A 72,089-nucleotide genomic window follows, 5' to 3' on the forward strand; every position below is an offset into this window, starting at 1 on the left:
ACCGCCAGTCCAGAAACATTGTACAAGTCGACCACTAAAACACGGTCCCAGATCAGTTTTTAAAACATTGTAAAAAAACCACTAAAACATGGAAGCAAGGATGCAAAAAGCCATAGCTTAAAATCGGAGAAGACTAGGAAAAGTACTAATTAATGTTGTCATCCTATACTGAAGGACTTCAAAACACAAGCTAAAATGGCAGAAGAAATTCATCATGATGAAGATGGACCCATTTTAAATTGTGTGTTCTGTTTAAAAAGAAACCACTTGATGATCAGTCAAGCCTCTCATGCACTCCCGTTCCCTCTTGTGGATACAAATTGGTGGTAGAAATACTGGACTAGTCAGGGTATACGCAACATCAGCTCGACCGTAGGAGCTGCATGTATGAAAGCTGATATGGCTTATCCTGATATGTGGCTTATCCCGTTCCCTCTCCCTCTCTCTCTCGTTTCATCAGGTTTCTTTCCTGGATTTATTGGTTGCATATTCAATTCCCTTCTGGTCATAATAGACAACAAGGTCAGTCTTCCTATCTCCCTCTCGTATTTATTTCTTTACTTCCCCAATCTCTTTCAATCCCTCTTTTTATACTTTGTGTTTTTGGTTTTCATTCTATTCTTGCTTCAAGAATTTTTCAAGTTCTAATGGAATACCCTTTGCAGTTTTGCTCTTAACTTGATCTCGTTTCCTAGTTTAGAGAACTTGAGAAATAAGCCGAAACAAGGATCAAATTTTTTATACAATATATCTTATATTGGGTGTATTGTATTGTATCTTTTGATTTCCAATACACCTATTTATAAGTGCTTTAGAGACCTATTTTTTTAAATAATATATATAAATATTTAGAACTGAAATTTAAAAAATATTATTCAAAGTACCGATACACCTCTACTGATACTTTGAACCATGACAGAAACCAAGGCCTATTACTGATTCAAATTTGCTTTCCATTGCTAATTGACCCTCTAAACATCGGGGTCTCCTTTTGGACTATCAGCACATCGCCACTGTTTGCCGAATTTTGTTGGGATAGAGTTGGAGAGAAACATGTAATACTCAGGCTGTATTTGATTTGAAAGAAAAGTAAAAAAAAAAAGAGAAAAGTAAAAAAACCTTTACAAAGCTTATATAAGTTTTCTTGTCTCTCCTTTCCTTTCCCCACCTTTTCCTTCAAACTAAACATAACCTCAAGGTTTCATTAATTAAAACCAAATTATATGAAGGGACGCATAAACGGTCTCATGATAAAATACAAAGCTGGTTTGGAGTTTTAGAAACATTGTTTACATCCGTACATTAAAATAATAATCGATGAAGTTAACCGATGTCTTTATACAAAATAAAGTTCAGGGGCTGTCAATACCTGCTAAGTAGCGGAGTGATTGTCTGTAATTTACCTGAAATAATTAATTATTATGATCGGCAACCGTGCACTTTAATACAAAACAAATTACAAATTAATTACATAAAACGAAAACAATGTGCATCCACATTGAAGGTGATTCTCAAGTTGTAATCAAGACACCGGTACGTAGGCATACAAATGTCAAAATCCATAAAGCAGATCATATGGAACCCAATCACTACTCGACAGATAATTTGCTGAAGTGATCAGTATTAGTGAATAGTCGTATTTATAGAGAAAGGAGCACAGTGGCAAATCATATCGCAAGCATGGGACATTGAGCGTAGAGATTGTTAGATTGTGTGTATTTTACTAGTTGGGAATAGGGCTGTTAATGGGTCGGGTCTACCCGGTGGATTTAAAGCAATTAAATTGATTACAAGGGTTTTGTTCACAATTTTGTCATAATTAATAATTGGGTTGGTTTTAGTTCGTTTGTTTCAAATTTATTTAGACTTGGAATCGATTATTTTATATATATAAGATTTTATTAATTGTTTTTTATAATTTTTATCATTTTTTATGTTTGAAATCGTAAATTTGATAGATAATATTAGTTAAAAATGTTTAATTTGTCAACATATAAATAATTTTTGTATTTTTCTGTCATTAAGGTTATATTATCAAATTTTAAATTTTAAGTTATTGTTTAAATAAACAAATATAGCTTTCAGTATAATCAGGTATTGGGTTGGGACCCAATAGACCCAACTATTAATCGGGACAGTTTTGAGTTTTTTATTTTGTCCCGATTAAATTCTAGATTGACCACCTTGTTCCCAACCCGGATCCAACCCATTGACAACCCTAGTTCAAAACTAGACCATTTATTAGGGATGGCAATTTTCCCCATCCCTGACGGGTACCTGGGCTCCCCAACCTAGTGGGGTCGGGTGTGGGGAGTGCTTTGGCGAGGTCGGAGTTGGGGATGGGGCTAAAACTGAATCCCTGGTCGGGTTTGTTGGGGACGGGGATGGGGAATGCAATCCCTGCCCTGCCCCATCCCCGATTATATATATATTATTTATATTATAATTACACAAATAGCAAAAACTCAAAAAGAGTAAAAAACAAAAACTTAAAACTCTTGACTCTCTTCTACTAATTAACTTAAACCTAAACTAATTAACTCGACAGACAAAGAAGAAAGAACTTGTGGTGGCAGTGCTTGAAACTCAAAACCCTACCCTTCTTCTTCCGTCGTCATCGGTACTCTCTCTCAGGTGAGGCAACGCTACAAGCCCACAACGATCCCCCCCCCCCCCTCTTTCTCTCTCTCTCTCTCTCTCTTTCTCTCAGCTCAATGCTCACAAGTCTGGTTTCTGATTTTTGAAATCTCAAACAAATGTGAGATATTACAGATTTGAAACTTTGCAACTCACAAGTCACAAGTTTGAAGTCTCTCTCTCCGACAGGGAACTCATCCCTGATGGGGTCGGGGATGAAAGAGCATTTCTTTTCCCAACGGGAATGGGGAATGATTTGGAAATCAGGGTCAGGGATGGGAAATGTAATCCCCACCCCAAACCCACCATGTTGCCATTCCTACCATTTATTTTATGGGCCAAAAATTACACATAAAAACTTGCAAAGCATCTTTTTTGTCATAGTAACACCAAAGTGGATAGATGAGAGAGAGAATTAATTATATATATATAAAGCAAACACTTGCCTTGATTTTGGTGCAGGTGATAAGAGTTCAATTTAAAGGCATATTATTAATGTATATCTCTATCTTTTATGCATGTACCCTTACACAGGTATGGCAATTTACTTATTAGAGCAAAGCATGGATCTCTTGAAAGCAAAAGTCATGTACACACTCTAGCAGCATGGAATCTAGCTGCACATTAGTAATATTTCTTGTACTTGTACACACCCTAGCGAACCCCTTCTCCCCTTATTCGGCTTTTGTTGTGAAAGACATTATATCTTTGGCTGATCTGTGTCTAAATATAACCTTCAACTTTATCCCTAGATCAGCTAATTTTATAGTGCATGAAATGGCTAGAGGTTTGTCCATTCTCCCCTTGGGACCTCGTTCCTAATGGAGGAGTCATCTTGGCTCTATAAGTTAGCCTCAGACGACTTTCATTTTAATGGATCAGCTTGAGCTCTTTGCACCAAAAAGAATGTTAAATTTATGAAGCGATATTCTCTATGTAGAGCTGGATTTTGTGCTTTTTTAGAAAATCCTGTCTCGTGATAGGATATGTCATGCTCGCATAGTGTTTGCACAATTTTTGATTTCCAAACTTTGCAATAGAACTTTTTCTAGTTAGAAAGCAGTCTTGGCAAGAGTATAATAGACAATAATTTCCAATAAGGGTTAATTACTTATATATACTATGCATATTTGAGAAATCAAGGTTTTAAAAAATGACTCGGAACCAGAACCGTTATAGCCACCGGTTTCTGAGTCAAGAGTTCGATCATCTGGTTCAAATAGATGGCCCATTCAAACTAAAAAACAAAATAAATAATTAAAATAAAAATAGCCAAAAAAATGTTAAACATGTCGACGGTTTGACCGCCCTAATCAGTGGGCTGTTAACCAATTCAATGATTTTTTGCTAAGGACTAAGTTTGGGGTAAAATGAAACCAGTTGCCTAAACGGTTCGACTGGCTGAGTCAACAGTGGTTCGAAAACACTGTATTACCTGAACTTTTAAAAGCAACCTATATGTACCTTGTTTTTTTAGCCCCAAACTTTCCTCTATGTGGGTGGCTGACCACCTTAAAACTTTATTAAATGAAAACACTATAAAAAAAGGAAATAGGGGAGGACATAACCCACCTTACCCAAGCCCAAAGTACAAGGAACACTCCTTAAACTCTCAAGAAACCTGACCAACAAAACAACTAAATAAAACATTGCATGTACTTGGAAATTGGTAAGCCAAAACTGTATTCACAGATTAAAGATCTAACTTTAGTTGATATTTGATTAACTAAATAATAATAAGCATTTGAGGCAGTCAATTCCAAAATTAGCAAGATAATATGGCACACAATTAACCTCTTTATAAATATGATTAAAAGAAATCCCAAGTCGGGCTGCAAAGCGAAAAATTTATTGAAGTACTTGTTAATACACACACCGAGGAGACATTGAGCCTAAATTTAATAGGTTCACTAAAATCATATTATCACTCTCAACCAATATATTACTCAAATTGATGTTTGAGCATAATTGAAGCATCAAGAAGAGCTTTAACTTAAGCCTTCTTTGAAGAAGTGCTATGCTCATAGAAACAAGAGAAGCCAACAATAAATCTTCCTTCACAACCTCTAAGTACCCCACCACCTCAACCAATTAAGCCTAGGTTGCCTCTACAAACTCTATCTGTATTAAGTTTAACTTATGTGTACCTTGTTATCCTTTCCAAGATTAAGTCTAACAAATAATATACAAAAGACAAAAGTATCCATAATTATTCATTAAATTTTCAAAATATGTCATTTTCTTTCTTTTTCTCTTTTTTTCCTTCTCTCCCTCTTTCTCTCCTTCTTCTTCATTGTTAGTTTTCACTTGTAAATATGCTTGGTTTCCACTTTCTTTTATCAACTTTTCAATTTGATAATTCATGGAATAACTAAATTAATTATGTTTCCTCTTCCTCTTGTCAACATCTTCAAAAGTAACTTAGACCCATTTTCCTTCTACATCTCCTCTTTCATGAATTCTCTTACCATTCTAATGTTTAATGGTCTCAAAGCATGAATTCTTATCAACAGAAAACAACAAATAAGCCACCTTTTTTTTTTGAGAAAAAGTGAGATTTCTATTAAAGAAATAAAGATAAAGATATATATATATATATATATATATATATATATATATATATATATATATATATATATATATAAAGGTTCTTGAGGGACAACCAAGAACAACAAAGCAAAAAAAGGGCAAAGGAATTAGAGCCTTACAATCTAAAAGCACCCTCCCACAAAATATTATTCCAATGACTAGAGAACTGACCAAAATTGAAGCCCTTAAATAAAGTTTTGGTTGATGTCCACTTGACTAGCATCCTTTCTACCTTGCTCTTGACTTGCTCAATTGCGAGAGCTTGTCATCGAAGGTCATCCACTTGTTCCTTTCATTCCAGATACACCAACAAATTGCAAAAGGTGCTAAGTGCCACAAAAGATTCCCCCTTCTACTAAAGGCTTTCACTTTCCAAGAGGCCAATAATAGTTCTAAGGTAGGGAAGGACCTAGTTCATAGCAAAGAGCTTAAGGACATGAGACCACACACTATAAGCATAGTTGCAAGCTAAGAGAGTGTTATATGGTTTCCTTTACATAGCCAAATAAGCAACACCGATTGACCAGCTACATTCCTTTCTTTTTAGGACGTCAATGGTTTGATTTTTTCCTTTCAGAACCACCAACAAAACCTTTGAAGGGATTCTAGACTTCTTAGAGGGTCACCATAACCGACCTTCAGCTAGTGGCTAGGTTTAATCTATTCAAGTTGTTTTAATAGTGTAATTAATGCCTCCATATGATTTTATCTTCCCTATCTTACGCTGAAGCAAACATAAAGGAGAAAGCAATATGAAGAGGCCTATCACTACACCATCTATCCTTCTAGAAAAGAATTCCCTCACCTAAGCCCAATTTTAAAGAGACCAGATTGAAAAAGAGATCTCTATTTTGCATGATTACCTTCAAAAGATCTGCACCATAAGACTGACTCATTAATCGGGAATGGTTCCCACCCTAAACTAGCTTTCCTATATTAGTCTTTCATCATATTAATTTCTCCACTGAGCATTGGTTTTTGTAGCAAACCTCCACAACCATTTGGGTAGAAGGGCCAAATTTACTTGCTTGAGGGGTTTTACTCCAAAGCTCCCAACATTTTTTGTTTGCACACCTCTGATCACACAACTAAATGGAATTTCTTTCATCATCTTTTCCATTCCATAGGAAGTCTCTTCTAAGTTTCTCAAGAGATTTTAAGACAAAGGCCGGTGCTTGGAAGAGAGACATGTAAATGGGCAAGCTTGAAAGACACTTTGAATAAGAGTTAATTTGCCTCCCTTTGAACGGTAACGAGTATTCCAATCTGCTAGTTTGAACTCTACTTTTTCAATCATCAGATTCCATATCTCTTTAGATTTATAGTGAACACCTAAGGGTAATCCCACAAATTTAGATGAGAGGAATCCCACCCTGCAGCCCAGGACTTTTGCCAATTAATTTATATTTGGAACACTCCCAATATGGATGAATACACTCTTTTGGAGGTTTATCTTTAGTAGGGAAACCTTTACAAACCTTGTATGGGTTTCCCTACCTTTTCCTTCAAACCAAACATAGCCTTAAAGAAAATTAGAAGGAATATCGGATCATGACAACTTGGCCTAGAAAAAAGCAACAAATAATTGAATTGTTGTTCCTTTGAGATAGCCGGCTAAGACAACTCTATCAATCATTGTACTCAAAGCTTCCACCACCAAGATAAACAAGAAAGGTGAAATGAGATAACCCTATATATCAAAGACCCTTCTTAACTGGAAAGAAACCTTCTGGCTTCCTGTTTACTAAAATAGAAATTTTTAGTAAACCCGAAACCTATCCACTTCCTCCATTTCAACCTAAAACTCATTCTCCTTAGAATACTCTATAAAACCCCAATGCATATGGTCATAAGCTTTTTCCATGTGTAATTTGCAGATTACACCTGGAAGATCTTTTCTTAGTATGGAGTTGATGCACTTATTTGCCACCAAAGCCCCATCTAAAATTTGCCTCCTATTTATAAAAGCACCTTGGGAAGGGGAAATTAGAAGGTTAAGCATACCTCTCAATCTATTAGCCAGTACCTTTGAAATGATTTATAGATGTTTCCAATTAGACTTATTGGTTCATAGTCCTTGATTTTAATTTTACCTTTCTTCTTTGGGATTAGGGCTAAGAAAATTGCTTTTGAAGAATCCTCTAGCTCTATATTGGCATAGAAGTTAGAAAACACCTACTTCAAATCCTGCTTTGAGAAAGACCAACACCTATTGTAGAACTTTATAGGTAAGGGTGGATTTGAGACGAGCTGAATACTTGGCTATTCAAGCTCGAGCTCTATTCGAGCTAGAGACTTGAGCTTGAGCTCGGCTTGGTTCAAAGCTTGCAAGTTTGAGCTCGGCTAGGTTCGAGCTCAACTACAAACCAAGTTTTTTTCTAAAAAATAAAAATCATACATATAATAATATATTTTTTTATTTTACAGACAAAAAACTAAGAATTATAAAAGTTATTTATTATTATACATATAAAAATAAAAAATACACATATAAAAATTGTTTTTATTTTACATACAATAAAATAAGGATTATAAAAACTATTTATTATATATTTATGTATGTATATGTATATATATTATTATATGTATGTATGTATATAAAAAGAGTTATTTATTTATTATACTAGGGTCGATTAGGCACGCGAGCCTCATGAGCCGAGCTTCATTAGGCTCGAGCTTGGGTCAATTAGAAACCAAGCCTATATATCAGGCTTGAACTTGGCTCGAAACTCGGTTTAAACCGAGTTGAGCCAAGCTCAAATAGCTCATGAGAAGCTCGGCCCATGGCGTATAAGATCATTGGTGCCTTATAGAGTTATAGTATCTCATCTTTAGTAAAAGGCCTTTCCAAGTAGTTTCTTTCTAAGTCAGGTAGATGGGGGAGAATTAGCCCATTCAGGGGTTGTCTTCTTATCCTATCTCATCTTCACTGAACCAAGAGCATGTTGAGTTTTTCCTTTGCAAGAAATTTATCACCATGATCATGTTATCACTCATTAATATGTGGATCACCTTATCCAAAAACGTTGGAACAAGGGTGCATGACGTGCAGCTTCAGCTTCCACTGCCTTTACACCAAGAACACAAGTAGGTTCCAGTCTAGCCTCCACGAATCAACGCCCTACTAATTATCAACAACGACCCATGCATGTAGCAAAAGGCAACCCAAAGTGCAAGGAACCATCGCAATAGATTTTAAAGTCCGCCCTAACGGATTTGTTAATAAGGCCACGAAACGATCAATTTGTACGTGGTGGATCTCTCTCCCAATAAGTCCCAATAAGCACATGATGACACAAGCTTCCACTTGTCAAGGAATTGGTCAATCTCACAAATGAAATTAATGGAGATCTAGGATCCTAAACAAGATTTTAGAAGATCACCTCAATTATTTCTGACCATCCATATTTTCCATAGTGTAGTACTGAACCAAACATAGTCTAAATCTCCACCAGGAGGACTGTTCATCATTGCACACCACTTCAGAGATAGAAGTCTGAATCCAGCTACAAACTGTTGAAACTCCTCCTGACCTCAGTGACCTCGAGATATGGCAATGAAATGATCGATTCCATTGCCTGACACCCGAAAGCTAGGGCACATATAATCGTTTTGTAGCCAATAAAGTTTATCTCTGGTCACGATCGATTCTATGGTCTAATAGTTTCGTCCATGAAAATATTTGAATTCTTGGGTACGTAGAGCTTGAGTTTCCAAAAGGTGGCATCCCCATCTAAAGTTAGGTATGCGCGTATATCCTGTTTCTGGCCACTTCTCTCCAACATCCACATCCAAACATCCTCCTCTATTGCATTCCTTGCAATTGGTACATTCATTATATATATATATTTATATTAGCGGGGACTCGTAGGACGTACGGGATTTATTAAGAGAAAGCTAAATAATAGAAAGAGTTATTTATTAAAATACCCTTTATAGTTTCATGGATTTACTAAAATCTACCCTATACTCAAAATTTTACTAAAACACCACTTATAATTTGCAATGGATTTAATCAATTTTTCCATTAGATGACAGTGGAAGATGACAACGTTGACCTTAATGTTCATTTAAATAAATTTAATCAAAAGAAAATAAAAATAAAAATATCATTTTTTCCCTTCATAAGACACGAATAACCACTCTATTGGTTATATTTGGTTAATTTTGTTTTCTGTACAAAAAAAAAGTGTTAAGGGTTTTTTTTGGAACAAAAATCACGGGTCTAATTGCAAAACAAACACTCCTTAATGAAATGTTGATTAAGTAAATAAGTTATAAAATATATTATATTTTTTAATAAAATGAAAACTATAAGATATGTTTAAGTAAATATGTAAAACTATAAGATGTGTTCTAATAAATGACTCTAATAGAATCACATAAGTGTATACAATTGTTTTATATTTTCAAAATTTTAAATAATAAATAATTATTCATATTTTATATACTACTTTAATAATTTTTTTATAATACAAAAATAACAATAGTTAATTTTAATTAGGTTTATTCATCAAACTGATGAAACCGACCAATTCGATCAACTCGACTCGAGTTGGTCGGTTTTCTAGTATTTTAGGTCGGATTTGGTTAAAAAATTTCTCAATTCGACCAAGTTTGATCAATTTCACTTTGGCCATTTATAAACCAACCAAAATTGAATGACCTAACCATGGATATATATTAATATTTTATCTTAGTCTAAAATGTTTTATATCATAAATTTAATTTTTAATAATTGCACTATAATTTTTAAGTTTAAATCTTTTGAACCGACTGACCAAACCAAAAAACGATCCAAATCGATACAACTTGAGTGGGTCGATTTTCACAAAAGGTCAATCGGTTTTAGCTGACCAACTCCCCAACCTGACTAGGTCAATTTGGTTGGCCAAATGCCTACGACCGAACCGAACCAACTCATGAACATTCATAATTTCAACAAAATTAATAGCCTCATCTCTGATAAATAACAATAGTTTAATATCCAATAATTATTGAAAATTTATAACAAAAATACACAATTATTGAAAATATATTGATAATGAAAAAAGTACAATAATTACAAAAATACAATAAATACTAAAAATATATTAACTTAGTCAATAAATAATATAATCTCAAATAATAATTTAATCTCTAATAAATATTATTCAATAAGTTAAACAAAAATACAAACATCCTGCTCTATTGCATTCCTTGCAATTGGCACATTGAGCAATATCACTGCTAAACTCGGGCTATATATATGATCAGGTAGCATTACTTGTGACCAAGCTGGCACAATGATGGAATTTTTGGGTAGAGCTTGAGCCAGAAATTTCTCGTAACAACTTGCATATTGGGCTTTAAAGTGACTGGATCCATTATAGTCTGGCCTAAGGCGTCTCACTCTCACTCAGTAGTCAGTCTGACTAACATCGCCCCCACCCGTGACCCGGCCACCCAGCCATGAACCATGAGCCATGGACCAAACCCTCCCGGAAACATGAATCTGCTACGCGGCATACTGCATGTTCAACCTCTTGAATTGATTACCTGAATCCTGATCTCTCGACTTCTTGACGTAAATACATCGGACGGTTATAGTCATCGGATCACGTCAAATAATTTCGAAAATTTGACGTCAAGATCAACATTACCTTAAGTGGGACCATCTGCGCCTGGGCCCAAGAGAAGCCCATAAGGCGACACCACTTGTCTTGAGTTTGACACATAGACTCGATGGAGGATCTGTCTATAACATAACATCTGTGTAGTGTGAACGGGTGACATAGCAGATGGGCTTCGAGCCTTCAAACACGATCCTTGCTCTCTATTCACTCAGTCCGAGTTGTTTGATGCACGGAGGAACAGAAATCCAAGGAAGAAGAAAGAAAGGGTTTCTGTGAATTTATCCGGTTGAATGACAATTTCAACTGTATTAACGGAACAAATAACCGCTGCTGCATAGAAGAACAAGCAGAACTCAAAATTATAAAATCTTTTAATCCGAGAAAGCGAGGGCTGCTTGCTTATGCAAATGACGGATCCGAGTCTTGAGTTGCAGGAGGCCGGCTGGGAGGAATTGAGAAAAGAGGCCAGAAAGATTGAGGGCGATCTTGACGTCAAGCTCTCTTCCTACGCCAAGCTCGGTGCAAGGTTTACCCAGGGAGGTCTGTCTTCTTTGATCTCTTTCCTTTCTGTTTCTCTCTGTCAGTGTTTCTGTGCATCGTATTTTAGATTCTCTTCAATAGTGAATTTCAACCACTGCTAATGAGCATTTTGAACATGTTTTATGTTAGTAGAGGGATTTGGAAATTGTAGGTTCCAAATGGGAAGATCCATTTTGTGCCCGCGTTGGGCACTTGAACGTAAACTCGTTTTCGTCTTTCAAATGTAATCTGACCGATTTCATATCTGACTATGCATTTTGGGTGAAAACTGCACTGTCTAATCGAGGTGAATCTATCTCGCATTAGTCCTAGTGGTAAATGGCTTACGAGTAACAGAGAGACCATCCATGTGAAGTTGATTTACTGGATATGTGCTAATGTGTGTGGTTTACATGTATTTGCATTACATTGGAAGTTTAATTGGAACCCTCTTATTAGATTCCTCTTTGATGCAGTGGAAATGTGGAATAGTCCACTTGAAGCATCTACAAACTGCAAACCAGTTCAGTGAATTATGAAGTAAATTGTAATCTTTTTTGATAAGTAATGGAGAATTTATTAATATTAAAAGGTTAAATAAGAAGATACAGTAGAGGCTTCCCACATAGAGGTGTGAGATGCAGCCTCAAAACCAAGACAAATTACAATTGAGTCCAAAAAAGCTGATTCTTATGCACCTACTCAATCTTTGAACGGGTCAATCCCTTAAGTCCACCTACTCAATCTTCTTTAACCTTCTCATCTTCTTCCCTCCTACATTCACGCCACAAAGAAGCTTCAATGGCTGTCACCAGCCAAACAGAGTAAAATGCCCCATCCGTAAACATGTCAACCTTCCAGGGGATGTCTTCTGGCCTTACGTTGCTTAGACTGACAGCAACTGAGTGAGGTCTTTCACAAGGAAACCATCCAATAGGCCCAAGATTCAAACAACAACTCTATCTTCCACTTGCAGAATTTTTGAGTTAGACAGGGGACTCCACCTAAACACAGTAATATTATCAGATTCCATTTGAAAACATGCTGCATCAACCCCAACCTCTTACTTACCACTTCCAAGAGCGCCTTACACTTCTTGAAAGGGGTTAACATTATGGTGGATTTCAACTTTAAACCTCTTATCACACCATCTGCGATTCTCCTCCAGTCTCCCAGTGGTTCTTTGGTAACCACTAGTGAGTAATTATCACACCTTGGCTGCATTGATGGTTATCCTATTATCACTTTAAACGTGTCCTACCATCAGTAGCTCTCCCATCTTCTTAAATTGCTGCTGCTGCTCCTTTCCTGCAGATTCTTTGCTAGGCTTCTGAGTTTCCTTTGTTGATTCCACCCTTATTTCTTGCATATCTCCCATCCATAGCATGAAACCTTTCAAAGCACCTAAGATCTCCTTCCAACCAGTCGCCAGGTTTCCTTGTGGGAAACAAACTAGTTGATTTTCCCTTCCTCCAAAATATTCAATGATCACCATAAAGCTTCGCTTAGCATTCCTTCTTCTTTCTACCACATACTTCCTATCATCTTCCTCTGTTGATCCCTTACACTCCGTCTTCCAACTTGCTACGATTGCTTCCTCAACAAAATCCTTAAACCAGGTTATCACATCTTTCCCTACCAGCAATACCATAGCCATTTTTCATCTCTCTAATTTTCAAGGCTCCCTTCCCTTTCTCCCTGAAGCTTTCCAAAAGAAAATGCTTTGCTGATCTTCAAGGCCTTCTCCACATGGGAATCTGCCTGAATTCACCTAATGATTCCATTTTTCCTTGTTCCTCTCTTCCACACTTTAAAAGAATTGCAAAATTTCCCTTGGATTCGCAAAAGATTCATGAACTCTTAACATGCAAATAGAGATTCTACAAGGTATTACTATGCCTTAATAAAAAATGAAAAAAAGGAGAAAAAAGGAAAGGAAAGAAAAGAAATAAGTAGCTTTGTGTAGCCTATGGTTACAAGAGTTTAAAGTTTTCACCTTGTCATGGTTTATTAGGTTAGTGGCATTGCATTGGAGGAAGTTATTGTAATTTATGGATACTACTATTCTTTCACAATTCTAAGTTTCTTCATTCTTCTCTCATTGTGATCCAGTAAGATGATTGTACTAGTGTTTCACATTATACAGATACAGGATCACCTACTCTTGGGTCCAGCAGATCATGGAAGTCTATGGAAATGGAGATTCAGTCTTTGCTTGAAAAGCTACTAGATACAAATGATGCCATGAGCCGTTGTGCTGCATCTGCAGCACCTACTACTTCGGTAACACAGAAGCTAGCAAGGCACAGGGATATACTTCATGAGTTTTCTCAGGTTTTTTTCCTTTTTCTTTTCTTCTCTAATGGTTAGGGTAACTTGGCTATTTCTTCATTATCTATGCAAGCTTTTATTTTGTTGAAAATTGTTTTTTTCCTCCCTCTTATTTTTTTCTTCCTGTATTTTGGGTACTTTGTTTTGGTTATGCATTATGCACTCTCAGTAGATAGCCATATTTTGTTGTTTTAATGCCATGCTTTCCTGAAATAATTACCAATAAGAATTTTCCTCACTTTAGGGGCCATTGCTTGCTCCAATGGTGGAACCCTTGGTTCACAAGCATGAGAATGGGTGGTCGATTCTGAGAGCAGCCACTTCATGCAAGAAAATGCTGAAGGTTAGGTCTGCATCCAGTCCACCCCTCCCAAGACCCTGGAAAACTGGGACCAACATTTTTTTTTTTTTTTTTTGATGAGTGATAACTGGGACCAACATTGGTAATGACACGTGAGTTTCCTCACTTTCTCTGCCTCTTTGACAAGCATGTTGTTTAGATTTTCGCTATATTCTCCAACTTGACATCTTTATTACATGGTTATTTTGATACTTTTCTATAAGATACATGATTGCCTGACTATGAATTTATGCCTAAGTTTAAACCTATAAATTCTAATTTGAGATTGGGAGTTAATCAACTGATGGTGGCTCAGTTAGTAGGATCTCTGACTTGTTGTTTCTGAGACCTGGGATCAAATCCCGCTGCCACCAGGGTTTGGGGGAGGGGGTTAAGGGGATGGAGGTGGGCTACCCACCATTATGTAGCTCCATCAAAAAGAAAATTGATATTGGGAGTTTACTGTGGTGAGTTTATGGAAAAAAAGAAGCAGAGTTGCACACTTTAATGGTTTAACCTAATTAAGTATATTTTTTTTATGGTGCATCATTAGTACCAGAACATTTTGTGGGGAGGGGAGAGTTTGTACTTGCGTTGTCTACACTAGGGGTCAATTCTAGTCCATGTATTTTTGCATCAACATTAGATGAACTGAGAGCTGACAAGGCATTTATGGAGGGAGAGGGATTCCATGACATATGATGTTTTGATGACAATATAGTAACAATTGACAAGACTGTAGGATTATGTAAAATTAAATCTATAACAAGATGCTTCAGAATCAAAAGGTTTTAAAGTGGACTCAGATAGAATATGTTTGGTGTATTGTAAATGAGGGTGAGGGTGCAATTAGAATTGGTGGCCAAGAGATACCTCGAAGTGATGATTTCTGCCACTTCGTTTAGTAGTTCATAACATATGAGAGATCAATGAAGATATTTCTCACAGAATTGGAGTGGGTTGAATGAAGTGTTGAGGTGCACCGGGTGTTGTATGATCATTATCTCCTCAGAGGACCCTTATAGGTTGCTTTCTTTGTGTGTTCTGTTATGTGATGCACCAAGCCCCTGAGAGCAGCCAGCCACTTATTTATCCCTTACCCCTTCTCATCTTCTATTTGGGCTCAGATTGTGGGGTTAGTTGACCTATTTTGGTGTTTCCTCTCACCACTTTTCAGTCTTTGAAGCTGACAACTGAAGAAGCTCAGAGAACTTGGAAAAGTTGAATGGAAAACAAAAATAAGAATACTGATCATTGAATGGAATACAATATATTACACAAATAATTTTACTGTCTACTGTATATGTTTGAAAAGCTTATGTCAAGTATATAAAAAACATATCATGCTTATGGACCCCATTTATTACATATTCTATCAACATTTTGGTTTGGCATGTTGTAGAGTGTCAATTGTCAGGTAAGATTATTGACTTTGACCAAAATATTATGATATTCAACCAACTTTTTGGAATTTTCTAACTTATTTTAAGATTTCTGTTGATAGGGCTCAAACTGAAATATGTCAGCTAACATTTCTGACATGTTTTGACATTTGAAAGTTGAAGCCATTATTTTGTTTTTAATTATTTTTTTGAAGTCGAAACCATTATTGCATTAGCCAAAACCTTAAATAACCAAGAAGAACTCTAACTGATTTGCAATATGAATATAACATTGAGATATTCCCTTCTGCCCCAGTGTAATCAGCATATCCAGTGGGTGGGTTCACCGAAAGCCCAGAGATGCTACTACTGTTGATGTTAAGAAATACTTCTTTGGTTCTAGTTTCTAGCTGGACCTGGATTGCATCTTGAGCTGCAATGATACGACAGTTTAACCTTCCCACTGGAGGCAAGAGATGGGACTCCTACTCTAATTTGTAGGGGCACTCAAGTGCTGATTCTGACTCTAAATAACTAAATCCACTTGACTCCTACGATATCTAGAAGTAGAAGATAACTTAAAGAAAAGAAAAGGTGGCCTAAGGGCTTCTTTTCCTTCCTAGTCTTTTCTGTGTTTGCATAAAGTTTCTACTCAGGGCCAATAGGCAAGAAAACTCTATGAGAGCAGAATTGATAGCACTCCTACATAAGGTTGGGCAGAATAGCAGATAATTATTTATCTCAACACTGATCATAAAAGGGGACTTGAAAGTAGTAGTGGGCTGGATTGAAAATAACATGGGAAATTGGCACTATCAAAGCATCATGAGAAAGACCAAGGAACTGATAAGACACTTTAACATCACATATTCATGGGTGCACAACTCAGAAAATGGATTTGCTGACTATTTGGCTAAAGAGAGATTCAATAGGGATCTGCTTTTCTGGAGAGCTACTTGATGATGTACAAATTGGTAAAGGGCTCACAACTAATTTGTAAGTTGTAAACAGCAATACCACAAAGAATTGGTGGCAGTGGTCACCTCAAGGAGCTGCTTGCAGTTTAAATATATTATTTTTTCTCCATAAGCAATGAAATCTTAAGTTATCGATAAAAAATTAATCCAGTGTTTCCCTAGGAGGCAGCACTGAAAGATAAATATAGTATTCTATTGCCAAAAGGAAGGGGGGAACCCCAATGGTTACAAGAGCAGCCCCCATGAGAAGGGGAGGATGATAGTATATGTTTTCAGTTATTCACATTTTTACATAAATAAAACAAAAAAAAGTAAGCAATCTTATTTATCAAAAGTAGGCAATGGATCATTTGATGTACAATTACATACATGTTATTGTAAAACCAGTGTCTTCTTGAATCAATTTCCTTTATCAGTGGGCAACAGAGCCACACAAATAACTTGAGATTATTTTTATTTCAATACAGGAGATGGAGAAAACAAATTCCAAGTTTTTCCACATTCTCATCTATCTCCCAAGACATAGTTGTGGAAAATCCAGCATAGCTCTAGAAGTTGGTAGAGAGATATATTTTGTCTTTTTTCCTTTTTATCACATTTGATGCATGGGATTCACAGTTTTGTTTACTACAATTCATCAAGGTTTTGATGGTGAATCTAAGGTAAGCAGGACCATTTTAGATTTCTACGAGTTACTCACCAATCATGATGTAGTTTATCCACAACTTGTTTAAGAGGGGTAGGAGGTGGCTAGGGTCTAGTGTACTTTGAAAGCCTGAAGGATTAAGTTAGTGATTCCTTTTTTGTCTAAGTTTTTGTTGTTGTTGTTGAGAAATATAACGGTTGGCTTTGGGATGTGATTCCAAAATGTTCTTCCCACTTCATTGCATCTTCTAATATGATGAATCTTCCTTTTCTAGTTATTCATTATTTAGTTATGCTAGGCTAGCAAAGCTAGGCTTAGATAGTTGCACATGATGGGGAAGGTTTGATCATGTTCTTAGGTGTGTGCTTAGCACATGATACCATATTACCCTTTTTTCACTTATATCACTTAAGTGAGGGTATTCTCATACTTATTCATTTTTTATAGATATTCTCATACTTATTCATTGTTAGTATATATTTTTATCCTCTTGCATTACTTGATAACAATGTACCCATTTCATAGATTATTCCAAAGAAGAAAGATCACGAGAAAGGAACTACTCATTCTGTTAGTAGCAAGGGAAAAGTGGTCAAGGCAAAGGTAAGGAAAGTGGTGTTACCAAAGGTGGCCCTGTGGTGGTAGGTAGTGAGAAGAGAAAGGGGAGGTCTCCTTCACCTGAGAAAGAGAAGGGTCCTATTTGCTACTGTAGCATTTGGATGTAAGAAGAAGGCATCGAAGAAAAAGTGAATGGTAAAGGGGGATGAAGTAGTAATAATAATAACAAATGCCTAGAGATTTAATCCAAAATTTTGACAATTTGAGGAAGATGCCTTATTCAAGGTGGATGAAGTAGTAATAATAATAACAAATGCCTAATGTAAGAGGGTGTGAATATAAGATAGGGAATGAATAATTATGAGGACACCCTGACTTGTGTGATATAAAAAAAGGGGTATTACATGCCAAGCACGTGTGTAAGAACATGAAGTTAATTGCCACCAAATACTTAACAGAATTGTTCCAGGAAATTTGGACTAGAAGACCTTTTCCAACAGATCTTGAGTTTAGGAAGATTTCTGATTCTCAACAAAGAGAGTTGGAAGCCCCTTTTACTGAGGCTGAAATATGGTATATGATCAAGAATGGAAGTAGATAAATCTCCAGGGCCAGATGGTCTTACAAGTCTTTTCTATAAGAAGTGCTGGGAGGTGGTGAAAGAGGATTTAATGAAAGTATTTCAAGACTTCCATCAAAGTGCAGCTCTAGAAAGAAGTCTAAATTCCACTTTCATCTCCTTAATTTCTAAAGTGGAAGGGGCAACTAACATTAAAGATTTTAGGCCCATCAGTTTGTTAAACAGTTTCTATACAATTCTGGCAAAGGTTCTACCAGAAAGATTAGTGCTGAATTCTGTGATTGCAAAGAATCAATTTGCATTCGTGCCAGGAAGGCAGATGTTAGACAGTGTCCTGGTGGCAAATGAACTGATAGACTCAAGGAGAAGGGAGCGTAAAACAGGGCTGATTTGTAAGTTGGATGCCTGGATCTTGAAAAGGCCTACGACCATGTTAACTGGAAACGTTTGGATTTAGTTTTGGAAAAGATGAATTTTGGTCAGAAATGGAGGAACTGGATCAAAGTTTGTGTTTCTTACCTCAAATTTGCAGTTCTAGTTAATAGTGAATCGGCTGACTTCTTTAAAAGTTCTAGAGGCCTCAGACAAGGGGACCCCCTTTCCTCTCTATTGTTCATTTGTATAATAGAGATATTGTCCCTTTTTGTTCACCGAGTTAGTGAAGAAGGTTTGTGGAAGGGGTTAGAAGAAAAACAGTCTTTTGAGAACAAAGGACTGTTTAGAACAGATGCAGAAATCAAAATAAAATAACAAAAATCATTCTTCTAAGGAAGAGAAGATGAAGAAGAAGATGGTGGCAATAAGGGTTCATAGTAAGAGAGTTTCGAACCTTAATCTTTACTCTTACCCCCTAACACAATTTTATTAAGTTAAACTTTGATAATTTACAAAGAGGCCCTTAGTTGGGCAAGAAATTAAAAGAACATAACATAGAAAGAATAGGCCCAGAATAAGGTCCATTACAACAAAAAACATAAAAGATAAAAAAGGATAACAGCCTATGGGCCATTCGGCCCATCTTCTCTACACTCCCCTTCAAGCTGAGCATAGATGTCAATCATGCCAAGCTTGCCAGTATCATGTTAAAGTTTAGCCTTGGGAATGCCCTTGGTGAGGAAATTTGCTAACTGTCCTTCAGAGGTGATGAAAGGTAGACAAACTTCACCAGAAGCCACTCTCTCTCGAATGAAGTGTCTGTCAACTTCAATATGCTTAGTTCGGTCATGTTGTACTGGGTTGTGAGCAATGTTGATGGCGGCCTGATTATCACAGTATAACATCATTGGCTTATCATGCTCAATCCCCAGTTCCTTCATCAATGATTTTAACCACAATAGTTCAAAAACTCTATGTGCCATGGCTCTGTATTCTGCTTCTGCTGAAGATCGAACAACAACAGATTGTTTCTTGCTTCTCCAAGAGACAATATTACCTGCCACCAAGCTGCAGTACCTAGAAATAGATCTTCTGTCATCAATGTTTCCAGCCCAGTTAACATTTGTATAGGCTTCAAGTTTCATATGGTCATGCTTGGCAAACAGAATTCCCTTTCCAGGGGAGCCCTTCAAATAAAACAGAATTCGCTCTGCTGCTGCCATATGAGTATCCTGGGGAGCATGCATGAATTGGCTGATGCAACTGACAGCATATGCAATGTCTGGCTGAGTCATGCATAGGTAGAGAAGTTTTCCAAGGAGTCTTTGGAAGACTCCTTTCTCTTCTAACAATATTCCATCTGAAGCAGAGAGTTTATGTCTCATATCAATAGGAGTAGCAACTGGTCTAGCACCCATCTTCCCTGTTTCAGAGAGCAAATCAAGAACATACTTCCTCTGAGAGATAAGAATCCCATCCTTGGATCTAGCAACTTCTATGCCAAGGAACTATCTCAATTCCCCCAGATCTTTGATCTCAAACTTTGTATGAAGAAAAGATTTGAGATCATTAATTCCTGAAACATCATTACTAGTCACAACAATGTCATCAACATACACAATTAGGTAAACTGCCAGGAATCCTCTCCTCTTCACAAAGAGAGTATGATCAGACTGTGTCTGTACATAGCCAAAGTTGACAAGGGCAGCCCTAAACCTCTCAAACCATGCTCTAGGGGACTGTTTTAGTCCATAAAGAGATCTCTTCAGCTTGCATACCTTTCCTTTCATATCTGTTTCATACACCCCTGGAGGAAGAGACATATAAACCTCCTCATGTAATTCTCCATTCAGAAATACATTCTTTACATCTAGTTGATAAAGTGGTCAGTCGGAGTGAGCAGCCAAAGATAGAAGAACTCTCACAGAAGTCATCTTGGCAACAGGGGCAAAGGTCTCCAGATAATCAATCCCATATGTCTGTGTATAACCTTTTGCAACCAGCCTAGCCTTGTACCTCTCAATGGTGCCATCAACATGATATTTGATAGTAAAGACCCACTTATAGCCAACTGGATCCTTCCCTTCAGGCAAATCAACCACTTCCCAAGTGTCATTCTTGTACAGGGCATCATATTCGGATCTCATAGCATCCCTCCATTCTGGAATATTAAGAGCTTCTGACACAGACTTGGGAATTGGGTTAGAGGCAACAAAAGAAAGGTAGGCAAAATATGAAGGAGAAAGCAAAATATAAGAAAGGTGTTTGGAAATGCAATGTGCAGTACACTTCCTTTTTCCTTTCCTAATAGCAATGGGGATATCAAGGTCTGGGAAGGATGGCTCCAAAGGGGCTGAAGCAGTACCTGTTGTCTCATCTGTAACTAGAAGTGCATGAGGCTCATGTGTTGTAGGGGAAACAACCTGCTCATTTCTGGATCTTTGCCTTTGATACATCCTGGGATTAAAAAGAGGACGAGGAGGTAAAGGGGGAGGAACACTGGGACAGGAAGAGTGGAATGATTGATCCTCCCTTGATTCATTTGAAAGAGGAAGAGACTCAGTAAAAGACTCAACTAGGACAGGAAGAGGAAGAGCAAAGACCTGTGAGAAATCCTCCCCCTTTGGACAATGTCCCTCCATAAAGGAACCATAAAAGGAAGAAAGCTCATCAAAGGTGACATCCATTGTGACATATCGAGCACCAGTCTTTGGGTCAAAGCAACAGTAACCCTTTTGTGTGGGGGAATAACCAAGGAAAATACACTTGTGGGCTTTTGGCTCAAATTTATGTCTTTGGACACTAGGGAAATGTACATAACAGGTGCAACCAAAGACACGAAGAGGAATAGAAAAAAGCTCATTGTCCGAATGAAGGAGACTTAAACCCCAAAACCCTGGATGGCATATGGTTTAGAAGGTAGGTAGCAGTGAGAACAACATCACCCCAAAACTTTGTAGGAACATGTGAGGCAAACAGGATACTTCTTGCAACTTCAACAATATGTCTATTTTTTCTTTCAGCAACTCCATTCTGTTCTGGGGTCCTAACACAGGAGTTTTGATGAATAACCCCTAAGTCAGTGAGATAGCAGGATAAGTTCTTCTCAAATATTCTTTTGCATTGTCAGATCTGAAAATTTTAATCTTGGTATCAAACTGGGTTAGGACAAATTCATGGAATTGCCTCACAAGTCTGGGAACTTCATCACGGGATTTCATCAGGAATATCCAAGTAAACCGAGAAAAGTCATCAATGAACAAGATAAAATACCACCCATAGAGGGTAAATGGTAAGGCCCCCACACATCAGAGTGCACAATATTAAAAGGAGAAGAAGATCTTTTACTACTCAAGGGATAACTGTTTCTACAATGCTTTGACAGCTCACAAGACTCACAATGAAGACTGGACAAACTAATTCCCTTAAACAGTTCAGGGAATAAATGACTCAATGCAGAAAAAGAAAGATTAATACCCAAAAGTAGTTTTTCCAGGTTGATCAGGGCACTGTCCCGGAGTATCAAGCAGGTATATTCCATTCGCCTCACGGCCACTCTCAATCACCTTCTGAGACTCCAGATCCTGAAAAGCACAGTAGAAAGGGAAGAAGGTTACGCAACAATTTAATGACTTAGACTACTTACAGATAACAAGTTTGTATTTAGTCTAGGTACATGAAGAGCAGAAGGAAGGATCAAGGAATCTGTAGCCTTGATGGTTCCCTTGCCAGAGATAGAGGCAAGAGAACCATTGGCAAGGGTGATTTTGTCACGTCTAGGAAGTAAATCATATGAAACAAACAAAGTAGAAAGGTTGGTCATATGATCAGAAGCACCTGAATCAATAATCCAAGGGATCCTACGATTACCTGAAATGGTTGCATGATTGGCAGAAGCCCGTATACCTAAATGAGCAAATGCAGAAGAGGTTGAATTTTTTGAAGGGTTGGAAGAAGAAGTCACACCCTCTAGGTGACTGATCATCCTCCCAAATTTCTCATATTCTGCTTTCATGGCTGCTAACTGTGCACTAGCTGTCATCTCTTCAGTTTGGTACTTGTCACTATCTGGACCAGCAGCAACATTAGCACTCCTTGCCCTTTTATTATCATGCTTCTTTTGGAACCGAAGAGGAAGAAGCTCAGGATGTAATTTCCAGCACTTGTCTTTAGTGTGTTTTGGCTTTTTACAATACTCACAGACAACCTCTTTCTTCCCTGAGCCACTTGGAGTCCTTACAACCCCTTTGGGTTTCACTCCCATATTAGCAAAGTGATCATTCAGACCATCCCCTTGAACCTGGACAATCCTTCTGCTCTCTTCACTACTTACCAAGGCATATGCTTGTGACAGTGAGACACTATCCTTGGATAAAATATTTTGTTTTGTAATATCATACTCTGGGTTTAGTTTAGTTAAGAACTCAAACACCTTGTTTCTCTCAACCAGCTTTCTGTAGGTCTCTGCATCATTAGTGGTGTCCCAGGTTACAGCTTCTATCAAATCTATTTCTTGCCACAAAGACTTCAGTGTTGAGAAGTATACAGCTAAAGGTTTCTCCCCGTCTTAAATTCTTCACATCACTTCTCAACTTGTAAGCTCTAGCCACATTTAATTTTTGGGAATAGGTTTCAGCAACACTATCCCAGATTTCCTTTGTTGAATTCATCCATAAATAGTGCTGACTAATCTGTGGCTGCATTGAGTTCACAAGCCACTCAATAACAGTATAATTTTCTTGCATCCACTTCTCATAAGATGGATCATCTTCTGAGGGAGCCTTTTTACTCCCGGAGATAAAACCCCACTTTCCTCTACTACAGATATGAATCTTTACCGATTGTGACCATGCCAGATAATTAGTTCCATCTAGCTTGACTGTGGTCACAGTCAGTAAAGAGTCAACAGAGGCTCCTAGAACTTGCCCGGATTCAGCAACATTCTTGTTTTCAATCTCTGAGGAGTTCATCTCTTTAAACACTTCAAAAAGATTTCAACCAACTTCAAAAAGACATCGAATGAAGATGGAACAAGGACTGTGTTAAGCCTACCTCTATGCAGCAGTACCACAAATCTGAGTCACACCCAGAAGCTGGGAGAAATAGAAAAAAAGGAGCCGCACCTTGTAGACTACACGAAACACCAACCAACTTGGTTCGCTCTTCAAGAAAGAAAATCAGAAAGCCTCCAAACACTGAGCACCCAGTCCAAACACCCTGCGGAGCCCGCAAACAAATTTCTCCAGAAAATTAGGGTTTTGGGTAGTACACTTGAATCAGCCAAGGAGGCGATACAGTCAGTCCCCTTCTCTCCAGAAACCACTAACAACTGGGCAGAACAGAGTCTCTTTAACAGTCCGTACGATTCAGTTCTCCATACACACTGTGTATGGGAAAAAAGGGGTGAAAAAGGAAAAGAGAGCCTGCTTTGATACCAAAAAGAAAAACAGTCTTTTGAGAACAAAGGACTGTTTAGAACAGATGCAGAAATCAAAATAAAATAACAGAAATCATTCTTCTAAGGAAGAGAAGGTGAAGAAGAAGATGGCGACAATAAGGGTTCAGAGTAAGAGAGTTTCGAACCTTAATCTCTACTCTTACCCCCTAACACAATTTTATTAAGTTAAACTTTGATAATTTACAAAGAGGCCCTTAGTTGGGCAAGAAATTAAAAGAACATAACATAGAAAGAATAGGCCCAGAATAAGGCCCATTACAGCAAAGAACATAAAAGATAAAAAAGGATAACAGCCTATGGGCCATTCGGCCCATCTTCTCTATAGGGTTTGAATTAGTACCAGGAGGAGAAAAGGTCCAGTTACTTTAGTTTGTAGACGACACATTGTGTTTTATTGATGCAAAGCTAGATCAACTGGAGGTCATGCTTGGGGTGTTGAGTTGGTTTGAAGGTTAACTGGGCCAAGAGTAGAGTAATTCCAGTGGGGAAGATTGAGAATCTTGAAGTTCTAGCAGAAGCTCTTGCTTGTCAGATTGGGTATCTCCCAACAATGTATCTAGGGCTTCCCTTGGGGGCTAAGTGCTCTTCCTCTCTAATTTGGGATCTGGTGGTGGAAAGATTGGAAAGGAAATTGGCATCTTGGAAAGCTAAATATCTCTCTTTGGGGGGTAGAATCACTCTACTAAAGAGTTCTCTGTCTAACCTCCCCTCCTAGTTCCTCTCTCTCTTCCCAATACTTACCAAAGTGGCGAATAAATTAGAAAGGCTCCAAAGGGATTTCCTTTGGAAGGGTTGGGAGGAGGAAATGAAAATACACTTAGTCAGTTGGAATCAGGTGTGTACTCCAAAAGAAAGAGGTGGCTCAGGGGTGAGAAGTCTGAAAACTTTTAACAGAGCGTTAATGGGAAAATGGATCTGGAGATTTGCTAGAGAAAGAACTAGTTGGTGGAGGTCTTTAATTGCAGCTAAGTATGAAACAGATGGAGGGGACTGGTTAACCACCTTGAACTTTCCTTCCTTGGGTTGCTCTCTTTGGAAGAAAATTATGGAAATCTACCCTCTGATCCAAAGTGGTTTGTCCCCTAAGTTGGGGTCAGGACTTCGCTTGAAGTTTTGGAAAGACAATTGGTGTAACAATAGGTCCTTTGAAGAGCTGTTTCCTTACCTGTTCCAATTTGCAGAGAATCAAGATGTAATGGTGGCAAATTGTTGTGAGCTGATTGGGAATAGTCTTGCCTGGAGTCCTTCGTTCAGAAGACCTTTCCAAGACTGGGAAGTGGACCAAGCGGTGAATCTGTTAGAATTGCTTTCTAGTCAGATTTTGAACTCCTTGGAAGAAGACTCATGGATCTGGAAATGGAATGCAGATGGAATGTTCACTGTAAATTCTTTTGCCAGAAGATTAGCTGGTGGAGGAATTGAAAATTTTCCTGCGGCTAGAATCTGGAATCAGATTCCTCCTCTCAAGGTGAATGCGCTGCTGTGGGTGGTAGTGTTGGATAAAAACCTAACTAAACAGAATTTGGCAAAAAGAAGAATTCTGATTCAAAACATGTTTTGTGAGCTGTGTGGTCAAGCAGAGGAAGACAACAATCATCTCCTCATCCATTGCCCTTTCGCGGCAGGAATTTGGAATCATTTTCTCTTCTGAAGGTATTTCCTGGGTCATGCCAAAACAGGTATCAGATCTGTTAAGGAGTTAGGATATCTTAGGTCTTTCAAAGCTGGCTAGAAGTGTGTGGTGGGCTATCCCTGCAGCTGTAATCAGTTCCATATGGGCGGAGAGAAACAAAAGAATCTTTCAAAATAAAGAAAAGGAGGTGGACTGTCTTGTGTCTTGTGCAGTGGGAAAATTAGTGTCTTGGACTGCAGGCGTAAAAGACTTCCATCCTAGGGTCTTGGGGTCTCAGTTAAGGTCTATTAGTATATTTGAGTTGTAATGTAAACGGAGAGGCTGTTCTCAGCCTTTGCTCCTTCCTGGGAGCTTCTTTGTATGGTTCTGATTTCAGTCAATACCTTACCTTCTTCTTCTTCAAAAAGAAAATAGGAACATGATCAAATTATCCCCGTCATGCACAACCACCTGACAATTTGGTCATGCTGACCTTATACAGATAAATAATGAATAACCTGAAAAGGAAGATTGAGCGTGTCAAAAGAAATGCAAACTATAAAACACTCTAAACTTACACAAGAGAAGATCCTTCCTTTTTATTTCTCCCAACTGGTATACCCTTTGTAGAGCTCATGGGGAGGATTGTTACCATCTCTACTAATATCTTGTCCATTCTCTATAGATTTATGGGTTTGGTTGTAGTTGGAGCTTGCCAGCATAAGTAAGCATGATCTTTGACCTACAAAAAGAGGGGGAATTATGTGGAGATGTGCTCGAGCAGCCTTGATTTGGACTTTATGGGAAGAAAGGAATGCTAGGATATTTCAAGAGAAAGGAAAAGAGCATCCAGGAATTGAAGGACTGTGTGTTGAATAGGGCAATACTTTGGCTGAAGACTTCGGAAAATTTTCATCAATTCTCATTTAATGACTTTTGGAGAAACTTGTTAGCAGCAGCGAGGTGTTCTTCCATTAAGAATAAGATAGCTACAAGGTGGTTTCCTCCATCTTAAGGCTCACTACAGCTGAATTTTGATGGAAGTAGCTTGGGCAATACAGGGTTATCTGGAATGGGGGGTGTTTTGAGGAATGAGATTGGAGAGGTTGTTATGCACTACTCGGGTCCTTTAGGATTTAGAGATTCTGCTAGGGCAGAGCTATTAGTTGCGGTACAAGGTGTGCAATTTGCAAATCAATTGGGGGTAGAGCATTTTCTCATTGAAGGGAATTCCAAGGTGGTGGTGGGCTGGTTGAAAAACCCTGAGGATACTATATGATGCTACAAGAATGAAATTAAGAAATTTAGTTGGCTGACAAGGAATATGTTGTTTCTATACAGTGGGTGGGGAGATCAGCAAATACTTTGGCTGATGTGTTAGCCAAGCAAGGGGTAAATAGGGAATAGCTGTTTTGGGCTCAGTTTTGATTTCTGTGATTTATTCCTAGTTTACTTGTAAGTTATTGGGAGAGGCTGCAGCCTCTCCATGGGATATTATATGAAATAACAATTCTAAATCAGTTTCTGAATTAATAAAATTTCACTATTTCTCATAAAAAATGCCAACTGTCATATTTCTCAACAACAATAGAAACTCAAGACAAACAAAATGCAATGAAGCGGGAAGGACTTTCTGGAATTAGCTCTAAAATCCCAACTATAAAAGGCTAATATTCTCAACAACAATAGAAACTCAGAAATGAGGGAATTACTGCCTTAATCCTTTAGACTTTCAGAGGACTGGACCTTAGCGACCTCCTACTCCTCTTACAACTTGAAGTAGTGTTTGATCACATCTAGATAGAAGAGGGTGGTCAGTTGCAAAGAAGCTTGAAAGAGGTAGAAGTGCTGCAAACCATGGAAGAGATGAAATCCAGTAAAGCTCCAGGACTTGATGGTTTTCCCATGGTGTTCTGATGAGTTGTTGGCACATTATCAAGGATTAGTTTATGCAGATGATGTTTGAGTTTTGTTGTCAGTCCATAACACAAGAGAAAAAATCCACTTTCATTACACTTATCCCAAAGTTAGAGGGGGTGTCTATCCAGGTGATAAGGCATCACCTGCTGAAAAGTAATACAGAACAAAAATAGACCAAATACAACTGTTTTCATTACAAAAATCAAAATTTCAAAGTGTTCCAGAAGTCAGCAAAGAAATCCTCTCTTCTTGAGTCTTGAAAATCTGGGGTGACCAGCATCTCCACCAGCCTTGAACCAATTCAATTTTTCTTTGCACTTTGCTTTTTCATTAAAAATTCTTCTGCTCTTTCTACACTTCCCAGAAAACTGCAAAAGGGGATGCAACTCCACATGATTTTAGTTTTCCTTTCCCCCCCAAAACAATTTTTTTTTTTGATAAATGAGTGAAATTTTATTAAACCAGCAAATAAGAGTTACATGCAACCTGTGGAAAGGCATGAGATGCGACCTTTCCTTTAAAGCTAATTACAGAATTATAAGTACAAAAGAAATTACACTGAAGCCCAAAATAAAGTATCCCGGGAAACCCCTTGTTTTGCAAGTGAATCAGCCAATGAGTTTGCTGATCTGCCTACCCACTGAACTCTGATTGTCATATTTCTTGTTAACCATTTAACCTTTTTGAGATCTCTAAAACCCCAAATAACAGTGTCTGGATCCTTCAACCAACCCACTATTACCTGGGAATCCCCTTCAATAATCAGATGCTCTATGCCTAGCTGATTTGCAAGCTGGATTCCTTGTACAGCAGCCAGTAATTCGGCCCTTAAAGAGTCTCCTACACCCGCTGGACCTGAGTACAAAGATATCACTACCTCAAGCCTGAAGATTTTGGTTCCACCTCTGCCTCTTGAAGTTTAGATAACAGAAATAAACATTCTTCCACCTCGCTATCCAGCAATGGCCTCCTAAAACTTGGTCACCAACACACATCTCCCTGCTTCCACTTGAAGCATTGCGCAATTGAAACATCTCCCTGCTTCCACTTGAAGCATTGCACAATTGAAATCTCCTTTGTACTTAATCTGTAAAGTCTTGGACACAGATCACACAATTTCCCCACCTTCAGCCACTCATCCTCCAAAAATCTAATACTAGACCTATCCCCCACCTTCCAAGACATAAAAGGTAAAATCCTATCTTGGAACTCCATATTCCCTTCCACACACTCACCCAACAAGAAGAGCTAACCAGCGCTTGTATATGAATATATGATTACCAGCCAATAACTATTTCTTATTGGAAATAAGGTAGGGAACAAATGGGAAAGCAAGGTAATGCATGGGATCATAAAGGTAAAAGAGATGGTTAATACATTTCTATTGAACTCCCAGGATCAGGTGGAAACCTTGGATTGCCAATGGTCTGGTTGATAGTCTAGCAAAATTGGGTTCACAAGTCGAGAAGACCTTAGCCAAGCATTCCAGGAAGTAGAAAGGTGAAGATTTTCTGTAAACTCTTTGATCAAACAAGGAGTTCCAGGTAAGAAGAAGTGCCTTAAAAATGGAGAAGTCTGAACTGATGGGAAGCCGAAGTGGAGAAGTTTTTTCATTTGGTGAGTAGATGGAAGTCTGAACTGATTATTGAAGCGAAGAAATTTTTATTTGGGAGCGGAAGGGCCAGAGGAAAGAACCTATTAAAAATTAGGGAGGATAGGAAGGCTACGATACTATTGTTTGAGGAAGCAGTGGCATGGTTAAAGGGCTTTATTGATGGTGTTATACAATTGGTTAGGACAATAGGATGGAAAAGTGTCTTTGAACTGGGAAAGAAGAGGTACGAAGTGGAACTGAGATGCAATGGTAAAGGCTGATTCATCATGGTCACAGAATATTTCGAAGCAAGAAGACAATTGCTTTGCTTACTGGATGGGAAGAGGAAACAAGGTTGGGTGACCTTTGCGGACGTGTTGCAGCAGTTTCTTGTCTCTGTCGATGTGGTGTTGGAGCAAGAACGAAGTTCAGCACCCATTAAAAGCCTGGAGAAGCCGTTGAAGAAGAGCTCATGCAGTGATGGTGAACTTATTTTGAGCTCTAATACAGGGGTGAAGCTATGGTTTGAGGGTGAGAAAGAAGACTGGGAGCGGAAAATGGTGATCTCAGCAAGCAAAGCAATACAAGATTGGAGGAAGGTCCTAAACTCGGTGGTGCACAACATGAAGCTGGAGTCCGAGGTTGCTCTGAAACCATTCTCAGACAGGAAGGCAGTGTTGAGAATTGACGATGAAAAAATCAGGGGATTTACATCTTTTGAATGTGAAGAAGGTTTGATTCAGATTCAAAACTGGAAACCGTTGTGTAATGAGATGGAACATGTCTGCAGAAGTTTCCTGCTCAAATTGGTAGGTCTTCCCTTCCATCTCTGGAGTGAAGCAAATCTGGGAAATATTGTGAAGCTGCTGGGCGGAGAAATGGAGGAAGTCCATCTGCAAGATTTTCGTGCCGCTGTGGTTAGGATGGTCGGGGTGAGACCGGAATCACTCCCAAGAACAATAGAGGTTCTTGCTGAAGATACATGGTTTAAAGTATGGTTAGTTTCAGAGTTGGAGGCAGAGCTGTGGGGACGAAGACCCAAGGTAGAAGACGATGCTGACGTGGAGGGTTGGATTACTAGGGGCATACCGCTGGAGGGTAAGACTGAACATAGGGGGCAGCTTAGAAAGGAAGCTGAAAAGTCTGTGGGAGAGAACCAAAAGCCACGAAATCTATTAAAAGAAGTAAATTCAAAATTTTTTGAGTTAGCCGGTAATTCGAAGGGACAAGACACCTTCGCTGACATGGTTAAGAAAGGGAGATTTCTGCAGGCCGGGTCATCTGAACCGGTGGATGGACCGATCGGCTCAGCCAGAAGGGGGTGATACTAACTGTTGCTTTCTGACTTCCCCACCACAACCCAAGTAACTGTGTCCTTTCGTTTTGTGATACTAACTGTTGCTTTTTGACTTCCGTGCCAAATATAAATCTCAACCCAGAGGCTCCCTTGTAGGAGGGGATGGGGTGAGAGAAAATAGAAGTGACAGGGAGGGTTAGGAGAGAGAAGTAGGGAATGAAGGAGAAATTGAGAAAAAAGAAAAGAATCCTGGAAATCCTAGAGTGTCTGTTAAATGAAGCAGTGGTGGAAAACATTCAAAAGGAAGGGTCAGAGGGAGTTAGAGTAGAGGGTTCTGAGGAGGAAGGAGATAGAAGGGGGGAGACAAAAACAGGGGAGGGAAGTAGAAAGTCAAGTGTAAGAGATGTAATTAGTGAGGATTCTGTGGCGGGTTTTGTACAGAAACTGGGGTGCAAATTGAAAGATCCAAATGCTCTCAAAGTATTTTTGAAAACAAAGAAAGAAGAAGCAAAATCTAAAAGGAGAAGAGTGAGTGAGGCTGAAAGGCTGCTAAAGGAGGTGGGAGGAGATAGAGGTTTGAAGGTTAAAGGAGAAAGAAGGAAGAGGAATAACTGAGGGCAGGAGGGTCTAAGGGGAAAGAAGATAGTTAGATGAGGATCTTAAGCTGGAATATCAGAGGTTTAGGAAGTGCTAGGAAGAGAGCAGTAATAAAAGAGGCCATCAAGAAAACAGGCCCAGATGTGGTACTCTTGCAGGAGACCAAGAGAGCAGATTTTGACATTAGGTGGGCAAGGAGTGTCTGGAGAGGCAGGGGGATTAGCTAGGCGGCTCTTCCTTCTTGGGGGTCTGCGGGGGGTGTTGGTACAATGTGGAAGAACGAAGTACTCATAGGTTAGGAAGGGCTAATAGGCCAATTTTCAATTTCCCTGAAGTTTAAACAAGTGGAGGATGGGTTTGAATGGGTGCTTACCAATGTATATGGTCCAAATGACTACAGAGAGAGAAGGAAGTTGTGGGAAGAACTAGCTGATATAAGGGGACTATGGGAAGGGCCTTGTTGTCTTGGAGGTGACTTTAATGTTATAAGATTCCTAGAAGAGACAAATAGTCCGAGGCGGAGACCGACCTTGAGTATGAGGAAATTCAATCAATTTGTGGATGTTTACGAGCTTAAAGAGATCCCACTATCACACAGCTGCTTTACTTGGTCCAATCTCCAAGTGAACCCGATTTGCTCTAAGCTGGATAGATTTCTATTCTCAAATGATTGGGAAGAATATTGGGGGAATCTAAACTCTAGAGCATATCTAAGGGTGACTTCTGACCATTGGCCTATTGTAATCTGTAGGGAGGAAGTGAGAAGTGCTGGTCCTGCTCCCTTTAGATTTGAAAACATGTGGCTAGGACACCCGGGGTTCATAAAGAAAGTCAAAGAGTGGTGGCTAGAAAGCAATCCAATAGTGAAATGGAGTGGAATGGGATTTCATAAGAAGCTCCAATATCTGAAAGGCAAAATCAAGGAGTGGAATCTGTTAGAGTTTGGGAGATTAGAGGAAAGAAAGCAAATAGTGCCTGCACAAATTGAGGACCTGGATGGCAAGGAAGAAAGGGGTTGTCTTACAGAAGAAGATAAGGAGCTAAGATGGAAATTGCGTAAACAGTTAGAGGATTATCTTCTTCAGGAGGAAATAAGTTGGAGACAAAAATCAAGGTGTAAATGGCTGAAGGAGGGGGATAGGAATACCAAATTTTTTCATGCGGTGGCAAGTGGAAGAAGAAGAAGGAATTTTGTATCAAGTCTGGAGATTGGAGGGGTTACAATATCCACCCAAAGAGAAATAGCAGGGGATTTTGCAAATCACTTTAGGTCTATCTTTAGAAAACCCCTAAATAGTAGGGTGTGGATCGAGGGTATGGAATGGCCAAATTTGCAGATAGAGGATAGGGATTGGTTGGAAAGGAAATTTGAAGTGGAAGAGATAAGGGAGGCAGTGTTCTCTATGGATAGATCAAAGGTACCAGACCCAGATGGTTTTACAATGGCTTTTTATCAAGATTGTTGGGAGATATTAAAGGAGGATCTATGGACTGTGTTTGATGAACTCCACTTTTATTGCACTGGTTCCTAAGAAGAGGGATGCATGTCACCCAAAGGATTTCAGCCCGATCAACCTAGTCAACAACCTTTATAAGATTATCACCAAGGTGTTGTCCATCAAAATAAGGAAAGTGCTCCCAGCAATTATAGCAGATAATCAAGGAGACTTTGTGAAGGGGAGACAGATAGCTCATCAGATTCTGATAGCAAATGAGAGCTTGGAGGAGTTTAAGAGATCCAAGAAAAAAGGGGTGATTTGTAAACTGGATTTGGAAAAGGCTTATGATTTGGTGGATTGGTCTTTCTTGATGGAGGTGATGACCAATTTTGGTTTTGGGGATAATTGGTGCAGATGGGTCTTGGGTTGTATCAGGAACTGCCATTACTCCATACTGGTAAATGGGGCAGTGGTCGATTTCTTCCCAGCCTTGAGATGGATTAGGCAGATTCCAGGGGCTTAATTAGAGCTTGGAGAGTTGGGAGGGAGCTTGTGCCACTCACACATTTGCAATTTGCAGATGACACTACTCTTTTGTGAAGCAGGGGGCCCTAACAGGATTAGAAATTTGAAGCTTACTATACGACTTTTTGAGCAAATGTCAAACCTTAAGGTGAATTTTGAGAAGAGTTGTATAGTTGGGGTAAATATGGGCGAGGGGGAGATCTCTGAGGTTGTAGACATCTTAGAATGTGCAATAGCAAACTAGCCCCTTAATTACCTTGGTTTGCCATTGGGTGATAACCCTCAGAAAGGTGAGTTTTGGGTTCCGGTTGTGAAGAGGTTTGAAAAGAAATTAGCAACTTGGAAGAAAAACTATTTGTCTCTTAGAGGGAGAACCACTCTAATCAGGTCTACTTTAGCTAACCTTCCTGTTTACTTTTTGTTAATCTTCAAGATTCCGACAAAGATGGCTAGTAGATTAGAAAAACTAATGAGAGACTTTCTCTGGGAGCCGGGGGAGGAGGACCATAGGGTGGGGGTGGGAGATGGTTTGTAGGAGTAAGAGGGAGGGAGGTTTGGGTATCGGGAATTTAAGGAATAAGAACTTGGCTCTTCTGGGGAAATGGCTTTGGAGGTTCTCATTGGAGAAGGACAAACTTTGGGTGAAGATAGTGGAAAGTATTCATGGGGTTGTAGCAAATGGATGGGACTCTAGGATTCTGGCGAGTACAAGAGCATCTCCTTGGAAAGTTATTCAAGCTATTCTACCTTTGTTCTCTCCATGGATCAGGTATGACTTGCACTTAGGCAATCTTATTAATTTTTGGGAACATGTTTGGATTGGGGACTCCTCCCTAAAAGACCAATTCCCAAGCCGTTTTGCCCTTTCCACTTTTAAAAACGAACCGGTGTCTTCATTCATTGTTCCTTCCAATTCTATTTCTGGGGTCGGCTGGAACTTGGGCCTGGGAAGAGATATCAGGGACACAAAGCTTGATGGTATCTCATCATTGTTATCCATTCTTGAAGGGGTGTTCCTAGAGCCAACAAAGGCAGATAGTAGAATTTGGACTCTCACCCCCTCTGGTTCTTTCACTTGTGCCTCTTTCTTTAGTGCTCTCACACATTCTTCTTCTCCGGGCTTGTCTTTCCCTATTAAAGAGGTGTGGTGTCATCTTATACCTCCTAAGGTTGGGAGTTTCTGTTGGGAAGCCTTTCTGGAAAGAGTTAGCACAACAGATTTACTTCAAAGAAAAAGACCCAATAGTTGTTTTTGTCCACACTGGTGTGTCCTCTGTAAAGCTGATGGTGAGTCTGGATATCACTTACTAATCTCCTGTCAGTTCACTAACATCATTTGGGAGTGGTGTACTTCTTTGTTTGGGTGCAGGTGGACCCCCCCCCTTCGAATGTGCAAAGCCTATTCACATGTATGCCGTTTCAGCCAACAAAAAGGGCCAAGTTTATGTGGAGGTGTATGATTGCTGCAGTCTGTTGAACTATTTGGGAGGAGAGAAATTCACGAATATTTACAGATAAGGAGAGAAGTTTGGAAGCAATGCTGGAGGTCATCCACATTAGGGTTATACACTGGCTAAAAACCTTGGCTCTGTTCGCAGAATTCTCAGTTGATGAGCTGCAAAGAAAGTGGAAGGAGATAGCAGAACTTGTTCCAATGAGGAAGGCCTCAAATGTTTGTTGGATCTCCCCCCACCCCATGACTTTGTTAAACTGAACATTGATGGCAGCAGCTTGGGCAATCCAGGGCCATCCGGAATAGGAGGAGTAATAAGAGATGAACAGGGGAAGCTGTTAGCTATGTATTCTGGACCAGTTGGGGTGGGAGATTTATTGAGAGCTGAGATTCTTGCAGCTCTTGAAAGGGTACAAAGAATCAAAGATATGCATATTAACAAGTTGATCATAGAAGGAGATTCTGAAGTGGTGGTAAACTGGCTGAAAGAGGATAGTCTTAGACTTTGAAATTACAGTAATGAAAAGAGGAAATTCAAGTGACTGACTAAGGACATGGAAATCCAATACAAATAGGTAAAAAGAAGTGCGAACTCTTTGGCAGATGGTCTAGCTAGACAAGGGGTGAATAGACATTCTATTTTTTGGGTTGTCTTGTAATTTTTGTTCTTTTGATGCTTAATGGTTGTTCTTGGGAGCTAAGGCTGTTTAGCCCCCTTGCCCTGTAATGTTCTCATATTTTTAATATTAATTCAATCCACAATTATTGATCAAAAAAAAAAAAACAAGAAGAGCTAACCACCCTTGTATCCCAACCAAAATTCACCAACTCATACTTACAAGAAATGACCCTCCTCCATCAGGCTTCCCTCTCCCTCCCAATCCTCCTCCATACCCATTTCCCCAGAAGTGCTTGATTAACAGTTTTCACCCTTCTTATTGCCAAACCCCCATCTTTTTTTCACCCTACAAACCCATTCCCATTTGACCAAGTGAAATTTCTGAGGGCCACTTTAACATTCCTTTAGAAATCCCTTTGGATCCTCTCAATTTCTTGACTCACCACAGCTGGAACTTTTAGAAGAGATAAGTAATATATTGGTAAATTTGACAGCACACTTTTAATGGTGGTAATCTTCCCCCCAAATGAGAGATATTTCCCCTTCCAGCAATCCAGCCTGCCAATCTTTGCTTAATCCTATCCAAAAGCAGTTGCCACATTGAAGGTGCTATGCTTTTGCTCCAACAGACAAATCCAAGTAAGTAAATGGAAATTCACCAATGAGACCTACCAAATATGCTGCACAATCTTCTAAAACTTCTTGATGCACATCACCTACTCCAATCAACATGCTCTTATTTAAATTATTCTTCAAACACTTTGAGAATCCCCCTCAAATACTGCACTTGTTCAGTTGATGCATCAGTAAAAGCCAGCGTATTGTCTGCATATCGTAAGTGAGAGATGATCAGATCCTCTCTGGATTGAAGATAAATATTCAAAAAAGTGAACTCATTCCAGTGGGTGATGTTCCAAATATTGGAGAGCTTGCCACCACCCTTGGCTGTAGATGTGATACACTCCCATCAAAATTTTTTGGGGCTTGCCTTGGATGCAAGTTACAGATACAAGGTTATTTAGGATCATATCACCAAGAGGTTTAGAAGGAAAATGGCAGGATGGAAAAGAGGCTACTTATCAGGAGGTAAATTGACATAGATTCATAATTCCCTATGAAATCTCCTGACATATTTCCTGTCTTTGACTCTTTGTTTTCAGTTCCATCATCAGTTGGAAATATTTTGGAAAAAATAAGGGGAGGTTTTTTTATGGGAGTAGGCACTTTTCCCTCTAAGGAAGATGAATAGAGCACTTCTTGAAGTAGGACAGGTAGGGAACTAGGGATCTTACAACTTTTAGATGTGGTGGTGGGATTTGTAGGGTGAAATAAGGTGATTGTATGATTAAGGACAAAGAATACAAGTGGAAAAGTAGATAGCTTTCTTTAAGTGTTGGTGATGCAGCTTTAGCCCCCATAGGGTGATAGGGGCCAGGTGCTATATGCTACCTAGTCAATGGGTTAGTGGGTTATTGACAGGGTGCATATGGGGGCCACAGGCACACAATGTAGAGAGTCTGCCTGTCTGCGGTTTGAGCCCACACACCCTCAATATGAAGGATGCCTTACGATCAACTTGACACGAATGGATTGGCAGAAAAGTAGATGGCTTACTGTCCACTAAAGAATGAGGTCCAACTGTTCAATTTGGGACATCACTTTTAATTTCCTTTCCTCCACTCTTCCAAAAATGCTCTGTATTCCATTCTCTTATTTTTCCCTTGAGCCTTTGTATCTTCTATGGAATTTAACCCCTTTCCACAAGGCATCCTTCACTTCCTCATTCCATCATTCCTCCACCTTATGCACAGTGTGAGCCACATATTTTCAAATCTAAATGGTTTGGGGCCATTTATAAAATCCTTGTTCCAATATTAATCGGGCAATGATTTGAAATGACTCTTGGCAAGGCCCTTGCGATTAACCCTACCCAATGATTTGTACTAAGTAAACAAAGTCTATTGGAAAGGAATTTCTTTTAGAGCACAATCATCAATAAACCCATTGAACTTCCTCATACTAGTTGTCACTGTCTGATTGGGATTATTTGTCTCATTTTAAAATCTTCACCAAGACACCACAGTCCATCCCACAGGTCTCTAACATCAACAAGTTCTTCCCACATTTCACCTCTCTCTATATATCTGTTAGGACCATAAACATTAGATAGAACCCAAATGAAATTGTCTCCCAAATTCCTGAATTTTAGAGAGACCAAGAACCTACTTATTAGCATGGTTTAAAATGTCCCTAATTTCCCTAATATTTCCACAACATATTTCCATTTCCATGGGTGGCAACACGAAATTTTACTAAACTGACATATTCCATGATGAACACTACCAGCACTATGTGGAATCTAAGAGATAGTTTCCATGACATTTCCATTTCCACTTCCATGGGTAGCGGCATGAAGACATTTTACTGAGTAGAGATCACTAATTGCAGATTTAGTCGAGTTTCTTGTGAAGGAAAGAGGGGGAAGATGAAGATTTCAGCAGTAGAGAAGAAAGGAGAAGAAGAGAGTAGGAAGTCAACCAAGATTATGAAATCAACCCTAGTCGCCCCCTTCTCATTATATTTATACTTAACTTAAAAGGATGAGATATTACAAGGATGCCCTTAGTAGGGTGGCTACTAAAAGCTGAACAGTCACAACATACAAAACATAAACTAATGGGCCTAAAGCCCAACAACTTCCTATCTAAATAAAAACAAACCGAACCAACTCAACACTCCCCCTCAAGTTGGGAGTAAGTGTCACACATTCCCAACTTGCGTAGATCATGCTCCAGCTTGTTCTTTGCAACACCTTTTGATCATGCTTCTTGCAGTCTCAACAATGTGTCTGTTCTTCCTTTTTGCAACACCATTCTGCTGTGGACTGTAGGGGCAACTGCTCTGATGGACAACACCATATTCTAACAGATATGAAGCAAGATGTCTTTCAAAATATTCCCTGGCATTGTCAAATCTGAACACCTTTATTCTTGTTCCAAACTGTGTTAGTACCATCTGATGGAATTGCCTCACCAAGGATGGTACCTCATTGCGGGATCTCATCAGGTAAATCCAAGAGTATCGTGAGAAATCATCCACAAATAAGAGAAAATAGCGATAGCCTCCCATAGAAGGAACATGGTAAGGGCCCCACACATCCGAATGAATAACATCAAAAGAAGAGCATCTTTTATTACTAGGTTTAAATGAATGTCTACAATGCTTTCCAAGTTGACAACCTTCACACTCCAGACTTGACAAACTAACAGACTCAAAAAGTTTTGGAAACAAAAAAAAAACTCAAAGAAGAAAACGGTAAATGACCCAAACGATTATGTCAAAGCATAATTTGACTCACAGACCCTGACTCACTGTCCCTGCTGACATGATGACTCTGATGAGAAGGAAGTACATTCAGGAGGTAGATTCCATTCACTTCACAATCACTCCCAATCGTCCTCTTTGAATCTAGATCCTGCAAAATACAACGACCAGGAGAAAAAATTACTGAGCAGTTCGAGTTCTTAGTCAAACTACTAACAGATAACAAATTAGTGTTCAATCTGGGAACATGAAGGACAGAGGGTAGAGAAATAGAATCACTAATCTTGACAGATCCCTTCCCAGCAATGGGAACATGGGATCCATCAGCTGTGGAGACCCTATCTCTGTCAGAATAGAGCTGGTAAGTTGAAAAAATAGTAGAGCTCTGGGTCATGTGCTCTGAGGCTCCAAAATCTATAATCCAAGGAGGTCCCTCCTTACCTGAAGTGGAAACATAATTTGCAGTGACATGTGAACTACCTGTGTGAGCAAAGGAAGTAGAGTGGACTCCACCAGTGCCACCTGTACCTTGCTGTCCGCTTGCGGCTGAATTGGAACTGGTTGTATCCCGTTGGTTCAGAAGTAGCCCATACCTCTCAAATTCGGCCCTTACTGCAGCAGCTGCAACAGACTCCAGAGCAGCTATAGTAGGAGGGGGCGGAATGTCACCAGTAACTGCCATGTGCGCATTTCCCTTCTTATTTTTCAATCTAGTCGGCACAAGATGTGGGTGAAGCTTCCAGCAAGTATCTCTTGTATGTTTAGGCTTCTTACAGTAGTCACATATCAGATCTCTTTTATCTTCCTTCTTGATGTCACTGCCACTTTGTTTAGGTTTCACAGCACTTACCATGGCAGACTGATCAGAAATAAGATTTTTCATCATCACATCTCTCCTGCACTCCTCCCCTGACACAAAGGCATATGCTTGGGGGAGAGTAACACTGTCCCTAGAAAGAAGGTGTTGTCGTGCAATATCATACTTAGGATTAAGGCCAGCAAGGAATTCAAACACCCTATACTTTTCTAGATGTTTCTGATAGGTAGCTGCATCCTTAGTGGTTTCCCAAGCAAAAGTCTCTAAATGGTCAATCTCCTGCCACAGGGTTTTAAGGACTGAAAAATAGGATGCAACAGATCTATCTCCCTGCCTTGTAGCAATAATCTGATTTCTCAATTGATAAGCCCTAGCAACATTCTCCCTCTATGAATAGGTTTCTCCAACTCCATCCCATATTTCCTTAGCTGTATTTGCCCATAAAAAATTTTTACTTATATGTGGCAACATGGAATTACACAACCAAGTCGTTACCATATAATTCTCCTGTACCCACCGGGAGTTGTTAGTTTCGGGTTTCACCTCTTCACCAGTGATATACTCTAATTTCCCACGAGCACCAATGGCCATCTTTGTAGATTGTGACCATTCTAAGTAATTTGCACCATCCAACCTAACTGTAGTAATGGTCTCAGCCCCGAAAGGGTCTCCAGCACCTCCTCCCACTGGTCCCATTTCACTCCCGGGCTTATTTTCAACTCCGTGGCCCTCCATGCTTCTCAAAAAATGTAAAGAAAATAATTGAAATTTGCAGCAAGATCAAACAAAACACCTTTTGGAACCAACAACACCTTTATGGTGTCCTAGACTTTCTTCACACGAAAGATTCTTTTTTTGTGGGACGGGAGAAGAGAGAGAAGCAACTGCCCTCTCTAGAAGCCTCCAAATCAGGCAGGACTTGAATCGCCCCTTACAAAAAACTCCAAGGAACCCTAAAAATTTAGGGCACCACTTCCTAGGTCAAAATTGAAGAGTCCAACAGAAACATGACTCTTCCCCTTTCTCTAGTTTTTCCTGATTTTGATGAGAAACCCTAGACCAGCTACAGGGCGCACAGATCCACCAAAAAAATCCAAAAACTGGGCTTACCTGAGAGCTTCGATCAGCCTCTTAAATCACCATGTAGTCGGCCGATCTAGGGCTGCATGAGAGAACAACTTCAAGGAACCTTCGACCTGCTCTGATACCAAGTAGAGATCACTAATTGCAGATTTAGTCGAGTTTCTTGTGAAGGAAAGAGGGGGAAGATGAAGATTTCAGCAGTAGAGAAGAAAGGAGAAGAAGAGAGTAAGAAGTCAACCAAGATTATGAAATCAACCCTAGCCGCCCCCCTCTCATTATATTTATACTTAACTTAAAAAGATGAGATATTACAAGGATGCCCTTAGTAGGGCGGCTACTAAAAGCTGAACAGTCACGACTTAAAAACCATAAACTAATGGGCCTAAAGCCCAACAACTTCCTAACTAAATAAAAACAAACCGGACCAACTCAACATACTGCAATCAACATACTCCCCAGTAATCACTACAAACACTATGTGGACTGAGTACAAGAGATAGTATTATAACATAAGTTGGTGACAATATTGTAGATATGTGGAGTAACAATGTTAGTGCCCACCTACATGCTTACCACTTTGAGCTAGCTCAATATTCATTTCAAACATGAAGTTAAGTATTAGTTTTTGTTTGTGTAATAGATTATTTGGTTGATATATTACAACCATTTACATTTTCTACGAGTCTAAAACTTAAATTTTTCTTTAACTCATTTTATCATTAAGCTCTGAATCTCAAGGTTTACAAGGCAACTTCAGAATGTATTCTTTTGTTTATAACCTTAGTTTCTTAGATTTGTTTAATGATTTGAAACAAGAATATAATTTAAAAAGGTGTGCATATGCTTCTTTTATCATTTCATAAAATGTCATTTTATATTTTGCATATTTTACAATATTTCCACCATATCTATAATTTTTACAATATTTCCATATGATATTTTCTGACATGTTTCTTATATTTGGACGACTGACATTTCCACCAGCACCAACATTTTAAGCCTTCAATGAGATAAAGATTAGGAAGAAAGAGAAGCTCTTGCTACTGGAGTAAACAGCAAAGAGATAGATCACTTAGAAGAAGAAATAAGTAAGAGGAATATAAAGAAAAACGCGTAGCTGCAACCAGAATTAACTAGACAAACTTTGTTCATCAAATTAGTTATCCTTTTTCAATTACAATGTGACTTTTAACATAAGAACTTGGATATCATTCAACTGACTCCAAAGTTGATCTAGAACATATAATTTCTATAAAACTAAGACAAACCCATGGGGAACCCATAGAAACACTTGCATAAGGACTCTCACTCCTAAAACAACTCTAGTAGCTCATTACCAATCCTACTAAACTAACTTAAGCAAGGAAACCAGAAACTACTGAAAGTAAGTAGATTGTAAATTTACTACAAATAGAAATATGGGAATTACTATAGATAGTAAATTTGGAAGTTACTATAAATAATAATTTCATTTTTTTATTGCTAAAAGTAAATTTCTAGAACACTTAAAAGTCATATTCCTAAAATACCAACAAACTAAAAAGACACCAATATCCCTATCACCCAAATTCTGAAATTAGTGGTCAGGAAGAAATCATCTTATGATTGTGAAGGTACAGAATGGAGAAGGATAATTTGTGGAGAAAGATTATTTCTACCAAATATGGAGGTAGAGGTACTTCACATGACCAGGAATCTGGACTCATACAAACACTTACAAGACAAGCACCTTGCAAGGTGTTATGCAAATTAGGGAAGAATTAAATACATCAATTTTAAGCCTAGCACAGGAGTTCACATTCAAGGAATCAGGTTTAAATGATCTTTGATTGGTGATAGGTCTCAAAGCTCAGGTTTTCCTTCCCTATTCCATCTGTTTGTGAACAAGGAAGCCACATTTAGTAAATTCCATTAAGTGACTGTTGATAACAGAGTATGGCTGTCTTGGTTTTGACATGATATTAACTATTGGGAAGTGGATTCTGCAATCATTTTATTAGCTAATCTTAGTAGATCCAACATTCATCCCAGGTGTTATTATAAAGTTCAGAAAATTAGACTGATTTTTTTAAAGTCCAATCATTCTATTTAACTGAAAGGGCCAAACCATTCTTCTATTCCTTGGAGGTGGCTGTGCAAAGTACAAGTACCATCCAAAGTTACCTTTTTCTTTTGGACGGTTGTTCAAGAAAAGACCCTCACATTGATACAAATCCTTTACTTATAAAAGAAAAAGACAAGATCCTCACTATTGATCATTTGAAAATAGCACGCTGTCTTTGCAGTGTGGAAGAGGAGACACTTAAGCATTAACCAATTCACTGCAGTTTTACATTCAAGATTGGGCTCACTTTCAGAAGCTTCTTGCCTGGTTTTGGGTGCTCCCTGAAAATCTTGTAATTTTGATCTCTTCGTGGAAAGTGATTGTTTTCAGCACTAGATGGAAAATCCTCTTGAATTTACCCCTTTGCTATCTGTTGGTCCCTTTGGAAGGAGAGTAATGGAAGAATTTTTTATCAACATGATTGCTCAACAGGTCTGAACGTTGACAAAATTGAGGGCCTATTACAGTGTTGGGCTGCAATTTTTAAAGAATTTGATGGCATTCAATATGATCACTTTCAAAGACAATGGGAATTATGGTCATAATTAATGCAAATCCTATTTATCAAGATAGATGTGCCAAAACAGTTTTGTTTTGTAAAACTTTTTTTTTCATGCATAATCATATATATGTTTGCATGGATTTGACATATCTTGACCTGATTATAATCCAATTAGGCACATTGGCTGTTTAGCTTTAGAACTGCCTTTTCATATCACTTGCTGTTCACTCAATATGACAAAATCAGTTCTACTTATGGAAGTGCCTTTAATACAAGTTCTTTGTTTTTATGTGTTGATCAAGGTCACCCTCAGTATATTTGAAGAGATCATGTTTTTTTTTCTCCTAGGAATTTAGACGAATCAAAGGAAATATAAACTCCATGAGGGAGCATGCTGAACTTCTAAGTTCTGTGAGGGATGATATTAGTGAACACAAGGTCAGCAAGGCTTGGTTGTGAACTCATTTGATTTCATTCTAGTTTTAATTTGTTTGTTTTTTTTTCAATAGTCCATGCTAATTTTGTTCTCTTATTTGTTCTACTTTGGTCCAGGTATCTGGGAGTATGTCACCTAGAATGCATTTATTACGAGAGAGAGCTGCTATACATGGAAATATTGCTCATGTAAGTCCAATTTTATTTCATATTCATGTATGGAAGGTCATGTTCTCCATTTATTTCCTTTTTTTTTCTATTTTATATTAAATCCTAGAAAGAATTTAGGTGTTTCCCCTTGACATATTCTTTCTTTGCTTCTCTCCTGGATCTATTTTCTTCTCTTTGTTGCTGGTGCATTTTGGTGATATTGTTCTTGGAGTTTGGACTAATATTATTGGGCTATCAAATCATCACAAATTAGGTAAACATCCATTGTCTTTCTAATTTTCTGCATCATCTTACAACCTAACCCTAGAAAACCCAATCAATTTCCCTAGAAATTCTCCAAGCCTTGAAGAGAAATCGTCCAGGAGCAGGAACATCAAACCTTTACGTTATCATCCCAAGTTGAGGTTTTCAAACTTGGCAGTTATAATGCTTATTGTTCACTTCAACCAACTTCTTACAAAATAGTTATTGTTACTAACTTAGGTGGATTCCCGTACGTCAGCTTTTGCCCATCAACTGTTGAATTACTAGCTCATAATGGTGATGCTCCAAAAATAGAAATTCTTCTAATTTTCGGCATTCTTCATGCTTTTCAAGAAATAGATATTTTGCTTAGCCTATTCAAATTCCCCATTTTTATTTCCCCTTTGCATGAAATCCTCCTTAAATAAAATCCTCCAAATGAATCCGTATTTGCTCCTCACTGTGCACCTCACACCAACCTCATAATGCTGAACATCTCTCGTAATTGATTTTGTCATTCATGGAAAGATGTTGCCAAAATAGGGCTGCAAGGTGCTGTTTGGTTGGCGTGAAGCGCGCTCTATGAGCAAACCAATTTTCCCTCCAAATGCCGTGATTTGTATTTAATTAGGCACCTTGTTACGTTGTCCAATGTTATCCTCACAAAAGTCACAATACAAGTAATTTGATTCCGGGCAGATTGATGAAGTGATAAATCAAGCTCAAGCTACGAGGTCAGTTTTGAGCTCCCAACGAACCTTATTTGGAGATGTTCAAGGGAAAGTCAAGCAACTAAGTGACAAGTTTCCTATCATCCGTGGCCTTCTTGGTACGTTGCGTCTCTGTTGATCTATTTGTATAACAAATTTGCTCTTTTGAAATTGCTGTTAATACTCGATTCGAACCTTTTGCAGGTGCCATCAAGAAGAAGCGATCAAGAGACACTCTTATTCTCTCAGCTGTCATCGCCGCTTGCACGTTATTCCTGATTATCTATTGGCTTTCAAAATAAAAGGAATATTCAGATGCCAAAACGGAGAATGGAGGTCATAATGCTGTTTCAGAAATTTTTGCTTCACATTTTGTTTAAAACAAATACAAATAGATACAAGCTCGTTGTTGTTCGATTGTCTCTTGACAGTTATCCATAAACTGAATTGATCGACAAGGATGATTCTTTTGACGCCTCCATGTGTATATTCACAAATACAAGATAATGGTATTCATTCACCCCATCACTTTGCATCACAGAGGCCCGTAGCTTGGTCACAGAATCCATCCCGATCAAGCAGTTTCTGTGGTGGGGCACTTAATAGAGGAGATGATGGGCTCCCATAAGCGCTACGACGACTGTTGCCGCAACCCAGACTAGCTCTCGTGCTCACCCCTGTAACAGGATTCGTTCCACTTGCATATTTGCACAGAGCCTAAACGAATGAACTCAACGTTAAACAAAGACGACATTAATTGTTATACATGATTGAAAAAGGAGATAAAAAATGAGGTGCCCAGTAAGGATTTTTAACGTGTTATGGAACAAATACCTACAAATTGATTGGACGTAAATACCAACAAGAATGATGAAATAAACAGCACACAAATATGCCTAACCCCCAATAATACTCATTGGCTATCCAGGATTAGCCGGGACCCCAAACCAACTCTTCTTACTTGACACCATCTCTAGCTAAAGCGCCCACCGAAGGATTAGCTGATCTTTTTCTATGCATATTTTTAATTTTTTGTATGTACAATTTTTTATATGAAGTTTGGCTCACTATCGAGCTTGAGCTGAGCCGAATTCAAGCTTTATGTTTTTCTGCCAAGCCAGCTCAGCTTGAATCCACCCTTAATCAGGCCCTCGGTCACTGAAGATTCCTAATTCAACAGTATACAAATAGGAAGTATCTGGAGAAGCATAATATGGCATTTCCAGATGTTTTCTGAAAGGGGGAAAAGGAACAGTGGTCAATCAAAGGCTGCTATCAATAACTGAGCTTCTAGTGAAACATAAGGGTTTTGTCTTTCCTATTGATTGCTGCTACATATTAAGAACTAAAGCGCTTGATATATAAACACCAATAATAGGTTGTTCTTGGTATCGGATCCTCAGTTACTGAAAATTCTTAACTATAAGTAAATAAGGAAGCAACAGAATAACCATTAACAGTGGATTCTGAAGAGAAAACTAGTCATCAGCAAAGGCTGTTTTAACATGTGCAGAAAACCTAAATTATGTTAAATGGATATCAATATATAAGACAAGAATAGAAGTTACTACCTGCTTCTGAGGAAGATCCAAGACAGCATCACTGAAGTCAGCACCTTCAATGACTGCACCCCCAAGATCACTGCGGGTAAGTACAGATCTAATGAGCACAGCATTTGTGAAGTTAGCTTCATTAAGAACCTGGACAGAAAATAAAAATAAAAATAAAGAATTATGTTTATATTCATTACCAACCATTGTAAATCAAACAAAGTAGAACGTAATGAAACAAAATTCACATTCCAGTTTACCAGACTGCAACCAAAGTATTTTTAATTTTCTTCAAATATGAAACTGAATAACAGAACCCAAGGTTTTCTGTTAACTAAACACTAATCTCTTTCCGGTTTACTGCACTGCAACCAAACTTTTTCCGTTAGATTTAAACATCATGATAAATGAAGCCAAGATTGCTATATGTGGAGCTTACAACAGCCAAATAGGATTCAGATTGTTCATTTTCTTTTGATTTGTTTTCTTCTTTTTTGGTGAAGTTAGATTAAGTAAATATCCATTTCCATTTTCTGTACAATGTATTCTTAGCACATATTATTGGCAAAAATATAAGTTTGTGAAATTGTTTATATGAAAATGAAGATGTAATGGATCCTGATGCTACAGTTTGACTGTATTTACCATGCGGTCCATCAATGTGTCACTCAAGTCCGCACCTAGGAGAAAATGAAAGGAATGAGAAGATTAAAGACAGAGCATCTAATTTATAGAAAAATTTACAATATCAAAATAAGAAAGTAGGATTTTTCTAAAAGCTGGACATAGGATGCAGTACATGCAACATTAGTTTCACTGTAACAACCTGTAGAGGAAACACACAAAAATAATGAACAAAAGAAGGCAATTAGTGGTGCAAGACTATCAAATAGAAAGAAAAAACAAGGTATTCATTGTTATCTAATGGAATTAAAATGAGAACATTATTCTTGAAATATGTTATTGTGGTTTGCTTCCATGACATATTTAGTGTTCTTTTGTGTGGTATTTTTAGGGGTGGTAGTGGTGATCTCACAAGCGGCAAAAGCATAAGAAAAATATTGCAACACACATGGTGAATGTAACCATTTTGAGCTGCAGCTATGAGAGACAGAGAGACAGAGAGAGAGAAAGTTGCTGCTTTTGAGGCTCTGATTAGAGCTCAAGAAGTTATTAAATAAGCAAGAAAGTCTTTAGCACACCCTATTATTACATGATTGAACCATAAGAGTACATCAACTATGGAATTTTTCACTTTTGGTAGTAAGCAGGCACAGCTTAAAAATTTTAGAAGGTACACAGTTATGGTGTGCAAAACTTATGCATTAACAAAGAGTAAATAACTATACCCATTTAACCTTCTTGTTTACTTTTAAAAAGCATGTTTTATAATTTTAAAGAATATGAAGAGATATTTCCATAGATTAAAATTTATAATGTTATAAAATTTTAACTGTAAATCTATACAGATTGTCTTACATCTAAAATATATCTTATTTTTAACTGATTGATATTTTCACTGAAATCAACAAATAGAACCTTTATTTTAGAATCAAAGGATCTTTTGTACTGTCTTCTATATTCTAACTGTGTTAACCATTGTTCCATTTGAGAAATTTCATTTCCCATCAACAAGCTCCAGACTTCAGTCCCATCTATTTTGGCCCCTGTTATCACTTTGGATCACTAGAAACCACAGATTTTGAGGCTCCCAAGGAAAATGCTGGAGTCATTTCCTAGAAGCACCAATTTTTTTGTCCTTTTCTCACTCAGTAGGCTTTCACAAGAAATTTCTCTCTATATTTTCAATATTTAGGGGAAGTAGTTAAGAAGAAATATGAATTTGGACTTTATTAAAGTGAACTTAATATGACATTGAGATCTAGAATCTTATGGAAACAACTCAGAAGGAAATCCATTTATAAACGCTATATTAGTTAAGTAGAAAAAGGGACTTTTCCATCTCCATTCTTCATCCTGAATCACCTATATCCCCACCTTCGCCCCACAAGCCCACCACCAGATCTGAAATTTGTAGGCCCCTACCTTGTCCTACATCACACTTTCGCCAGAAATGTTTAAAGCAACTAGCATTCATAATAAAGGCATCTATGTTGTTATTTTAAATAATTAAAAATAAAAACAAACAAATAAAATTTTAATATCAGTAACTGAATAGTTTGATTAGGCTGACTAGTTGTAAATGGAACTAGTTGATCAAGTTTGTGATTAATTCCCAGGTGATCGCATCATGGGTCTTCAACCGACTAGTTAGTCATGCAGTCAGTGTGGCCCTCAACTGACTAAGAAATTTAAGAAAACACCAACTACAAGGCCATTCAATAACAGTTTATATGGTTGAAATGAATGATTTATTGCTCTTTTTAGTAGATAACTATATCCATATTATAAAATAGTAAAACTTAAGATTCATCCATTAAGGAGCATGCAACCTCCTGAATAAATTATTTGCAAAAAAAACAAAGCAACAAGTCATTCAATTCAGCCACTTCAGCTTTTATCAAATGGCCCCTACATCTGGAAATATTCTGATGAAGGGGAACAGATGAAGGTTCTAGAAGGGGAGAGATCCTTTTATTGTGTGTGTGTATGTGAGAGAGAGAGAGAATTCTTTAGGTCCTAATCTAATAAACTAAATAGATTTTTAAAATGGGTTAAGTAGTTTGTTAATGTAAAAGCCTGAGTTTATGTGTTTACAAGGCAAAAGAGTTTGCTTCCACCAAACAATCATGCCATGCTCTACCCAACCAATGGTTCTATTGCTTACATTTATTGACCATTCACAAGGTCTTTTTTTTTTCATAGGCATCCCAAAGAAATCACAGGATGACAAATCCCAGAGAAATCCTGGAAATATCCATTCCAGTTAGATGGATATCTGTGTTTTAAGTTTTGGTTTTCAGTCTCAGCTTGCTCTAAAAATTTGATAAAAGAGGTGATTTCTTGGTACCATGTTAAACCCTTGGGATAATAAGAATGACATTACAGGTTCTGGTATGAAGCAGCCACATTCTGCCAAAAATTAGGTCCATATCCAGTCCACTTCTCCCAAGTCCCAAGATTGGATTGTCAGGACAAACATTGTGTAGTGCCCCTTTTATGCATCTACCATTTTCTTTAGAATGTGAACCTGTTCCCCTGCACAACAAGTTCCTTGGTGAATACGCTAGTACTACCTTTACAACTAACAAGTTGAACAGGAATCTTAAAACGTGAATACCCAAAAATTAAGCACCAATCTCCGCTCCAAGACCCTTGATAGATGGATACATAGATTGCCAGTTTCCACCTTATGGATACGAGGTTGTTAAAAGGCCACCAAGCTATTAGGAACAGGAACATCCAAAAGATCATACAAAGTAGATAGACCTTAATGCTAAAGTCAATGTTCCTTCAGTTCTAACTAAATCATTGGCTTCAACATCATAAAGTGTTCCCTGATGAAGCTAGTAGACCTTCCAAGCATTAACTTGCATCAGAATATTCTGAAGGTGATGACTGTGCACCCTGCTTTCACAGCCCCTCTCCTTATCTCTTCTCAATGCCCACATCAATGTATTCTGAAGGTAATGATTGTGAACCCTGCTTTCACGGCCCCTCTCTCCTGTATAAGTGTTTGTACCCCCCCCCCCCCCCCCCCCCCCCCAACACACACACACACACACAAACAAAAGAAACAAAGAAAGGAAAAGAAAATTAATGGAGTTTGTATAGCATTAATCCAAATATCATCACAGGGTAGGTCCATGTTGGATTTCACTGAAAGTCTACCATTGAATTCGACTAAGATATAATAGTCCATGAAAATCATTTATTCCATACCAGAAAGGGAGTATAGATATAAGAGTACAAGAAAGGGAGTATAGATTTAGGGCCAGAGTAATAGTACTGGAATCTTGTTTTCTATATCAGATAATACAAAATTTAAGCAAAAAATGCACCTGTGAAATTCGCCTTGTATGCTACCGCCTTTTCAAGGTATGCGCCATTAAATGTTGAACCACTGAAATCAGATTCCCTCATATCGGCAGATGTGAAGTTGGCTCGTCTGCGCAAAACAGTTAAGACTTATTATTATTATTATATTGAACTGAAGAACCTAGCTATTTATTTAATTAGGTCAGGAAATAAGAATAGCCATTCAGTTTAAAAATTCCCCCACCCCCGTTTGAACTATCTCTACTTTTTGATAATGAAGAATTCCATACAAACATTCTCAGCTTAAATTAAAACAAATTAGCCAAATATCAACTTCAGATCAGTATAAAGTACGTCAACTACATATTTAATATAAGTTTACAGGGGAATGCCAGACCAGAAGTATCACCTGAAATTCTCATTCACATGAACCGCTTTCCTGTGAAGCAGGAAACAGAGGAAGTGAATTACTATTCGAGAACTAAGGCATATACGTTAAGAGAAAATAATATGAATTTAACAAGGAAATGAACCTGAGATCAGCAGAACCAAATTGGGCTGCAGATCCAATCCCGAATTCACCACGGACCTCCGCTTCATATTTGTTGAGATCGGCGAGAGCTGGCAGTCCGGAGTTGAAGCTTATAACCGCAGTTGCCAATGCAGTCGACATTAGAGCCTTCAACTTCTTCGATTCTGTGCTTATCGACAACGTATCTTGTTATAAGATTCTCAAAGCTCTTAGAACCAAAAATAAAGATAAAGCTTGTTAAAGAATATAGAATTTCACCGAAAGGATTGGGCCTGCTTTCCGGTGAGGCGCTACAGATAACGACGGAGGGCCTCGAGACATGTTCCAGATTATTCCCAACCGAAGAAGAAGACGACGACAATTGTAGGGCTTTTACAGAAAATGGAGAGACGGAAGCAAGAGCCATTTCTAAAGAATAAAAGATTAAAGAGTTTGGTTTTTTGGATGGCAAATTGGCAATTGGCAAAGGATGAAGAATGACGAGAGAGAGAGAGAGAGAGACCGAAAAACAGATTTGAAGTTACCAAAACGAATTTACACGTGCGATACGCTTTCCCTCCAACCACATCCACTCTAGGCTAAGGAATGGTTAAAACGTCCACACGTGTACTTTTAAGTATTTTGATTTTAGACAAGCAACATATTATGGTTGCTACGCAGACACGTTGATGTTAGTAAGAAGTACCCGGTTCAACTAATGTTGTCAGATTAGGATTGGACCGGGATGGTCAGACCAAAAATCCTTTTTTTTTCTTTTTTTTATTTTTATTGAGATTTCGTATTAGCTGAATGCTTGAAAATTTGGACGCCTGCCCGTGGAACCTTATCATTGGTTCCCCAGCCCATTGAACACTGTTCAGCTAAACCTTGCTTGGTTTGATTGCCGTGTAAATGTAAATCAACTTAAAATTCCATCATAATTTTGATTTCAGTATAAAAATGGATCAATGTAAACTTTCACACAGTCTATTTTTTTTAAGAGTTTGTTTTGAATGTAAAGTTTACATTGAAAATGGATATAAACCATCTAATCGATTGACTTTTTCATTGTAAATCAATGTAAATGATGCATCGATTTTATCAATTCTTACATAAAAAATTCTCCTAACATTCCATTCAAATTTTAAACCAATCCACTGACTTTTCCATCAACTCACTTTTACATCAATACATCAACAATTTCTCTTCTAGTATCATGTATTTCCAGCAGAATACATTTTTATTTACTTATATTCTTATAAAAGTATCTATATAGTTACTAGATGCAGTATATCTCAAATTATTATAATTTCAATTTCCTTCCCTCAACATATTTTTTAAAAATCATCAAATCAAATGATTTTATAATAAATTTTTGGTCCCTCAACTTTAAAACACAACAATTCAGTACCCGCACTTTCAAAATGTGCCAGTATTGCCGTTAATTAGTTCATCACATCCCATTGGGCATTCTGGTAACCCCAACTTTCATAAATAGAAAAGTCAAGGGTTTGGGACTGTTTATTTTTTATCAATGTTTGGATGGTTGATAAAGCAACTTAGATGACACTCGAAAGGTATTTGTGTCTTTTTAAATGCCACTTAACAACTAATTGACGAGTTGGTTAACGATAGGTATTGGATTGGCACGTTTTAAAAGTTCGGATATTAAATTATTATGTTTTAAAATTTTGGGACCAAAGTGGCACTATGCCCAAAGTACATGATACTAATCAGGAATTTTCCCTAAATTTTTACATATAGTAAGTAGTTTCCTAATCATGTTAGAGTAATGAGCCTCTCTACACAACCTAGCACGAAAAGAGAGATGTAGCTAATGCAGTGGTCTAAGTAGGGGACTTTGGGATTGGCCACTTGTACAATCTTTTATTATTCCACAACAACTTGTAGCTCACCTTTTTATTAGTGCCCTTCACAAGCTTTATTATTGGCCAATGAAAGTTTTGATATTTTAATATCGAATTATATATATATTAAAGGAAAGTCTTCAAACTACAGCTCCCTACCATTTAGACACATGGCATTTTCATTTTTTTGGACATCTAGACACGTGACATTTTTTGAGAAGTTGTTGTTAAAGCCCACAACCCACTACCACCATTTAGACAAGTGGCCTTCTCATTTTCTAGAAAACTAAACACGTGGCAATTTTTAAGAAATTCCTGTTAAAACCCACAACCCACTATTAAGTACAGCCCCATGCAATTTAGACTTGTGGTCTTCTCATTTTTCTAGAAAGATAGACACGTGGCATTTTCTAAGAAATTTCTACTAAAGCCCACAACCCACAACCCACTACCACTATTCAAACAGCATCTTATTAATTCAAGAAGTGGGTAGTTTCACTCCTAAACATTCTCAATAGATATTTATTTATTAGCTTAACACATGTTCATCCATAATCTATTAAATACAAATGGTGGGACCAATTAAAAGATTACCATAAACCCATGTTTGTTTTTAAACGATGTTTTTCAAAAAAAAAATACTTTATTAATTACAAATTTGATTTAACTTTTAGGAAGCAACCTAATTTAACTTTTAAAAATAAATAACTCAAAATAGATTTATTAGATAAATAGTAAATACCAAATAAAGTGGGTTATTGTTTACGAATAAGATCTCCTTTAATATATTAAATCAAATTAAAAAAAAAACATAAATTAATAATAGTTTTCAAATAAAATAGGTCTAGGTTGTCAATTACAAAGATGCAACACCCATATTAGTTTTTTTAGTTTAATTTTTAATAACTAAATAATAAACTTCATACTAAATTATACACACATTTAGTTACCCCATACTTAGTAAGAGGGTCATCCTCTAGTTTAAACAAAAAGAAAAATTTATTCTAATCATATCACAATGATTTTAGACTCAATTTTGCCCCTATCAAGTGGAGACGGCGGGAAACATAATCGACCCTTTCAGACTCTGAACCAATTTGCCACGTGGAAGATTTTTTTATTGCTATGACTAGAAAATCTACTCCCAAAGTATATATATAATTTAACCATATTTTTTAATAGAAATACGCCAATATATTTATGAAACATTGAATTTGAATTGTATATATACATATTTTCAATTTTTTAGGCAAAAGTTTGGTGATTTGAAAACCAATCTCCTTAAGCAAATTAAATAAATTTTTTTTATGAAATTTTGACAAAATGAATCCCAAGCTAGATACGTTGGATAGGATGCCAATGAGTCCCAAGCGAGTTTGAGTGTTTGACCTATTAAGTCCAACAAAGTATTTGACATAGAGTGAACTTTTTCAGATGTTATTAGATGTATATGGGTTTGAGTCGGTTTGAGTCTGAGTTAGCTAGGGGGTTATGGAGTTGATGTACAACTTAGTACTGTTGGGTTGGTTCAACACTCTCACTATCATCATTCAGTGATTGTAGGTTTTTTGTTCATTGTACTGAGCTGACAATTGAATGGTACATGTCTGAGTTATAACTCACCCATTTAACCCATAAACCTATTTAAAAACCTAACAGCATGGTGCCTAAATGGGTGTGAGTGTGTGACCCACCAATGCTAAACTCTGACACAAGTAATGGGTGTCCATCACCCAACCTATACCTACCCACTTGGATGGTGTTTAAACTTTAAAGTTTCAAACTGAACTGTTTAAAATTGAACCCTAGCGGTTCAACCTTATCAATCCTAGTGGTTCAAATTAATTGAATCCTGCTGGCGTCTAAGGTAAGGCAGGTTATTCTGGGTCTAAAAAAAAATCTTATCAAGCTCATTTTAATTTGTCATGCAAATTATGATATTTTATTATTATTTTTTGAATGTGTTAAAGGGGTGTTTGTTTTTTGAATTTTGGGAGGGAAGAAAGTTAGTCAATCCCATTGATTAAGATATTTATGTTCTTTTTTCAGATTTATATGGGGATTATAAAAAGTTTATTTTCTTGGGTATTACTCCCAGGTGAATAAACAACTTTTTCATATAAAGGAAAGTTGTCAATAATTATATGGGACAAAAATGTTCTTTTTAATAATAGATTTTTATAGCTAAAACAGTTATTGTCCTATTTATCTAGAAAATAAAAGAATATAGATAAATACACTTACCAGAAACATTTACCCCAGTAAATAACTTCTTGAGAAGAGAAGGAGGACTAAGTGCCATTAGACCCCACATAGAATAAATGAAGCAGAAAAGCCCTTCAGATTGTAAGAAATATCCATAATATGTGAATTCAAGTTGAATGGGCTGTACTAGATATGTGAAAGTTGAATTGCCTATGCAGCGCTGATGTAGCTAACATTCCAACCTGAAATGGGGAGAGCAACGAGGCAAGCTCTTGAGCTCTATCATATCCAAAGCGTTGACATCCAATATACAACCCTCCAAATGTGTTGGTTGGATGGATCAAAAATATTTATCACCCCTATGGGCATGGTATATATAGATAGAATTCTATAAGTCTACAAAAGCCTAGCTAGCTACAACATCCATCCTTGTCCCACATTGGAGACCCTCTGGGTGCCCTGGAGTCTAGACACCAAGATCAGTGTAACACACTACTACTTCAGCGTTCACCCTTTGAAAAGTGCAAACCTCACTTTTGCAATTCCCCAACAATAAACACAGTCACCATGCATGGATAACCCAGAGTATATTAGACAAAACAATGGTCCCAAGGATCTACTCTGAGGGAGAACTACTATTTCACCCTCCTAGCGCTAGTGTAGTCGTGCAGAAATATTTTCGGCTAAACATTAGGTACGTACTTCACAGTTTCGTACTCTACCAAATTAATTCACTTTCAAAGTAATAGCTAATAGGGTTAGATCAGCCAGTAGTGTTATTGTACCATGTCTTCCAACACCACGCGATTCCAATGTCTCTACTCTCATGCATGAGATATTTGAAGTGGGAGATGGCATTAATGCTTCTCCCTATGTACCGTAATAACACTATCAATATGATTGTACACCGAATTTAATGAGAGCATCTTTGAACACCAGATGCCCACATCTGGTATGTCAAATCCCTCTTAGACAGGGAAACTTGGGGGAGAAAACAAAACACTGATATCCGCATTTATCTACTTATTCTCTCTCACACCAAAAATTGTAAAACAACAACAGTGGTTTAATCCATCTTAGGTCACTGTAAGCGTGGATCCAAATCGATCAGCACTTCTGAGAAATGCAGCTGGGAAATGTTAAATGGAATGGGCAAAAAAAAAAACTGTGAAATTGTAGCCCTTGGATGCATTGTTGTGACCCTACTTTACATCACCTCATCTGATTTTTGAGCATTCAGGGGAGGCATTACATGGCTTCTTGCATCTCTACTCATGTAACCTTTTGAACCGCCTACGACCTGATTGGTCCAAAACGTACAACACTTCCTGGTTAGAATTCACCAAACCAAGTACAAGTCTCTGTCAAAATGCCATTCCAAATTAGTGGTGATGGTACCCGTATGTATACTATACATATGGCTAGAAAATATGGTATTGCTAGTACAATGTGCAATTATAAAAATGAAAAAATATATATCTTTATTTTACGTGTTTTCAACCTGCCTTTGATTGAGATGTTTAAACCATTTGAACAATTTGGGTCTAATTTCTTTAAAACCCAGCGTTTGTTAAAACAAAACTTCTAACTTGGGTGGTTATATCATTGAACCATTTAATCTCATCAATAGGCCATTCGTTGCATGCTAAATGTATATAGAGGCATAAATTAATGGGAGAATGACTGTTCAATACATCCTAAGAATTTTTATCTCCATCGTACAATTAGGGTAGTGCCAGGTTGGAATTAGTGTCAATTCACGGACGGATATTAGTGTTTTAGGGTGGGGGTATTTATCATTTTGAATTGTATAAAATTACAGTGGAATTCAGAGTTTTGCGGTTGGTTGCAATGTACTTTTCCATAAATTATTACATATATTATATAATTTATCATATATTATTTTATTGATATAGTACATGTATATAAGACATACAAATAAATATATCTAGGTATTTATTAAGGGTGAGCAAGAAAAACTAAACCAAATTGACGAAACTGAATTGATATATAAATATATATATATATATATATATATATATATATATATAATATAATATTATTTATTATTTATAATATATATTTTAATTTTTTTATTATATATATATATATATATTTCCAATATATCTTATAAAGTCAAAAAAAAAAACAAATAACTGATGAACCAAACCAATCAATCAGTTAACTGATCAACTTTGATTCGATTTTGATTACCAATTTTCTAAAAATCGATCATGCCAATTCGACTCATCTGGACACCAAAATAAATTGGTGGGGGGGTGTTATGGGTTGGAGGAATTAATAGGAGAGGTAAGAGTAATTAAGGCTTCATAACCTTTCGTCATCAATATATAAGTCTAGAGCCCATATATATCAATAATCTTTCTTTGGGGCACTCTAATCTCTTTTCGCTCCAAACCTTCAACTTATAAATTAATGCCTCTCTCACTCAAGGTTTTTAAAACCGATTCAGACAATGAATTGGTTAGGGGTCTGGTTCTCGAGTTGAACGGTTTGGTCGCTTGCATCAAACAGATAGCCCATTCTGGCAAAAATAAAAAACGGCAAAAACCATTGAACGGTTCGACCATCTAGGTCAACGGTTTGCTAACAAAATCAATGGATTTTGGCAAAATAACAGTTTTGGGGTAAATCAAAACTAATCACTTGACCGGCTCTCAATTTCTTTAATCCAACCATCCGGTTTTGAAAACCATACTCCTACTCTCTCTCTCACACAAAATCTTCTCCTCCGAGGAAGAGCAGTCCTAGCTATATACGTACTAATTCCACCACTTGTATATCCTTTGACATCCCTAGACTACCAGTATTGAGTTGAAGTGGCAGGGGCGGGATTAGTCGCTCCTAAAGAACCTTGCCAGCCCCACCTTCTCGCACCCTATCCCCTAAAGATGTCTTCTTTAGTTTCATTAGATATCTGCCTCTGCTCAAAAGCCAAGGTAATCAGCTTCTTGTTCAACCTATTATGCTTTAACCTCTCCTCCTCTTCTATTTGTTAATCTTGTGACTTGCGAGCATCAGTAAATTTCTGGTTAGTCTGCTAAACTTGAGGCTTTAATTTCTAGGAGCAATAGCTGTGTTTATTAAGGCCCCGTTTGGCACATTTTTTTATATAGATTAATCATTTTTTAGAAGTTTGGCAGTTTGCATTTTAGTCTTTTCTTGTTTGGTTGAAAAAAGATATAGCCGTCGAAAACTGCAAATTTGAAAAGATGCAGAAAATCCATTTTGGGCTATTTTTGGAAAATTCCAAATAGAATTTTTTACCTTTTTTTCAACTCATATTCTGCCGGAAAGACATACAAACAGATGCGCCTTAACCAAACAATCTTCAAATTATTAAGATATTGATGCAAAAACTAACTTTGTCTTTTGATTATCTAAACATCCAATACATCATTCAAAAAAGATTTGCCAAAGGGCCCAGAAGAATTTCCAGATTAAAGACAACGATATAAGAGCATGAGAGAGCATGGATTTCAATTTGAGATTGAAAGGAGAAGGGCCCACGTGCACTGACACCAACTCCGCCCTAGCTAAACCCTACCTACCTACCTAGTCTTTTATTCATTGTTTCATTGGGAGATGTTCCCACTACACGGAGGAAATGTGCTGTGGGACGTTATGGAGAACAATCTTCCGGGGGATTGATTGATCTGACAATGGCCAACTCCGCCACCCGGACTGTTGTAACTCTAGTCGCCGTTCCCCCTTCCCTCTCTCAAAACATCCCTCCGTCTTCGTTGTCTTCACCGGCATCAAAGGCCATCATCAGCTTCATCATGCATATGGGGGCTTTGTATTTAAATTCAGATTCTGGTTAATCAAGTCATCTCCACGGCCTCAATCATATCTATCTCCTCTCCATCGAACGGAATCGCAACAGCCTCGAAACCCAAAGAGTATCAACTTTATCCGCTCTGCCAACATCACTGCTCCATCCAAATGCTGGACCTTCCACCACAATTCTTATAACAAGAATCTGATCATTACCCACCGCCAGTTTGATCGATCTTGGGAACTGCTACTTCAAATCATCAAACTAACATATAGCTGAGGTCTGAGGGAGGTCCATTGAACGTTCTCGGGATCAAACATTGATCACCCACTTCTTTAAAAATGTATAGCAAAACACCAAGAAGCATTCAGGGACCGGGCAGGCCCAACACCTGGACCTATTATTTACTATAACCCCTTTTTGACCGTAACCAGTCAAGCTTCGGGTCCCACCCCTGTAGGAATAACTGATTTGCATTCAATGTAAATGTATTTGCAACTTTCTTGGGATTAGATGATGAGGCCTCTGAGTCAGATAAAAACATAAGAAGACAAAGGATAAATTGTCCTGTACTGAATTCTCAAAAATAGAAATTTGGGTGCATTGTTTATGTGAGAATGTCATGTTTGGAAGAGTTTGGTTACATGAGAATGATCTCAAAAATAGAATGAAAAGGGTATTTTTGGTATTATATAATATTTAACTGACTAAATACTATTGAAAGTTGAGGTATTCAAGTGTTATAATTGAAAGTTGAGGTATTCAAGTGTTACAATTGAAAGTTGAGGTACTTATGTCACTATCCTCAAATAATTTATCCAAAGAAAAAACTACGTTTCTAATGGAGAAGTATGCAGATTTCTGATTTTCACTGTATAGCTATAAACATTCAAAAGTTAAAAAATCGCACCTATATCTACCCGTGCATTAATACCAATTCCAAATTAACACCTACCCCAAATGTACTTTATATTTAAGCCTATAAATTCTGACCCTGAGATAAATCGTCATTCTCCCTTTTTCTAAAACTCTCAAATCTGATCAAAACCACCCATCAAGCATTTTCTCAAAAAGCTCTCTCTCCAACACACTTAACTCAAAAATCACCACCCTATGGCACGCCCCAACAAATTGAACTCGAGCTTCACCAGCTTCAGAGATACCTAGATCGGCCATAAAGATTACAATCAGAGGAAATGAAACAAATCCAGCTTCACACATTCAAAACTACCCGCAAAACATTTTCTCAAAAAGCTTTTCCTTTCCAACACACACCTAATTAACTCAAAAACATGTAATAACAATTTGAGCTCGAGCTTCACTAGTTTCAGAGGTTCATCCATAAATATTACAATCAAAGGAAACTGTGAGTTTTCATATTCCACCGATGCAACTTTTTGCCATCATATATTTTGTGCGCCAAAAGTCTTACATGATTAGGCCAAAATGAATTATTTAAACAAGACCAAATCTAATAAGAACATTAAATGAATACTTGATAAATATTTTGACATCTGTTAAAAATGGATATTAATCTTAAATTTTTTGAAGGGTAGACTGAGAATATTATAAAGGACAGGTGTCAAAAATTTCTAAGTGTTCATTTAACATGTTTATAACGTCGTGCCTATCTGATCGGAACTGCACTTAAACTACCCACTAAAGTAAAGTAAAATGCTTAATCTAATCTTTTCTTTTCTTTTTTTGTTGCCTTTACTGAAGCTAAGTCAATGATCTTTGTTGAAGCCTTTATATATTATTTTCAAAATATTTTAAGTTTGCATGTTTTATTATTCTTTTGATGAATATAAACCATTTAATTTACTTCTATCTGAGAGGTATAAATTAAATTCAGAATATATTATACTTTAACAATGTACCATTGTTAAAATAATTATATAATTTATCCGTAGTTTAACTTAAAACAAATTTTATGACTGCGTAAATATCAATTTCAGCCTCAGCTTGTCGTAGGCCATGATTTTATATATAATAAAGGATGGAGAGCACTTGACAAATCGAGGGGTATAGTCTTGAAAGTTACAAGACATTTTAGTCAATTTATATAGCTTTTAAATGCTTCCCTCAACTGTGAGGTAAGCATTTAAAAGAGAATTGAAGTTTATGATCGAGGTTTGGATCTTAAGTCAATGGAATTGAAGTTTATGATCATCATGTTGCACTGTAAAGAATTTAACAAAGACGTGAAATTTTTGAAATTTTATCTTGAGTGGATTTCTTTTTTTTTTTTCAAATTGTCTTAAGTGGAATTGACACCCAAGGTAACGTGCCCGCTAGGGGTGCAATCAATGTTCAAAGTATCGGATATGTCTAGCATATCAGAAAGGCAATTTTAAGATACATATCGAGATACGCTTTAGATACGCATGTGTATCGAGAAAAATTAAGATACGCAAAAATATACATAAAAATACTATAAAAACTTCAATATAACATAAAAATACATCAATAACACTAAATATAAGGCTTTAATAAGATATATATACATTAAATTAATATATTTTAATAGAATTTATGTGAATTTGCATCATACTCAAATGTAATTAATTATTATTTATTATTAATTCTGAAAATTACAAAAAAATTCAAAAAAATCATATTTGAATGACAAATGTCAAGTGATCTATGGATATGATAGATCAGCCATATATTAAGAATATATTCAGTCCATAGGGCTATATCATAATAAAATGTAGTTAAATATTATTTATTATTAATTCTGAAAATTAGAAAAAAAATTCAAAAAAATCATATTTGAATGAAAAATGTCAAATTATCTATGGATATGACAGATCAGCCATATATTAAGAATATATTCAGTGTTTATCGACAAATCATAATAAGAAATAATTAATTAATATTTATTTTTAATTCTGAAAATTACAAAAAAAATCATGTTTTAATGATAAATGTCAAATGATCTATGGATATGATAGATCAGCCATATATTAAGTGTTTATGGATAAATCATAATAAAAAATAAATAATTAATATTTACTTTTATTCTAAAAATTACAAAAAAATTCAAAAAAAAATATTTGAAAGATAAGTGTCAAATGATCTATGGATATGATAGATCAGCCATATATTAAGAATATATTCAATTTTTATGGACAAACCAAAATAAAAATAATTAACTAATATTTATTTTTAATTCTAAAAATTACAAAAAATCCAAAAAAAAAAATCGTATTTGAATGATAAATGTCAAATGCACTGTGGATATGATAGATCAGCCATATATTAAGAATATATTCAGTGTTTATGGACAAATCATAATAAAAATTAATTAATTAATATTTATTTTTAATTCTGAAAATTATAAAAATAAATAAAAAATAATATATTTAAAGAATAAATGCCAAAATGCAAAATTATCTATGGATATGATAGATCAGCCATAGATCTACAATAAATTCAATCATTATGGACAAATCATAATAAAAAATAATTAATTAATATTTATTTTTTATTTACAAAAAATACAAAAAAATAAAAAACAAATATTACATAAAAATTTTCAAATCTTACATAGATATGGTAGATCATCCATAGGTTTCTAACATATTAAGTTCTTACATTCAAATAAAAAAACAAACATTTTTTTTTATTTTTTTCTTTATTTTTATTTTTCCATATTTCTTCATAAAAATCCATAGATCTACACATATAACCAAAAAAACAATTGTTATTTTTGACATGGGAAATGTAGATCAGCTAAGTGTAGAGCACTTACAAGCATTCAAACAAGAAAGAAACAACAAATCAAAGAGATTAAATGAAAAACTCACCTATTTTCCAAAACTTCAAAAATCTTCCCAAATCTTCAAGTTTGATGCGTTTTTGTTGTTTTTTTTTTGGGAGATCTAGTAGTCTAGGCAAGTACGTGAGAGGTTTGGAGTGGTTTGGGAGGGAGAGAATGCTTTTTTCGGGAGAAAGAAGCCTTCTTTCTCCAGTTCAAACTTTTTGTTTTCCGCTCGTATCGTTTTGGGGGCGTATTAGTCGATACACCCCGATACGGGGGTGTATCGACCAATACACCACCAAAACGGGCGATATGATACCGTATCGTGTTGATGCGGTACTGATACAATCGAATAGATATGCAACACACAATTTTGTTGTGTATCCTGTGTCTTATATTAAACCTTGGGTGCAATCAAACTGAGCGAACCAAAATTCTGTATGTCTTAGCTCAAATTTTTACTAAAATACTATAAAGTTTGAGTTTGACCCAAAATTCGGTATGTCTTGGCTCAAGTTTTTATTAAAATACTATAAAGTTCGAGTTTGACTCATCAGAACCTAAAAAATGAATATATTTTTATATTTTATAAATAAACAAATAAATAAAATCATTATAAAATATATTTTTATATTCTATAATATGTAAGCATGTGTTGGGATTGTGTCTTATTTTACAACCGTTGGATTAATTTTAATCTAACAGTTGGTGTGTGGTCCCTCTTTAGGTTAAAGAGGTTTTACATATAAAAGATTTCTTTTATATATAGGATTAAGGGATGGATTTCTTCTCTTGTTTTTGTTCTTTTGGTTGAGAGGAAAGGGAGAACGGGTATACAAGGGTTAAGGGTTGGTTCAGACTACAAGCCACAAAGTAATTGTATTGTTTCTTAATTTTCTTTCATAGTGAAGAACAGGTTTCGTCTCTCCCGTAGATGTAGGCGATAAGGCCGAACCACGTAAATCTTTGTGTTATTTGTGGTGTTTTTTTTTATTTGTCTTTTCTTAGATTTCATCATTTTTGTTGCTATTATATTTCTCGTGATAGCTATTTTAAATACCTTGTGATTTTATACTATGGGTGGTTGTTGTGAGACTCTAACAAAGTGGTATAAGAGCTCCTATGTTAGTACTTACAAGGTGTTTGTAAAATTGCTTCAAAGATAATGGCAGCAAAAGGTATAGGTTCTCAGTTCCAGATTGAGAGGTTTGATAGCAAAGGCAGTTTTACCCTATGACAAAGAAGGGTAAATGATGTCCTGATTCAACAAGGCTTGGCTAGAGCTTTAAAGGGAAAGGATGGGGAGTTAGAAGACATGAAAAATGTTGATTGGGAGGACATCGGGTCAAGGTGTATTAGTACGATTCGATTGATTCTAGTTGATAATATTATGGAAGAGGATTCTGCACCGGAATTGTGGAATAAGTTGGAGAAGCTTTATTTGGGGAAAAGCTTAACTACAAATCTATATCTGAAGTGGTAGTTGTACAGGCTAAAGATGGAAAAATGTGGGAATCTCCTAAAACACCTAAATGTGTTCAACAATATCTTGGATCAAATAGGGAAAGTTGTTGTTAGGGTGGAGGAAGAAGACAAGACCTTTTTGCTTCTTACCTCACTTCCTGATTTGTATGAAAACTTGGTGACAACATTGCAGTATGGGAAAGATATAGTGAAACTCGAAGAAGTTACTGCATCTCTTCTATCTGATGAGGTTAGGAGGAAGCCTAAGTATGAGAGCGGGCAAGACTCTACGTTAGTTACGCTGGGAACGGATCGAAAAGGAAGGTCGTTTGACAGGGGGTCTAAGAGCAGTAAGTCTACATCCAAAGCTAGGAAAAAGGGCAAGATACAATGTTATAGATGCAAGGAATTTGGTCACATGAAGAGAGATTGTCTTGCACGAAAAAGGAGTGGGGATGAATCCGGAAGCGTGACAATTGCATTTGATGATGATATAGACGTTTTCAAAATCTCCGAAGGTATGTGCAATTTTTCTTCAAATGAATGGGTTTTAGATTTTGGGTGTTCTCTGCATATTTGCTCTAGGAAGGAATATTTTGACACGTTCTAAGAGAGGAAGACAGGTGTTGCGGGTGCTGGGACAATGAAAATCCAAATGTTTGATGGAGTGGTTTGCACTTTGGGTGGTGTGGCATAAGTCCCAAAAATGTAAAGGAATCTAATATCACTTAGTTGATTAAACTCCAAGGGATGCAAGATTTTTGCTGTAGGTGGAGCCATGAAAATCACACGTGGCGGTATGGTTCTGATGAAGGGAGAAAAAAGCAAGGGTTTGCATCATTTGGTTGGGAGTACAATGGTTTCCAAGACCTCGGTAGGATGTTGGAAACGAAATGCGCAAGGTAGTGTAGTCACACAGAGGGTCTCTTTTGCGAATAGAGTAGAGACAAGTGTTGCAAGTTTCCAAGGTATAGATGATGGTGAGAGGAAAATTCCTATTAGAAGAAATGAATGACCAAGGTTCCTCTCTGAAGTTAATTAGGATTGTTAGCTTAGGTACAGTTACACAGGTACATTGGCCATTTTGTTTGAATCAAGTGGAGTCAAGACCGAGTGGTTCATGTTATGTGTAGCTAGTAGTATTTTACAAGGCCAATGGAGATTTGCGGTATTTGCAAACAAGTGGAGGCACAAATAATATATCTCTAAGGTAGTTGAAAAATAAGCCAAGGTGGAGATTGTTGGGAGTGTGTCTTATTTTACTTGCTGGATTAATTTTAATCTAACAGTTGGTGTGGTTCCTCATTAGGTTAAAGTGGTTTTACATATAAAAGTTTTCTTTTGTATGTAGGGTTAAGGCCTTTTTTCTCTTGCTTTTGTTCTTTGGGTTAAGAGGAAAGGGAAAATGGGTGTACAAGGGATTGGTTTGGGCTGCAAACCACAAAGTATTTGTATTGTTTCTCAATTTTCTTTCATAGTAATGAACATGTTTCGTCTCTCCCATGGACATAGGTGGTAAGACCGAACCATGTAAATCTTTATATTCTTTGTGGTGCTTATTCTTTATTTGTCTTTGTTTAGATTTCATCATTTTTGTTGTTATTAGGTTTCTTGTGATTGCTATTTCAAATACCTTGTAATTTTATACTGTGGGTCACTGTTTCCAAAATCGGACTGGACCGGACGGTCGGATCGGAAAAACCGGGAACCGATCACCTGACCGGTTCCGTTTTCCTCCAAAATTGCTTTTTCCCCTAAAACCGTTGATTTTGGTCCGCAAACCGCTAAACTGGCCGGTTAACCGTTTGAATCATTCGAACGGTTTTGATCGTTTTCCAATTTTTATTTTTTTTATTTTTTTTTGTCAGAACGGGCCGGCCGTTCGAGTCGAACGGTCGGACCGTTCGAATCGGTAACCGGACCCCTGACCAATTCAGTCACCGGTTCGTTTTTAAAAACCATATTGTGGGTGATTATTGTGAGGCCCCAGGAGTATGTATGTATGGATGTACATATGTATAGATATATATTAATCAAGTTAAGCTCACAAACTTTTAAACTAAACATTTTATTAATCGAACTTAAATTCAAATAGCTAATTAAGCTTACCTCGAGATTTAAATATTAATCCAAAATATTAATCGAATTCGAATCGAGGCAAATTGAACTCAAGCCCAAACTATTCGATTAGAGATCGATTTAGTTGCAGCTCTAGCCCAATGCAAGGTGATGATGAGGGTTTAGGTAGAGGGCTGAGCTAGGGAGAGCTAACTTGCGTCGATAATGGTGGTGAGTGTTTTGTCACACTCCTAAAAGCGGTCAAATGATAAATATTTTGGATTAGGGTTTTGAGGTTAATGCTCTCTTTATAATTATATGATGTCCCGTCTTTAGGATATAATACTGTATTTATATCTACCTTCGAAGGTTTCAACACTTAAAGATTTTTGGAATTATTATCTTATTATTATTTTGTCTTTATCTAAATGCTTAGAAATTAATGGCAAAGGTGTGATTGCAAGAATATCTATTTGTCAGACATTAATTAATTAGTTATGTGCCATATACCATAATCTTATACGATGGAGATCGCATAGATAGGGACATGATACTAGGCCAAACGCTATTTCCATTCCTGTGCATGTCTATTGGACACATCCGATCATGGTTTTTGATGAGGGCCGATTTGGCCCTTCAATTTTGATACATGGCACTTCGGAGCAACTATGTGACATTCATAATCACTTTGGTAACAATTTGTCTTAGCCAAGTTGATGGTGTTCCACTTGGCGGCCTGGCCATGGCGCGATTTGGCCTAGGCGCGAGCTGGCAGCCTGTCTCAGGCGCGACCTGGCAACCTGGCCCTGGCGCGACCTAGCAGCTTGGCCCTGGTGTGAACTGGTAGCCTGGCACAGGCGCGAGCTGGCAGCCTGGCAATGGCGCGACCTGGCGGCCTGGCCCTAGCGTGACCTGGCGGCCTAGCTTAGGCGCGAATTGGCGGCCTGGCCCAGGTGCGAATTCGGCATGCATGGTGGTTAACTCAAGGAATCTCGAACCACTTAGGCGACTTCTCAGAAATCTCGGATATGGTGCGTGAAGCCCACGCCAAACAATGCCTATATAAAGGCACCAACCCCAATGGCCTAGGGGGGCAAATAAGCATATTCTAGCTCTCATACTTTGTGATTTTTAGCTCGCAGTCTATTATGAGAGTACTAACTTAAGAATCGGAGCGACCTCGCGAGTCCTTGCAGGTCTCTAAAGAACTACGAAGCTCAACAATCAATCCAGCTCGCCACCAACCAGCTCGGCACTCTGGTCAGCTCGGCACTTTGGTCAACTCGTCACCTAATAGGCAGTTCGACCTAGTCAGCTCGGCACCTAACCTGCCTAGCTCGGCCCAATCAGTTCAGAACCTAACCTGCCCAGCTCAGCACCTAATTTGCTCCCAGCTCAGACCAAATGACAAGGTACTTAGCCAAAAAATTGATACATCACCAAAAATTGATTTATCAATTGGCGTTGTCTGTAGGAAACACTACAAAAAGCTAAGTTCTCATCTTCTGAAAGGCTAAGTCCTCTTTTTCTAGAAAGCTAACTTCTTACCTTTTAGAAACTAAAAGCTCTCACTTTCTAGTTTCCATTTTTTATGAACTCAAAGACTATGCAGGAAGTTGATGGCCAATAGACTAAGTAGCTCTACCAACATTATTTCAACTCGGATAAAGCCTCATCAGTCCTCTTCGCGAGGTACCCTCTACAAAGATGAGCTCTTTGTGGCTTCCGCGGGAGTAGGCGACAAACAGTCTGCATGGACTCCCCTGCCGGTCGAGCCTTCCAATGCTCCTGTGTGAGCTGGTGACCTAAAGTCAGTAGTGCTGCCCCCGTAGGTCAAGCTCCTAGTAGCTTCTTGTAGGAGTGGGTAACCGACGTCACTAACGAGGCTGATGCAGCGCAGTCGTAGCTCTAAGGCGCGACCTGACGGCCTAGCACGGGCGCCGACCTGGCGACTTGGCCCAGGCGCAAACTGGCGAGCTGATAAAAGACTTCGGCTCCACATAAGACCCAGCCGCCTCTTCGGCATGTGCAAAATCAAAGATCAAGGAGAGTGGACTACGAGTCGCTCCCAGAGCCTAAGGGATAAAGTGTCGAACTGGCAAAGACTTCGGCACCACATAAGACCCAGTTGCCTCTTCGGCATGGGCAAAATCAAAGATCAAGGAGAGTGGACTACGAGTCGCTCCCAGAGCCTAAGGGCTAAAGTACCGAACTGGCAAAGACTTCGGCACCACATAAGACCCAGTCGCCTCTTCATTATGAGCAAAATCAAAGATCAAAGAGAGTGGACTACCAGTCTTTCCTAGAGCCTAAGGGATAAAGTGTCGAACTGATAAAAGACCTCGGCACCACATAAGTCTCAGTCGCCTCCTCGACATGGGCATATAAGTCCCGGTTGCTTCCTCAGCATGGGCACATAAGACCTAGTCGCCTCTTTGGCATGGGAAAAATCAAGTGTAAGGAGAGTGGACTGCGAGTCGCTCCCAGAGACTAAGAAATTGAACCAACGCTTATGAGCTCATCGAATTAGTCATTTCAGGCCAAAAGGAGCAATCTACTCCCTTCACCGAGTTACTTTCAGCTCGGGAGTGGGGGGCAAATGATGAGGGCGGATTTGGCCCTCCAATGGTATTGTGACACATGGCACCTTGGAGCAATTAGGTGACACCCAGAACCACTTTGGTAACAATTCGCCTTAGCCAAGTTGATGGTGTCCCACCTGGCGGCCTGGTCCTAGCACGACCTGGCCCAGGCGCGAGCTGGCAGCCTGGCACAGGCACGACCTGGCGACCTGGCCCTGGCACCAACTAGTAGCCTAGCACAAGCGCGACTTGGCAGCATGGCCCTGGCGCGACCTGACCCTAGCGCGAACTGGCAGCCTGGCCCTGGCGCAACTTGGCGGCCTGGCACAGGCATCGACCTGGCAGCCTGCGAGACGTGCTCGCCGACAAATTCGGCATGCATATCCGAACACTCCCACGATCCTTGGAAGTTGGCCCACGTGTCGAACGATCCGGAGGGTGGTCAACGTGCATGGCGGTTACCTCAGGGAATCTCGGCACTTAGACGACTTCTCAGAAATCTCGGATATGGTGCGTGAAGCCCACGCCAAACAATGCCTATATAAAGGCACCAACCCCAATGGCATAGGGGGGCAAGTAAGCATATTCTAGCTCTCATACTTTGTGATTTTTAGCTCGCAATCTACTATGAGAGTATTGACTTAAGCATCGGAGCGACCTCGTCGGGTTAGCCACCTCGGGTCCTCTGACATTGATTCCTTGTAGGTCTCTAAAGAACTACGAAGCTCAACAATCAATTCAGCTCGCCACCAGCCAGCTCGGCACTTTGGTCAGCTCAACACCAAATAGGCAGCTCGGCACTCTGGTCAGCTCGTCACCTAATAGGTAGCTCAGCCCAATTAGCTCGGCACCTAACCTGCCTAACTCGGCCCGGCCAGCTCAGCACCTAACCTGCCTAGCTCGGCCCAGTTAGTTCGGCACCTAACCCACCCATCTCGGCCCAGTTAACTCGGCACCTATATGCCCCCAGCTCAGACCAAATGACAAGGTACTTAGCCAAAAAATTGATACATCACCAAAAATCGATTCATTAGTTTTTAAAAACGAACCGGTGATCGAACCGGTCAGGGGTCCAGTTACTGGTTCGAACGGTCCGACCATTTGACTCGAATGATCGGCCCGTTCTGACAAGAAAATAAAATAAAAAAATAAATAAATAATTGGAAAACGGTCAAAACCGTTCAAACGGTTCGAACGATTAACCGGCCGGTTCAGCGGTTTACTGACCAAAATCAATGGTTTTAGGGAAAAAAATGATTTTGGAGGAAAACGGAACCGGTCAAGTGACTGATTCCCAGTTTTTCCGATCCAACCATCCGATAGGGTCCGGTTTTGAAAACAGTGCATCCGATCACCTATTTCTATAGTGATATTGTCAGGCATTTAAGTTGCAAGTTAGAAATATTAAAGCTATATATCGTTTTGCACTACCAGATTAGAACTTCTATTTCGCAAATGTAAACACTTCAAACTTCTACAGTAGTGGCTAAAGATGGAAAGTTCATAGATTCCATTTAGCTTATTAAGATATAATTTATTGTAATCTCAACAACATATAATTATTATTAATTAAGACCAACCCTAATGGTTTTTTTCCACCCCATATTGCTGTTTTACTTCTTTAATTATACTATTTCCACTAGGTTTAGTCCAGCGTCTTATCAAGTAATCATCATCCCCACCCCAAATTCACAAGAAAAAGTAGAAAAAGAAAAATTTTGTTATATTTAGGTTATGTTTGGTTTGAAGGAAAAGGTAGGGAAATACAGAAAAATCAATACAAGATTTGTAAAGGTTTTCCTACTTTTCCCTTCCTTTCCCTACCTTTTCCTTCAAATCAAACATAACATTAGTATAACCAGCACCACTACTCAAACCTTTTATGCTGCTCCCCGTGAACCCTTATACATTATAAGCAAGGCTAAGAAATATCAGAATATCTTGAAATTAATGGACTAGAGGGTTATTCACCATAATCAAGAGTTATGGATGGATTCATTATAGATGTCTCTCTTAAGAAAAGTTATGTGCAGATCTTTAATTTAGTGCCGCTTTAAGGTATAATGGAAAAACTTTCTCCCATCAATGGCATTATTCATGAAGTTATAGTGTAACCTTCTGCATCCTTGAGGGCCTCAAATATTATTACAGGGATTTAGATCTTTTTCATCATAGATTCCATTGATGTAAACTTGATTTCCCTTGAAATTCTTATTTTATGAATGATTAATAGATCCTAAGGCCCCATTCAGGAAGTTATTTATCCATGTAAATGCACTTAATTACCTGGGTAAATATTTCCTAGGAAACACTTACCGAGGTAAGTCTATTTATCCATATTCTGAAAATGGATATCTTGATCAATATGAACTAAAATTCCATTAACCAACTTTTTCCCCTCTCAAAATACAAATAAATAAATAAATAAATAAATAAATAGAAGAAGGGGCCCTAAGTTATAGTTAGGGTTACTAGGATTTTAGTATAAAAGGACATTAAATTTCAGTTTAAATTTGTTCTTTCATTCCCACCTAATGAAGTGTTTCGCGTGAAAAGAAAGGAGAACTAGATACTGTTTCCAATTGATAATAACTTTTGAATCCACAAGAGAAATAAAAGCTCCGCTTAATAAAAAAAGCCCCTTACAGTGCATGCCTCAATAATAACTATAATAAATAAAACCCTAGCGACCTTAAGACCCAAGAGAAGTCTTATTGAAAATACAATTTCTATTAAGCTCAAATCTCATCATTAACCATACCAATGGTAAATTATAACTGTTATAACCTTTTTCAAATCACGTATTGGCAAAACTATATAAAATGTCAAACGGATCAATTTTGATCCTCCAAATCAAGATAAAAGAATAATGGCAAACTAAGATACATTAAATTTATTTACAATTCCTGTTTTCCTAAACCCTAATAGTAAATGAATTTGGCCATCTCGATCAACATCATTGCTTTTCAGCAAGTCCTTGGTTAATTATTCAGTTATTCATAAAAGAAACATCTAATTTAGCAGTTAGGGCAGAATTAGTAATCATTAGGGGTGGCCATGAACCAAGTTTTTCACGAGCTACTCGAGTTCAGCTCGTGAAAAGCTCGGCTCAGCTCGGTTTTAATCAAGCTTTGAGCCGAGTTTGGGCCTAATAAAGCTCGACTCATGAGGTTCGCGAGCTGAGCTCGAATATATATAATAAAAGTATTATAATTCTTCAATTTTTAAATATAAAACAATTTTTTTTTATATATAATTTTTTATTTTTATAAAACATTTTTTCTCAAATCAAGCTCGAGCTGAGCCGAACCAAGCTCGAATTTATGAGTTTTTGACTTGAGCCGAACTCAAGCTCAAGGTTCTAGCTCGAGACTTGTCCTACCTTGGTGAGCCAAACTCGAACCTCATACTATTCGGTTCGGCTCAGCTCAAATCCACCCCTAGTAATTATGCATGTTATTGAAAATGGGATATCTTCTTTTAAAGGAAAAGGCAGAAAAAGTAAAAATATACTTATATACTAATGGAGACTCATGAAGATATTAGGACGTGGATACCCCAAATCACAATTGATAGTTTTAGGCTAAAACTTTTTTAGGGTGAGTAAGGAAAACCAAATCAAACTGACAAGACTGAATTGAAAATATTAGTAAATTGAATCAATCGGTTCTGTTTTGGTTTGGTATTATTGAAAAATTGAAGGTATTAATTTGAACCCATTAATCGATCAGTTTCAGTATTGTTTCAATTACTGATTTTTCAAAAACCGATATTACCGAAACGATTCGATTTGAAATTTAGACCAATGGTTCGGTTAACCCCTATATTTTTTGGAAGATGAATTAGGGAGCACTTAAAAAGAATAATTTACAAACAGGACGTGGATCAAAGTTTA

The 72,089-nt window shown here is 37.8% G+C and overlaps 2 protein-coding genes across 2 annotated transcripts; one reads left to right on the plus strand and one right to left on the minus strand.

The window, feature by feature from the left end:
• Positions 1 to 10,983: 10,983 nt before the first annotated feature.
• LOC104598582 (Golgi SNAP receptor complex member 1-2-like) lies at positions 10,984 to 44,930 on the plus strand. The gene is made up of 6 exons (XM_010260724.3): positions 10,984 to 11,381; positions 13,507 to 13,694; positions 43,242 to 43,331; positions 43,446 to 43,517; positions 44,442 to 44,571; positions 44,657 to 44,930. The coding sequence occupies exons 1-6, from the start codon at positions 11,243 to 11,245 to the stop codon at positions 44,752 to 44,754; spliced, it is 717 nt and encodes a 238-aa protein (XP_010259026.1). The 5' UTR covers positions 10,984 to 11,242; the 3' UTR covers positions 44,755 to 44,930.
• Positions 44,786 to 50,969, minus strand: LOC104598583 (Pentapeptide repeat-containing protein). The gene is made up of 7 exons (XM_010260725.3): positions 50,732 to 50,969; positions 50,475 to 50,637; positions 50,351 to 50,380; positions 49,965 to 50,071; positions 46,648 to 46,682; positions 46,024 to 46,152; positions 44,786 to 45,169 (listed from the first exon to the last, which is right to left on the minus strand). Exons 1-7 carry the CDS (start codon positions 50,877 to 50,879, stop codon positions 44,978 to 44,980), a joined length of 804 nt encoding a protein of 267 aa, XP_010259027.1. The 5' UTR covers positions 50,880 to 50,969; the 3' UTR covers positions 44,786 to 44,977.
• Positions 50,970 to 72,089: the final 21,120 nt, after the last annotated feature.

Source organism: Nelumbo nucifera, chromosome 6, assembly GCF_055504915.1.
Source record: "Nelumbo nucifera cultivar China Antique chromosome 6, China Antique-T2T, whole genome shotgun sequence".
NCBI lineage: Eukaryota > Viridiplantae > Streptophyta > Magnoliopsida > Proteales > Nelumbonaceae > Nelumbo > Nelumbo nucifera.

Excerpts from the sequence above, each read along its gene's own strand:
- LOC104598583 (XM_010260725.3), bottom strand. The coding sequence starts at position 50,879 with ATGGCTCTTGCTTCCGTCTCTCCATTTTCTGTAAAAGCCCTACAATTG. Across the intron at positions 50,381-50,474 it reads TTTGGTTCTGCTGATCTCAG|GAAAGCGGTTCATGTGAATG; the intron begins GTTCATTTCCTT and ends CCTGCTTCACAG. Across the intron at positions 46,683-49,964 it reads ATACAAGGCGAATTTCACAG|GTGCGGACTTGAGTGACACA; the intron begins GTGCATTTTTTG and ends ATTTTCTCCTAG.
- LOC104598582 (XM_010260724.3), top strand. The coding sequence starts at position 11,243 with ATGCAAATGACGGATCCGAGTCTTGAGTTGCAGGAGGCCGGCTGGGAG. Across the intron at positions 43,332-43,445 it reads ATGATATTAGTGAACACAAG|GTATCTGGGAGTATGTCACC; the intron begins GTCAGCAAGGCT and ends ACTTTGGTCCAG. Across the intron at positions 43,518-44,441 it reads TACATGGAAATATTGCTCAT|ATTGATGAAGTGATAAATCA; the intron begins GTAAGTCCAATT and ends GATTCCGGGCAG.